This window comes from Cygnus olor, chromosome 2 (assembly GCF_009769625.2).
Source record: "Cygnus olor isolate bCygOlo1 chromosome 2, bCygOlo1.pri.v2, whole genome shotgun sequence".
Taxonomy (NCBI): Eukaryota; Metazoa; Chordata; class Aves; order Anseriformes; family Anatidae; genus Cygnus; species Cygnus olor.
Genome location: NC_049170.1, coordinates 127,888,402 through 127,960,490, shown reverse-complemented (window position 1 = coordinate 127,960,490; position 72,089 = coordinate 127,888,402). Strand labels below are relative to the sequence as shown.

General features: G+C 38.5%; 1 protein-coding gene across 1 annotated transcript; it reads right to left on the bottom strand.

Moving 5' to 3' along the window:
• Window positions 1–22,289: 22,289 nt before the first annotated feature.
• PI15 (peptidase inhibitor 15) lies at window positions 22,290–46,687 on the bottom strand. The gene is made up of 6 exons (XM_040546054.1): window positions 46,470–46,687; window positions 45,578–45,915; window positions 27,693–27,811; window positions 27,270–27,402; window positions 27,001–27,116; window positions 22,290–24,045 (listed from the first exon to the last, which is right to left on the bottom strand). The coding sequence occupies exons 2-6, from the start codon at window positions 45,848–45,850 to the stop codon at window positions 23,910–23,912; spliced, it is 777 nt and encodes a 258-aa protein (XP_040401988.1). The 5' UTR covers window positions 45,851–45,915; window positions 46,470–46,687; the 3' UTR covers window positions 22,290–23,909.
• Window positions 46,688–72,089: the final 25,402 nt, after the last annotated feature.

The following is a 72,089-nucleotide window of genomic DNA, read 5'->3' as shown; positions in this document are numbered from 1 at the left end:
TGGGTCATACTTTTTTTTTTTTCTGGTTTAGCAGAGAAAATAACCGAAAAACATTCCTTTGGAAGTTTTGAATGATACCTGAGAGGCTCCAGGAATTTCCTAACAATCCCATTCACTACCTTATGCAAGAATTTAGTAATATAAATCTTAGATCAAAGGTATTTGACAACCAAGAATGGTCGCTATCTGTTCCCAAGAGGCAATTAATTGTATTAAATGTTGCTTTTGTACTTATTAAACTATAATAGCATGATTATGGCTCTATGACCATGTGGAGGCCAGTGACGAGTGGTTTCCCTCAGGGGTCTGTCTTAGGACTGGTACTGTTTAATATTTTTACCAAAAACATAGACAATGAGATTGAGTGCACTCTCAGCAAGTTTGCAGATAACAAGCTGAGTGGTGCAGTCAATACAACAGAAGGAAGAGGTGCCATCCAAAGGGACCTGGACAAGCTTGAGAAGTGGGCCCACATGAACTTAATGAGGTTCAACAAGTCCAAGTGCAAGGTGCTGCACCTGGGTCGGGGCAAGCACAGACATGTATACAGACTGGGTGGAGAACTCATTGAGAGCAGCCCTGCCGACTTGGGGGTTCTGGTGGACAAAAAGCTCAACATGAGCCAGTAATGTGTACTTGCAGCCTAGAAATGCAAATGGCTGGAGCACCTCTCCTATGAAGAAAGGCTGAGAGAGCTGGGGATGTTCAGCCTGAAAAAGAGAAGGTTCTGGGGTCATCTCATTGCAGTTTTCAATACCTAAAGGGGGCTTATAAAAATACAGAGAACAACTGTTTGCTCATGCAGATAATGATAGGAAAAGGAGGAATGGTTTTAGACTAAAAGAGGGGAGATTTAGAAGAGATGTTAGGAGGAAAATCTTCACTCAGAAGGTGGTGAGGCACTGGCAGAGATTGCCCAGAGAAGCTGTGGATGCCCCATCCCTGGAGGTGTTCAAGGCCAGGGTGGATGAGGCCCTGGGCAACCTGATTTAGTGGGTGGCAACCCTGCCTATGGCAGAGGGCTTGGAAATAGATTGTCTTTAAGGTCCCTTCCAACCCAAGCTGTTCTACGATTCTATGATTACACAGCTCACCATGAATACCCTTATAATGAGGTGAAGTTAACACTGTGGGAGATTTGATTCCACTGATAGTTTCCTGTCTGTACATGAAGGATAGAGTTTTTTCAGTTGATAGGGGTGGGTTTTTTTGTTTGATTGTTTGTTTGTTTGCTTTGCCTTCAATGAAATGAACGGTGTGTTTATGATATCCTTCTGCCAGCTCCAAGGGAATGCAACAGCTATGGCTACAGATTGATCTCAAACAGGTGCTAGAGTATTATTAAAAGAGGCTGTCTTCTATTCAACACTGCAAATGGAGTCACACAGTGGAATTGCTGGGTCAATTCCATCTCTTGACTGCCTTGAGTTCGCTCCAGACTTGTGGTGAGGGGACTTGGCAATTGACAAGGAGGTAATGATCTTGGAGACAATGGGAGGAGCCTTCAAAAAAGGAAATGTTCAATTAACACCCATTTAGCTTTTATAATAATGCTCACATGTAATTATACTGTCTGGTGTTAGAGGTATATTTCTCATTAACAACATTATATATATTTATGTATATTTTGGCAAGGTAGACAGAATCCTAGAATTTTTCATAATGACAACGTTGCTCTTGTAAAAATGCTAATTTCACCCTACATTCTTGCGATTGCATTTCATTCCAATATTTTTATACTTTTTTTTTCTTACAAATAACTCTGTTGGAAACACGAGATTGTTTTGAAACCAGCTGTTATTTTCCTTTGAAAATAAACATCTCTTTGCATTTCTCAGTAGGGGACTTGCTTTGGCCTTAATCATGGTTTTCAAGCTATTCCTTCACAGCAGTTCATGTCCAAGCTTTCCCTGTGCTTGCAGTTGATCCACAGGAAAAAAATGGAGCCTTTTAAGAGACTACAAAAAAAACATGGATCTTCAGACCACTATTGTAGCCCTGCCATATATGACACAGCACATTTTCCCTATAAATCTAGGTATACTTATAAGGAGCTACCTCCTAACAGAGCTGAGCAGATGCTTAAGTGCCACTATAATGCTTTTACTATGATTTCCTACTTCTGCTTCTTGTGAAGGGCCTAATCAAGCCACCCAATTAATAAGCAATTATGAGAGCACACTTCCTGGATAACATTTGTGCACAAAGTACTGATGCCACAGACAGAAATATCCTTGCTTTCATTTTGTCTCACTGGTCCCGTAAATAAAATATGTGCTGGAATATGATTGGCAAAGACAGTTTATCCAACTTCCTAAAGCAAATCTGAACTCTTAAAAATAAAAGTAAGCCCTTTTATTCCTGAATGTTTTAAAATGTCCCTCTTCCTTCTTGCTTCAACATTTCTTAATGAATACTTTAGACATTTTCTGACCTAGTGTTAGCTGCTTCATACTTCTCAGTCACTCCCTTGACAGACTGAAACTAAGTCCATAAATTCCTCTAGGCAGGAAGTTAAAAATGCTGCAGTGCCCATTCTCAATATAGATAAGTCATTTTGCTCAGCTGTTTGTAGGATGTCCTCAGCAAGTGACAGCAGGAGGTTCACCATCAAAGGACCAGAAGTATTCCAGCAGAAAATCCCAAAATCTGTGAGAGAAGAAAAGCAATGTGAAAGTTTCTTGCCATGCTGGCACATTGGTAGATGCAGTAGTAGACACAGCAGGAAATGTTACACTCCCCATACTTTCTCACTGCTAACCTCATTTTCCTTCCCTGCTGCAGAAGAGAGATGGATCCAAGACTCTGCTCCTTCATTCAGGCCACTTCTCTGAGAAGACTGATTTTCTGTCTTCCATAGCAGATGCTCCTTGGCAGGTGTTAGCTAACATGGTAACTAGTAAGGTTGTAAGTTTAGGATAGACAGAAGAAGCTACAGTTCTCAAATGCTAACAGGTTGTGTCTGTCCTCTCTTCTGAAAGGTAGACATCAATCAATTGAATGATATAGGCAAAAATTATACCATCTATAGCAAGTCACCAACATTGATAAACTAACAGTTGTTCCTGTCTTCTTTCATCCTAGCAATTCTAGAATTAGAAACTGTAAAGAGACTTTTAAATAAAATTCTCCTCTACTTAAGATTTTGAAAAAGAAAATTTATATGAAAAAAAAAAAAAGCAGGGTTATCCATAATTTCAAGCAGAATGCTGCAAGTAAAGATTACAAAATGTGGTTTTTAGACTTAAAAAAATCCCAAGAACTATTTTATAATAATAGAGATTAAATTGGTGAAATGAAATTCTGATATTTTACAACATTTAATGAAATTAAAACTTTTGGAAAAAAGGAAAAAGAAAATATGTTTTTAAAAATAATTCACTTTGAATCAATCAGAATGTTTTGTGTTTTTTGTTTCTTTTGTTTTTGTTTTTGTTCTTGTTTTTTCTGATTTTGACCACATATATTATGACATTGTATTTGTATTATAAAATAACATCATAGGAAAACCGTATGCTTAAATTCCCCGAATGCTTTTATTTTTCAAAAGAAAATAAAACATAGACCAAGATGTTACAAAAGAATGTATTTTCAATATCTAATTCTGAAGGCAGATGGTTTAGCTCTACCTATTTACCTGCTGTTCCTTATGAACCTTTTATGATCAGCGCATCTTGTCAGAATGATCATCTGGGCTTCCACATAGGGCCATCAGGCAAATTGTTGCTATAAAGCATTAGCAGGAAAGTGCAAGCTGGATTCCTAAGGCTCCTATCATAGCTTTTTACTGCTCTAGAATATTAATACAATTACTGGGGTTTATTTAGTGAAGAATGACATTCTATTTACAGAATAAATATTAGGTTTTGTACGGTCTGCTTTTTTATAGGATTTTGTAATATCTGATTATGAGATGTTAATAAATAATGAGAGGAAAAATAAATTGGTGAAATTTGAAGATTACACAACTAGAATGACTTAATTGGAAGAAATGCAATCATTAACACTCCAGGAGCAGCATAAAATGGGCTACATTTCACAGTCTCAGCACTTTGTGCTGTTAATCCAAAACAAATATTGCACAATTAAACAGCAATAAAAATCATATAACATATATTTTGGCTAATACAGCTTCTGAAAAGATGATTCTTACATTGTCTGACTTGCTGTGATGACAGCTGCAGTAAATCCCATGGATTTACACATACTTTTCTAGAACACTTTGTTTAAAGGAAGAAGAGTGGGTGGTGAAATTACCTTTGGTTAGTCATGTTGATTTTCATATGATCTTCAAGATATTTTCTTACTTGCACTTCATTAAGTAGATAGAGAAAAAGAAGGCTCATTATATAGTGAAACCTTAGATCAAACCCTGTGGGGATTTTTTTTTTTCTTCTCATTTTCAACTCATGTGAATGTGATATGCTCTCTCTGCTAAAGGTACAGCAGTAAAGCTTCCACTGTTCAACTGATGTTACTAACAGAGAATGAGACCATAGAGAGAACACATAAAATCAGCACAAATCTTTAAAATATAAGCCACTTTAAAAAAAAAGTCATTTAGAAGCAGCATATATAGAAAAAAAAGATGTTATCCTGAACTACACAGACTTTAACCACACTTGTTTCAAATGTGTTCATATCCTCTTACCCAATATGATGTCTCTCTCTTTCTCATCCCTTTAGTTCCCCAAAATATTTGAAGTTTGTCTTTGTCTTCACTGACTGAATGCAAACTGCAGTGTTCTATAGGGATCTACTCTTCTGTTTCTAAATACAACTCCTTCTGTCTACATGAAATGCATCATAATAACACTTTCTATCTGTTTTTACGTGAATGTAGATCCTGGAAAGAAGTTTATACCTGGCAGACCATGGCTGTATGTCACTCTAATATCACCAGCAATGTTGTCAGCTTCTTCCTTCTCCTTAAAACAGCATACATGAACACCAAGTGGTGAATTTGGAGGCTAAGGAATCTTTTTCCTTCCCTGAAAATCTTCCCTGGTAGGGTAAACATCTAAAAGCTCAAGTCTGACCCATATTTTTCTTTCCAAAATAAGGGTTAATTGATTGAATTAGTGGCTGAGTGAGTAAATTAATCATCCTCTTCAATCAATCTCCATTAGCAGAAAATTGTTGTAATTCATATCCAATATTGAACACAATCTGGAACTTGTTCCTGTTTGTCATTCTCATTTTCTGAAGCTTGGCCATAATGGGGTTCTTTGTCCCACAGAGGCCAGTGACAAAGCCACCTCCAGGCTGACTGCCAGCCCTTGAGGCTTGACTGAGATAATGAATATCCACAGCCACCAGAAACTGGAGCTGGCTCCAAATGATACATCAGGTCAGTGAGGAGATAAGTAAGCAGAGAGGAAGACAAAATACCTAGATCATTATTATTTTCTCTCTTACAGGTATGGAAAACAGGAGCCTCTGTGCTGAAAGCCGTGGAGCAGAGCTCAGTGGTGTGATATGGTAATGATATTTGCTGGCCAACCTAGCATGTGTGCAACTGATATGGAAACCTTAAAGGAGAATACTAAAATTCTCCTAAACGCATTTTAACAGGAGCTGGTTTTAGTGGAAGAAAGCAAGCCAACTTCCCAGGAAAAGAGGTGAGATGTCTTAAAGAAGAAATTAGGCAGCAGTGCATGTGATCCATCATGGATATTGGAGGAAGAAGGAGCCATGCCTTACCCTTTGCCCCTCTTGGGGTGGGGAGGACACGTTTCAGTCTAAAGCTGTCTTCATATTTACCTTTTATTTATTTATTTATTTATTTACTTGCTCAGTCAGAAGAGCTAACATACAGTAGAAGTGAGAACTGGAAAAGACCCATTAGATCATTAAACTGTCTCCTTGCCAAGGCAGTATTGGTCTTAACAATATATCACTTCTTTCTTTTGTTCAGTACTGTCTTGCGCTTCATGTGGCTGACTTATCCTGTACCTTCACTGCATTTGGAAAAAATGGTGTGTATTGGAACTACTTTGCTGCACTTTTCTTCTGTAAACTGTGGCATCTAAGACCATTTTCTTTTAAAGCAGGGATAAAATAAATCTTCTGTCTCTGATATTAGACGGCTGAATGTTTTTCAAAACAAGATGTTGAAATAACAGTCCTAATGATAGAGTGATAGAGAATGTAGGAGAAAGGTTATTTTGGTATATAAAGGGTACCATAGAATTACAAATTATGAGGATTAAAATTTATTTTGCCAAAAAAATGGTTTATCCTTGACAACGGATAATCTAAACTAGAGGTTTATTATAACTGTCACTTCAGTTAAATCTAATGGGCATGTTTCTGTCATCTTTATGATCATTCTGCCTTCTACCTTTTATGCAATTCCTCTTTCTCACACTTCCTCTGATTTCTACCTTCTCTTGACTTCCAGGCTCTATGCCTGCTTTGAATTCATCCTGCTTTGTTGATCAAGTCTTGCAGCTGCATCCTTGCTTCTTATTCATCCTGCTCTTACTGACCTATCAGCTAGTTTACCTACAGACAAACAATTCCCAAAATGTCAAAATGTACTTTTCATTTCTTCCTCAAATTCTAATCCCTATATCCAGTCAGATTAATGTCTTTCCTTTGTATATAATATCACCTTCTGATTTGGGGAGCAGGTAACGGGAAAAAAAATGTAGGATAATACTTTCCACTTTTTAGAATATATAGAGTTTAGGTGCACAGTTCAAATGTATGCAAATTTTAAATTTTTGAAATGTAAGGGGAAGCTATTTGCTGAAAGAAGTAGCAGAAGTATTTTTTCAACATCTGGGCCTAAGCATGTGCAGTCTCAGGACCAATTCAAGATAATATGAAATAGAACCTTCCTTCTAATAACTAAACTGATTTCTCTTCTCAAGACTTGTATGTCTCAAAATACATTTCTATTATGCTGAAAGAACAGGAAACTATTCAGGAAAATGGGGACCTGTAGGCTATTTGGTATAGATTTGTCTATTTAATTTGAGTGAACCTTGTCAATAATGTGACTTGCTAGATGCTAGGATCTGTAATCTTTTTTCTCTTTATCCAGGTAAGCTATTTATACATCTGTATTTAAGCTTTTTTGTTTTGTTTTGTTTTCTGATGCATTCTATCTGGATGTGCAGCTTTGCTAAGTATTTGAGCTGCTAATATTGCCATTAAACTCTTAGAATTATAGAATCATAGAATTACCCGAGCTGGAAGGGACCCATAAGGATCATCAAGTCCAACTCCTGGCACCGCACAGGTCTACCCAAAATTTTAGACCATGTGACTAAGTGCACAGTCCAATCGCTTCTTAAATTCAGACAGGCTTGGTGCAGTGACTACTTCACTGGGGAGCCTGTTCCAATGTGCGACCACCCTCTCGGTGAAGAACCTCTTCCTGATGTCCAGCCTAAACTTCCCCTGCCTCAGCTTAACATCATTCCCGCGGGTCCTATCACTGGTGTTTACAGAGAATAGATCACCTGCCTCTCCACTCCCTCTCGCGAGGAATCTGTAGACTGTGATGAGGTCCCCCCTCAGCCTCCTCTTCTCCAGGCTGAACAGGCCCAGTACCCTCAGCTGCTCCTCATATGTCTTCCCCTCTAGGCCCTTCACCATCTTCGTCGCCCTCCTCTGGACACTCTCCAACAGTTTAATGTCCTTTTTGTGCTGTGGTGCCCAGAACTGCACACAGTACTCGAGGTGAGGCTGCACCAGCACAGAGTAGAGCGGGACAATCACTTCCCTCGACCGACTAGCGATGCCGTGCTTGATGCATCCCAGGATACGGTTGGCCCTCCTGGCTGCCAGGGCACACTGCTGGCTCATATTCAGCTTGCTATCAACCACAGCCCCCAGATCCCTCTCTGCGGGGCTGCTCTGCAGTGTCTCATCGCCCAGTCTGTACATATAGCCAGGGTTGCCTTCTTTACTGTGCTCACAGTCAGCTTACCTCCTAATTCAAAGTGAAATGACTGCTACAAAATTGATTTTTAAGTGGAATAAATTTACCATTCTATGGCTATGTCTAGAAGGAACACAGACAGCACATAACAGACAACTGAGTCTGGGTCCCAGCTCTTCTAAAACATCTCGGTCTCCCATGGTTCAGTCAGAGAGCAACTGTTACTTACTTCATTACCTTCCTTAAAATAAATAAATAAATAAATAAATAAAAATGTTTCCTCAGGGTTTAAATTCTTCCTTTTTGTATCTGTAACTTCCCTTGTTGCTGCTGAATTACAGGTAAATTACAGATATTGTGTGGTTTTAAAATATTTTGATGCTGACTAGTGCTTAAGTTTGGAGGGCCAGCAGTATGTTTTTGTTTGTTTGTTTGTTTGTTTGTTTGTTTTGAGAGTTAATCTGGCAGATTTTTCATCTTCTTCACAATGTCAGCAGGAAAAGCAAAATTGTTGGAGGACTTAGATCTGAATCCTGGTCTTTTCTCTAGGAACATTTTAGGTCATTCTAAGTTAGAGTTTGTATAGAAAAATAAGAGTCAGGTACCAGGAGCAAAAGAGAACTGTGATTTTGCTAGTAGACCTTAAGCCATAAGAAGCAGAAGTCTTCAAGTGTTGCTTTGTGAGGTCCCTGTTATACTCGATTCTTAACAATAAAGGCAGGGAGGACAGTCAGGGTGTTAGAGGGATATTGTGGAAAAGCTACATTGTGGTTACACAGTAGAAGCATTGAAGCCTTGTCCTGGATCTCCTCAAATCTCACAACTTTTTGTTAATGAAGTTGTGGTCTTCTCCATCCATGTTCACCTTTCTGATAAACTCACAGCTCCTAGCCACGGTGGTGTAACATGACATTAAAAGGAGAAACCTGTAGGGCTGCTCCCAGGACATGCATTTCTGGGTAGATCTGAACCAGCTCCCACCGGAGTTACTGGCAAACTTTGCTGTCTGGGCTAGTGCCAAATCAGATCAATGAAGTTGTACCTAACTGAAAGATGTTTAATTTAAGAAGTAGGATAGAACAAGAAAGAATGCCTCTGGTTATTCTAATGTCTGCACAAACAGGAGAAAGCTAATCTGGTGTTATAAACCAAGAAAATATTGGAAAATAATGAGAATTAATCTTTAAACGGAAGAAAAACTGAAACCATCCTTTTGCAATAGTTGCTTTAATAACAACACTGATAGAGCTTGTGCTTAGATTTTATGATGGCCAGTGTTTTGATTTTTTTTCACTCTGAGCTCTTTTTATGGGCCTGCAGCTGTCTTGGCACCTAGATGCCAAGAGTAGAAGTGGGATGAGCCCTGATGCTTTCAGTGCACACCTTATGAGTAGGTAGGTACAGACAGATAAAAACTCTCCAGTTATATAAGACTATGCATTCATTTTGCATCATTTACAGAAACAGTTTTCAAAATGAAGCTTGCAGAACACTCGCTGCTGGTCCTTGAAGAGTTAGCTCATCACACAGTGCAAATTTCACTGCCTTTCTCCTCTTTTCTAAAAAGATGTCTAAAATTCCTAGTGCTCTTTCTCAAGGCAAGCAGATTCTATATTCTTGCAGGAATGTTATAGGTTTCTGAATACACTGGTTAAAAAAAAAAAATAAAAAAAAATAAAAAAAATTGCCAGACCTTCCACTGGCATCTCCTGAAAGCTAGCAGCTATCTCTCCTTAACTATCTGGCAAGCACCTGATGCACAGCAATAAGAAATTATAATACTTTTATTCTTTTTTAAAAACATGACAAAGAGTCAGTAAAAAACAAATCACAGTAATGCATGATTAGTCCAACCTTGGTTTGTACACAGTCAGCATGCTGAGATATTCTGAGCCAAGAGGATTTTTTCCTTGCTTTTAAAGAAAGATTTATTCATAAGAGTAAAGAGGGCAAATTCCCAACATTTCAGCCCTCAGCTGGCTTTTGTCAAGGGTTTCTAATGCACACAAATGGTCAGGCTTGGCTAAAACACAGGAGAAAAAAAGTTACGATGTAAATTCTATGGATTGATATATACTCTTTGTAGTAATGTTAAGATTTGCCAAACTTGTCATGGATGAGGAATGTGAAAGCTTAGGAATATGTGCAGATCTGCATACACTTTTACACGCACAGATAAATAGAGCAGTCTGTGTTTTGCCACCATGACTTTACCACTGTATTATCTTACTCCGCTCTTAATTCCATTAAATTCAGCCAGTAACCCTTTCAGCTACACAACTGGAGTAAAAGTGACAAAATCTGGCTTTCAGTGACCCTATCAAAGAGAGTTCACTTCCTTCCCTCCCCCACCTTATATGTAGGATAAGACCCATGATTATCTGATGAGGCATTCCTTCATTTTAAATTTCAAGACACCCAAGAGAGCATTATTGTTAGTTTAACAAGCATTTGGTTTTATTTCCACTTCCTTCCTTGAAGTTTTCTGTATGAATGCATAAGGTAAAAAATACATTTCAGAGCTAGCTTCTGCTTAGCTCTTTTGGGGGCTCACCCAACCTACGTGAGGATTAGAGAGAACATGAAATCTCTCCACTCAGATTCTTCTTCAGTGGCTGGTGAGTTCCAGTCTATGTTCCCAGGACAGTTGCATTTACTTTCTATGTTTTAAAAGACATGCATAATGTTACACATTTTGCATGCTAAAATCACTGCCTATAGCAGCCACAGACCTGCGAGCTGTGGCTGGGATTTGTAACTTTTCTAGTTAAAGTGTCCAAACCACACTAGGAGACTGCTTTTGTTATCCCTTGGTCTTCTTGCATGAGTCTTGCATACCTGGCTTTTCATTACTTGCCTATCTAGCTTTAAGAAAAGCTTCTCTGGCCATGAAAACTATGCTATTCGGGAGTCTACTGAAAGTGTGAGAGAGAAGCTGAATCCTCTCAGGGTGAGGAAGAAACTACCTCTAAGACCCCTTTTTCCTGTTAGACTGTTAGAGTTATATAACAAACAGACAGTATGGAAACAAATTAAATATTTATTGAAGTAGCACTAGCTGCCACCATTTTAGCCTTCTTTCTTTTTCCCTGGCAGCAGAAGGAGCAAACACCAGTAGGGAACTCTCTGTTTTTTACTGGGAAGAAGGCTCCAGCCCTTCATGCTTGGGATGGCAAAATTTGGTTTTGCTTTCACCATTGAAAAGAGAGAAACAGGCTGTGCTTATACACTAGCAGGCATAGTTGGTATGAAGATAAGATTATTTATCACTTTCCTGGATTTAGGAATTTATATTCTGTCTAGTTAACCCTTCAAACAATCAAGTGGCATTTGGGGATCTTGCCTTTTTTACCCAGGTGCTCTACCACATGGTGCATGGACTATTATTTCATTTCCTATTTTATTTTCCTATTCCTCCTCTTTGTGAGGAGGAATTTTCATTAAAAAATGAAATTTTGTGAGGAGGGATTTTCATTAACATAATTTTGAGCAATTTTGAAAATACATGGAAATAACTCTTTGAAATACCAGTTAAAACTAATTGAATTCATATTAATTGAAAAAAAAAAAACAACATTTACATAATAATAAATAAAAAAACATGTTACAGTTTTAAGTACCAATATTTTCTAATTTGAAAAGATTCAAAAAGACTGTCTTAACATTGTCAGGCATACCAGGTAATATACCATAAAATAAGTTGAGGTAGAGGAAATATTTTAAAATAATGATAAAAATTAAAATACTTTTGGAGAAAACATGAGGCGCAAAAAAATATATAATTACAGGAACCTAGAATAGAAAATCAGTTCTGAAAGCACCAGTCAAAAGAAAAAGGTTTTCTGTACACAAACAAGATTGTTTATCTTTAGAAAATAAGGACCTTTAATGGAGTCAATTTTTTACCCAAATCAAATACTTACTTATTTTGTCCTTTTCAGTTTAAAGACTTTTGATGTCTCTGTTTGTTTATAAATGCAGTAAAAGTCTTTACATTTAAAGCAAGCTCCAAATTATGATGTCTTCATTGCACAAAAACTTAAATAAGCAGCATGTGCTAGACAAGAGATTTCCAAAGACTTAAAATTAAAATTTTATTTTGCATTTGCTTAGTTTGGTTCAGCTGGCAGTTTGCTCCTTCTGATGTTTGTTCCCCTTTGTATAACTCCCTCTCTCAATAATACATGCTTTTATACCTTTTGGAGAACCGGTTACAGCTTGCAGATATCTTTAAAGGTCCTTCTCTCTTTAGCTGATGTGAAGTAATACTACTTAGAAAGGTCTTGAAAAGCAGAAGTCATAGGTATAGTGGAGGAGAAATTCCTGCTCCAATGGAATTAACAACTTTCATTGACTTGAAAGGGTTGCTCTTTTACTCCTTAGCTGTATGTGTATATAGCAGTATATGCACACAAATGGAAGTATTTAGAGGAATTTTCCAGAAAGTACCACTACATGGGGTTCTATGAAGTTATTATTAGCATCTACAGACATTAGGGTACCAACTGAGGGGGGAGAGTGGGGGGGAGGAGGGAGAAAGAAAGAAAGAAAAAAAAATGATCTCTTGCAAGCAGTAAGAATCACAGAATGGTTGAGGTTGAAAAGGGTCTCTGAAGGTCATCTAGTCCAATCCCCCCTGCTAAAAAGGAAAGAAAATACCTTGTTTGGAGAAATTAAAACCTCGAAAACAAAACAAAATAGCAAAGGTGAAAATATATGTAGATATCAAAAAGATTGCAGACTGTAGCTGAAACATTTTTTGACATGGAAAGGCAATGATAAATGGATACAAATAAAAGGAAAGATAGTCAAAAAGTCAAAAAAAAATCATTGATTTTTCCTGAAGCATTCCTTATATTATTGCCAGAGAAGCTACGGGTAATAGAAGACAAATAGCTAAAAATCGGGGTGAGCTTATTTCCACAAAAGAATGTATACATGAATGAGTAAATAATGGAAATGATAGCAACTTTAATAGAACTTCAGCAAAGAACGTCTGTTTTTGGATTAAAAGCATGTCACTCCATTCGTCTTAAGAAAAATGTTCATGCTTTGGAAATGAAAGAAATAAAACAGGTAAGGAATTTGACTCTTTTCAAGGTGCAGGAGACCTTTGACTGCTGTGCATCATCCAGCCAGGTTGTACCACAGTCTGGGTACCCATTGCAAGTACCTTCACTCTAAGCTGAGTTTCCAGAGATAATGGACAGCGTCACAGCAACAGGACAGATATTTCCCACCTATGACTCTTGAGTTGCAGTACAGTTTGAAAGGTACATTCAGGCCTTTTTCTAGTGCTTTTTCATATAACCATAAAGGCTATATTAGTGTGAAGGTTTCAAAATATAACTGTGGAAGCAAGTGAAACAGATAGTAGAGATGTAAATATTGCTACATCATCATGAGGTCCAGCTGCAGCCTCCATTTGTCCTTGTCCAGCAAGGCAATAGAGGTACCCTGAGACTGACGAAGACATCTGATTTTGAGATACTCTTGCCTTCAGCTCACTGAGCTATGCTGTTCCTACATTTTGATATACAGCTCTGAGTGACGGCACTGGTGTTAGAAGAATGAATAAAATAGACACACTCCCTGGTCATTGTAGAAAAACAACATGGTTATTTTTGTTTATGGACATACCTAAAATAATCAAACAGATATGTAAAAAAAAAAAAAATATTTTCTACTACCTGCCAGGGGAAAAATCCTTTAGGAGATGGCTAATGCCAAATATTTTTCCATGTCTGATACATCAGCAGGATTCTGGCGTTGCCCATAGGAAAATAGACCACGTCTGTGCACATTTAACACACCCTTAGGGAGACACTGGGTTTTTTTTGTTGTTGTTTTTATTTTTTCCCCAATTGTAAAATAGAAAATTTCATTTGTATAAAGCATAATAATCAGAAAGTATTACACTTTCTATTGGGGAGGAGTGAAGAAGATGTCTAGAAGCTCATACAACTATGGGAAGAGCTGGAGGTTTTGAGAAAGGTAAAAAAAAATGTTATTTGTAATGAAAATAGCACACATAAGAGAATATTATATTGCAAGGTCATCAGGTAGATCCCATTAAATATGAAGAATATATTAAAATATCTGATATAGAAAACAAGGAAAAGATCCAAAGACTCTTTGAAGAAAAAATGGTGCCAAACTTAAATCTAACCAAAAGCAGAAAGCCAAGGGTTCTACAGTGCCTGAAAAGCCACAAAGATATTAAGAGCATATAGTAGACAAAATGGTATTTAAAAACGTAAATACATTTAGCCTCCTACGTGGATATTAATACATCACTGTCTGTGCTGTTCTACATGATAGTAAAATGGTATTTTAAAATATGTAGATTCATCTACCATGGCTTCTAATAATGGTGAATTTCTATACGTTCATTCAGTTACAGGGGAGACTCTGGATGTGATCTAGGTGTAATAAGCTCCTGTCACTATGCAAGGTCTGTCTTGGTTGAAACTACCATCACTCGCTGTTGCCAACATCTACAGAAAACGGGCTGCAGCTACAGATGTATGGACTGCAAATTGAGCAAGAACTCACGAGTTTTGGGCCTACAGACATACTTTCAAGCTTTTTTGACAAAAATACAGTGGAGCAAGTCCAGTGCTAGATTTTACAGACAAAATCAAATAAACCTGTCTTGCCTCAGATGAAAAGAGAATTCAAAGTGATGGAGTTAGAGCTCAAGATGAAATCCCACAGAAAGTAAAAAATGCTATAAGCACTGCCAAGTTGAGGAAATATATTCTCAATTCCTATTATCCATTATGGATAACTCTTCGTTTTATTTTCCATTACCTATTTTCATGAGGTTGCTGTAAAGGCCTGTTATATATGTAAGGAATGCAACTATTATTATATTCCCCTTGTTCAACAAAAGGGACTGTGCTAAATAGGAAAAAACTGCCTGGTTGGCCCAGTAATTTTTAGTTTATTGTGTTACTAACATGAAAGAAAACACAAAGAACACACAAACACACACACGCATAAATACTAATGTCAAAGAATATGACTGGACCCCCCAAGCACTGTGTGATTTCATGAGGAAGCTGTCTCCCTCTCTCCTAGTCTGTAAATGGCTGGGATGCTACATTGACTACCTGTAGATATATCACATCACTTTGTCACTCTGGGGACACATACTGTCTTGGGATAGAAGAAACTTTCTCCAGGAAAAAAAAAAAAAAAATCCAGTAGTTTACATGAGTTTACAATGACCACTGCACAATAACATAAAAGCACTCCAAGCCATAGTGCAACTACATGTGTACTGTCTGCCTCCTGACAAATGTGATGCTATTCCTCCTGTTGAAGTATAAGTTTAGAGCACCTTGTCCTGTATCTGAAGTGTGGACTATGCAACTGATTTCAAGTTCCCACACTTGAGAAAACACACCCCAGCTACAACCAGCCTCCATATCAGGTGAGAGTCACATACACATCAGCTCCTCCTGGTTTCTGTAGGCAGAAAATCAGGGTGTGAAAATGATGGAAATTATGATTAACTGATGGAAATTATGGGAGACCCACACTGGGGACCAGTAGAAATCTTCATCTGTTAGTTCTGTTTCAGCCTCAGATGCAGAGAAAAGGGCAACAGAGAGAAAAGAAAATGAATATAGTGGATTAATTTGCCTTAACATTGTCTTTCCAAAAACTGCAGACCAATTCATAGTTCAAGAGAAAGATGGGGGAGAAGCAAGAGAGGAGGAGAGAACAGGAAATCAAATCAAGTCTATCCAAAAGTAAGCAATTAGGCAAAACCAAATAATTTTTGTTGCAGTTCAAATAGTACTGTGCTCAGATAAGGAAGAGATGAGCAACAACACTGAATATTGTTGGCCATCTACTTACATTTGATGTAATCTTACTACAATTGTTTCCAGAGAGTGCCAACAACTTGGGCTGTATATATTCATCCCAAATTTCAGTGAACATCTACATCACAAACAGGTGTAATGAAAAGTACACATTATCATTAAAAAGAAAAGAGCATATTGGAGAAAATTCATTGTGGCATTCTGAAAGAATCTGCTCATCCTTCTATTCTTTCCCATTTGCTATGACATCATATTTTCCCAATTGAATCTCTACATTTCTCTTCAGACCTTTCTTGTATCCAGGGGGGAAATTTTCAGAAAGTTTCCCCTGCACTTGGACTAGCACATCTCTGGACATCAACCCTTAACAATTTGTAAAATAACTTTATGTCATGCTGAATTATAAGAAAAATGACTTTTATTGTGTTCAAATTTTCCTGCATGTGAAGAATGAACCAAAGAAAACCAAGCATTTTCACAATGAGTTTGAATAGCCTTTGTGATGACAACTCTTAATATTTTTAAATTGCCTTATCTCCTTCCTTTTTATCTCCTTTGTTCTCATGACATAGCTTGCTTCTTTCTTTTAAATACATATTTCTGGCTTTTAGTTTTCAAATGTAGTTCTTACAGCTTTGCTACCATCTCAGGAGGAAGAAATGCTCAGGTACTGAAGAATTTCTTTTTTTGCCTGCAGTTCCTTCCACAGTTCCTTCCATGGAAGAGAACTTAGCCAAGTCAATTATAGCGCCTCTCTAATTTTCCGTGGATATCCTCTGTTATGGATTGATCCCAGAAGGCAGCTCAGCCCCACACAGCCTCTCACACACTCCCCACCCAGGTGCAGAGAATCTGAAGTATAAAAGTGAGAAAATTTGTGTGTTGAGATACAAACTGTTTGCTAGGTAAAGCAAAATCTGTGTGTGCAAGTAAAGCAAAATCAGGATTTCATTTGCTACTTTCTATTGGCAGGCAGACATTCAGCCACTTGCAGGAAAGCAGGGTTCATTAGGGATAATAGTTTATTGGGAAGACAAATGCCATCACTGAACATTCTCCTACACCTTCCTTCCCCCAGATTTTACTGCTGAGTATGACATCATATGGTGTGGTATCCCACAGTCAGTCTGGATCAAATGTCCTGGTTCTGTCCTCTCCCAGCTCCTTGTGCACCCCCAGCCTCCTCGCTGCCAGAGCATCATGAGAAGCAGAAAAGTCTTTGGGTCTGTGTAAGCACTGCTCTTCAACAACTAAAACATTAGAGTGTTATAAAGCATTATTTTCAACATTATTATTAGCACCATACCTGTGACTAGGTAGAAAATTAACTCTACCACAGCCAAAACCTGGACATTGTACAGGTTAGAATGAGTCCAGAGGAGGGCCACAAAGATGATCAAGGGGCTGAAGGACTTCTTCTGTAAAGGCAGGCTGAGGGAGTTGGGGTTGTTTAGCCTGGAGAAGGCTCCACAGAGACCTTATAGCCTTCCAGTACCTAAAGGGTGCCTACGGGAAAGCTAGGAAGTGACTCTTTGTCAGGGAGTGTAGTGATAGGGCAAGGAGTAATGGCTTTAAACTAAAAGAGAGGAGATTTAGATTAGATGTTAGAAATTCTTTACTGTGAGGGTGGTGAGGCACTGGCACAGGTTGTCCAGAGAAGCTGTGGATGCTTCATCCCTAGAAGTGTACAAGGCCACGCTGGATGGGACTTCGAGCAACGTGGTCTAATGGGAGGTGTCCCTGCCAAGGGCAGAGGAGGGTGGAATTAGATGATCTTTAAGGTCGCTTCCAACCCAAGCCATTCTGTGATTCTAACATTCTATGATTGTCTTTGGACTGAGTTCCAGTTTGTCAGCTTACCCAGAGGCACAGAAGAAAACATCCCCTGACCACTAATTCTACTGAAGAGTTCAGGCTCTCAGTACTTGTTATATGTCATGATTCTGGTGACTTAAGAAGGGACTCCAAGTATTTAATGAAGCTCACGTATAAAGCATACACATTTATATAAATATATTCAAACTGAATTCAGTTTAGATATGTCTTTTACTAGCTCCCTGAAAAGTTATCTTCTCCACAGAGCAAACGAATAAAAGAAACAACAAAAGATTCCTCAAAAGAACATCAAGTGTAAGTACTGATCATTTTACTTATTTATTTAAATGCATAGATGTTACAAAATAGATCAAAATGATGTACATTTCTTTATAGTTTCAAAGTATTAAAGGTTGAAACAGGGATACAAATTTATATCTCATGTATAGCATGTATATAGCATCATATGACAATATGAAAAAACAGTATATTGTTCACTGCAAGATGTGTTACACAAGCTTTCTTCTCTGAAAAAAAAAAAAAGATAAAAAGCCACACACACAATTATTAGAAAAAAATAACGTCTAAACCAGAAATGTTGAAAATATATAATGAGAGGGGGAGAAAGGACATTTCACTGTATAAATACATATACATATATTTTTTTTTTTTTGAGGGGGGGAGCTTGGGTTCACATAGAAAGCTTAAAAATGTCATCATTTTCCAATCCCCAACACATTCAGTTCTCAGAAAAATCTTCCTTCCTTATTGCAAAGCATACAGAAGTAGAAAAGCAACTGTAAATGGTTTGCTTTTTAAATGAACCCTGCCTTTAAGCACCGTTTAATTACTTAGGAGCACACTACATGAATCAAGATGTTTAACTTCTCAGAGCTACTAGCTTCCAATATTACCACTCACTCTTAAAGAACAGGTTTGTTAGCTTAAATAACGTATCTAAGATGATTCCTCACTTAAATGATGATGTATTGAAGCTCTAATGAGTTTGTAATATGATAAACAGCTGAGTGATTTGAAAAAGGATTGCTGTAGTGAGTTAAACATATAAGCTGAGGGACATTCCCTCTATTCCCCTGCAGTCCAAAACAACCTAAGCGTAATTTATAGGGATTGTCAGTATGAGAGAGATTAAAAGAATTTAGAATCTGATTGCCAAATGATAAGATGCCAAAAGCTGAAGGAATAATAAAATCTTTTTCACTCTTAATTTTCTCTTTTGGCAGAAGACAAGATGATACTGAATTGAAACCATTTCAGTCTGGTTTTCTCACACTTCACACCTGGGGGAACTCAGCAGAGTGGGGCAACTATCTAAAGTTTATGCCTGCTCCATTAACTTGCATAAATTTTAGAATGCATTCCCTTATAATATGAGCAAAAGCTTCTTCTCTAACAGAAAATAAATATATCCTGAGACAAACTCAGCAACTGAAGGACAAGCAGCAAGAAAATCTTGAAATTATCATTAGTAATGATAATTTTATTCTACGTTGAATTAACCAGATATGTTATTCCTATGTTTTCTTGCTTTTTCAATTTATTTTCTATTGAAAGAAAGCAGTCTGAGAAGGTTATGGTTATTTCAGTTTGCTATTGACAGTTATTTCATGCTCCCCTTATGAACCCAAATGTGAAGGATTGTGCTCTTTGAGACCATCTGACCATTTATGATCTAACAGCAAGAGCTTAAGAATTCTCTATTTTAAAAAGCACCATAAAAATGCTGCGTTCTCAAATTCTATGAGATCATTTTATTCCAGAAGAAAAAAAAAAAATCTTGAAAACTTAGCAATAATGGGAAAACTGCAAGTGTAATTTGGACCTTTAAAAACCATATTTTATTAGGCATAATTAGAATTTAGTATCTAAGTAAGGAGACTTCCACCCCCTACTTTTTGAGAACTATATCTGAAGTAATGCAGTCAAATATTCATCTGACATCTGAATAGCTGTCTTACCTCTTACTTTTAGAACTTTGTATGGTAGGTAAGCAACAGCCAATGCAATTTTGATTTAGTTCTGTATTTACAAATGACATAAAACTAAGATATGGAGGATTTTTGTGATGGACCACTTTTCTGAAAGACAATGGACAGACTAAGTCATGTGTCTTTAAAATCAAGGCCATAAACTTTAAAGAAAATTAATAAAATTTATATCTATTTCTTTAAAAAAAAAAAAAACTTTTGGACTTTTTGAAGTCAAATCTAAATATATAGTAGCATTCTTAACCACAAGAGGGCATCCATGCTTGCAACCAGATCCTCACAGGTAATCTATAAATACATCTATCTATCTACCTATCTATTCATCTATCTATAAGATATGGATATAGACATATTTCTTTCTATTAGATCCTAGCTATGTTATAGAGCACTTTTGCTCTGGAATGTTTCCTCGTTCAGATTACTGTGGTATTTCCCAGTGTTGATAGGGAACTTCAAGTCTCATTTTGCTGTCTCCAAATCTCTCATGGAATCCAACTTTCTCAGCCCTATAAAGGTTATATCAAGTCTCCCATGGTCTTCACTGAGGCCTGATCCAGCTCATCTCGAATTCAGAGGGGAACAAACTGATCTCAGAGAAGAGGAACACACAGCTTCTCAAGACTAAGTGTGCAAGGTCAAGCTTGGATTTTCTGAAGTCATTTATTACCCCAGAGAGAGGATTTGGAATCACTCAGATCTGCTCAGCACCAGTTTGAGATCATAGCTCCCAGAGGTCTTACTCTCCACATATTTTTTTCCACAGGCACCTCACTGTTGTGATGAGGGGAGGATGCTGTTTGTTTTGGTTTTGAACTGGAATACATTTTCTTCTCTGCTGCATATAAAACTCTCATTAGAGCCTGAATAAACCATAAAAAGGTACTTTGAAAGCATTATATGCTTAGCTGGAAAAGACCTCAAAAACCCTGGAGTGTATATGGTAATATCGGAAGTAAATCTCCTCTTCCACAAAAATAAAGTATAACTTCAGCACCAGAACATATAGGTTAGCACCAAAAGGTATCAATTGCTACCCATCATCTCAAATGTTTAAATGAAGAAAAAAAAAATCTCAAGCAGATATTATCATATAAACAGTTGCACTCAATAGTTCATGATAACTGCTTCATTTTTACTCTTATACCTCTCACAGTATTTTGACCACAAATATTTTTAGCCTTATTCTAGTCTGTGTATACTTTCATAATTTTATATTTAGAATGGAACAAAAGTCTGAGCTAATTTCTCTGACAGCCACGATTTCTTTAAAGGCACACTACTGTGCTCAGAAAGAGTTACTACAAATATTTAAGGCTATGAGAATAGCAACCAGGGTTAGTTTGCTTCAGCATAACCTTGAACTCATCAAGAACATTCACCAACATGTATCAGAGAAGACATGCTGCTGAAGACATCTGAAGTTTTCAGCACATTTCAGTACTTCTGTTCCAGCAGCACTTTGTGTCAGGCAAACAATCGGGCAGCTTTGACACTGGCAAGCAAAGTAGGTATTTGCTGTCATTGTCATTATCCAACCCAAAAGAAAAATAAGATCAAAAGTGGGGAGATTCAGGTAGGCAATATAGAAAGGCCTTCAGTAACCTACTCATTAAATACAGTGGAAAGAAACATCGTGTGGTAATCAAATGTCTGATTTGCTGTAATTATCTTCATTCAATTAAAAATATTCATCTAATGCTTGAGTGCTTGTAGCTGGTTTTATCAGGAGCTGCTCATAAGAAATAGCTTATACCCAGATCATTTTTTGCTGTTGTTAATTACAGTGTGATTACAATAGTTAATGCCTAGCACCATTACAGGATGTTGTAAAAAACCTGTGTACCTATTTGTTAAAAGTGAAGTTTTCTATATCCACAGAAAACAAAATATTCCACAAAATCAAGGTATTTGTAGCAAGTTAAAAAATAACAGATACAAGAACATATATACCCGTTATAATAATTTCAGCTGAATTACAGAATTATAAATTAATTTACAATGTCTAGTCCTGTTTGGAAAGTGTACCGTACAACATACAAGTTGTAAGTTCCAAAGTGCATAGTCATTTCTCAGTAGACCTACTGCTGTAGGTTCCATGGCTTAACCTGAACTTTTGCTTATGCTCTGCTTCCTATCTTGTATTTATATACATATATATATATATATATATATAATAAATACAAGAAAATGTCAAGGTGCACTGTTTTAACTGTACTGTCCTTACCTCTGGGGAAGAACTCTTATGTGGAATAAAAATGTATCTGTCCCATGCATCTTTGTCAAAAGCTGTGCTAGCTGAGGACTAGTTACACATATAGCAGTTTTGTCTCACTGAATTCTTTCAATGTGTACATAAATGACACAAAGAGATTGTGTTTCACTCTCAAAACAGTACTGGATTTTACTCAGCCAAAGCATTTCACTGAGCATTGGCTAAGTCCAGGTCCCTTTGAAACCACAAAGAAAATCATACATGTTGTAATTGTTAGGATAAAAGTGGAATATTACAAGTGTTGTCCCTTTAAAACATGGACAGATATTAAGACAATATACTTCTCTAGTTATTGTCCTGTCAAATACAGGAGTGTCGTTAATCAGAAGTCTGAAGAGCCACAGATCAGTTGCTGACATTCTCTGAGGGATCATATTATGGACAGATGGAGAGTGTCTGTTTTTTTTGTTTGTTTTATTTTGTTTTTGTTTTTGTTTTGTTTGGTTGTTTTTTTTTTTGGTTGGTTGGTTGGTTGGTTGGTTGGTTGGTTTGTTGTTTTTTGTTTGTTTTTGTTTTTTAGCACCAATATGATATTTCATATTCTAGTAACAGACTGCCTCAAACACCCTCAAAAGGTCTGAATTAGTGACTTAAAGACACACAGCACCAGTGGAATTATCCTCTGTTGTTCTGCTTCCTCTACTCAATATTATTTTTCAAAGGTTGTAAATTTCAGAGGTCTAAATGTAGCAGTGCAAGCACAGTAAACACCTGTACTTAAAGTGGAATAAATTCCACCCTGTAATATAAAGCCAAGACTCTAGGCTATTTCAATGGCATACTAGTTGTGGTAGACATTGGATTTCCTCCTTTTTATGATCTCCTTTTCAAGAAAACTACCTGTATAGTAGTCTAGCTTGAAATGTATGCCCTCTTTATGGGTGTACACTGGGGATTATAGTAAGCACCCATAAGATGTTCAGTTTTTTACAGAAAGGGTGTGAATAATTTGTTTTTTAATAATTCATACAGATATTTTCAGGAAATAGCAAAACATATTTTAAAGGGCACTGCCAATTGCTTTAGAAATTTGAAATATTTATCACAAATCTGTATGAAATTTTAAAGTCGCCTAATTAATTTTTAATATTTTATTTGGAAATCCTATTATCTACTTTTAGGCTCGTCTTAACGTTTTACCTGGATGAGTTTCAGTCAGGTGAATAGCACATATACTGGTAAGATAATAGTGTAAAGGGCTTAGTTTGGATGTCATGTATTGATATAGACTGCTTTGTGGAAATATATTTCTTTGCCTTCCTGTACTGGAAAAACTATATTGCAGCAAAGCACATTTATACCATTGTGAATGTAATGTTCAAAAACATGGGAATATAATGTTTGGCTGTATTGATTATACCAGTATATATATAGTGATGTAGCTTTCTATCTAGATAAGATTAGGCATGTGAGTTAACAGCTACTGCATCTTGGCCAGTGTGGTTTCTTATTCTACTTTTCCTGTCTGCACACAGGCATCATTGATGATAGCAGCAGCCGTGTGCTGAACTCTTGAAACACTATAAATGAATTAATGTTGTGCATGAGGTAGGTAATATCCTGCAGTTTCTCTTGCACATATGTTTTCCTCTGCTCAGAGTCCCAGACACTACAGATGAAAGCACAGGTGTAAATGGGAAGAACCATTGGTAGTGTGAGGACAAATTGTTTCGTTGCATGTCACACTCCATTTTTAAAGCACAGTATTAAACAATGACCCTTCTCTTTCTAGACGTATTATTTTTTAAAGGATATTATATTTTAGGTATAAGTTGACAGTACCTTTCAATGTGCTTTTAACAGAACCTATCTTCAGGAAGCTACACTCGCTAAGGTGAAAATTAGTTTGCTCACCTTTACAAAATGTTAATCTAAAAGGGTTAATGTGAGTCATAAATCCCAAAGGGTTTAAAACAAATTATACTATACTTTGAAAGCTAATTATACAAAAGCATACAAAAAGAAAACATCAGAGTATTATTACAGGATCTCTCTATATATAATATGTGCAAAATTCAATATACAAGCTTCTTGTTACTCATCCATGTTTGTTTGTTTTGTTTTTAAATAATGTAAACATGAACTTATTTAAACCAATATAAGTAGTTTGATGTTACTCCTGGGAAACAAAGGTTGTGGGTACAAGAGCCTCCATAGCTTGGAGGGCAAGCAGAACATGGCACTCCTACTTTATATGGTGCTTCTCCAATCCAATTCCCCCTGAAAATAAGAAAGGAAACAAAATCCTTAGCAATTTGAGAGAGGAAGAAAAAATGTTCATTAACAGCACATGTTTTGAGTGATTAAAGTGAATGCTTTTGCATGATATCCTACAAATGCACCATTACTGAAAACATACATTAATATATTTCTGTAGGTTACTGACAAAAAAATAATCTGCTGATCCCCAAAAAACAGTAGAAGAATGACCATGTCATCCCAGAACAGTGGTTCATTCCATATCCTTTATATGTCTGCAGTGAAGTCTCACTACAGACAAGTGATTTTTGACTCCCCAAGCCTGAATATTTAACCAGAGGACTATATTAAAGAGAAATTAGCAACATAAGCATTGGTGCAAGGTTTTCCTGGAGCACTTTTTGTCTGGCACTTATCATAAAAGCTTATTTTTGGAAGGTGGAAAGATAAACTGACAGAATCTTATTATCAGGTTTCATTGCCTTGGGTCCACATCGTGAAACTCTGAGGCTGAATTCACAGTTCAAAAAAAAAGCTAAGATGACAAGTATTAATACAGTACTGTATTAAAAAGAACTATATTGGGGCACTTGTAGGGGCCTCAGGTATTAATGGGAGGTGGAGGGCTCCCACCTGGTGAATAGATCTCTACAGTTTGTGACAGAGGCCTGGGGAAGAAGAATAGAAGTCTGGACAATGGTCCAGACTTAGAGATAACTGGAAGATCTAGGAATGCCTGAAAAACATTTCCAGACTTTTAGGTGCTAATATAAATTTCCAGACTTTTAAAGTGAGGTAGGCAAAAAGCTAAAATTAGATTTCATTTAAACATTATGTCTCACTCGTGAGAGATCTTTCCTCTAATTTGCATGTGACGTGATATACCAGTGAGTAACAAAATTATTTATGAAACATTTTCTCATCCCCCCACCTCCCAGCCAATAACACTGGATCAAAAGCCCTGGTTTGGATTCTGCCGTGGAAGAAAGCAGGAATCTCTCAAATAATTTGCTCATTTCCACTTCTCTTCCAAATAGGTACAGCAGACTGAGTGCTCAGGAAATATATTTAGTTTGATAACAGATACGGAAATCCAGAAAGAGTTTGCTGAAAGCTGATTTCTGCTTCACTTTCTATGCAACACATGGCTGACTTTTGTGAGTCCATTCTAGTTAACCAAGTGCAGGATCTTTGTAAATTTTATAATTATCCTCCTTAACCTTTTTTTTTTCTCCTGATTTCCAAAGCATATGTATTTTTTCAGCATTACAACACAGTCTTAGTGAAAATTATTGGAATTTTAAACCCCAAATCTTTGCCAAATTCCAATCTGAATAACTCAAGTAGGTAATAATAACACATCTCCTTCTCCTTTAGAGAAGCTTCTGATGTGCTGGTTACTCAGACAGACACAGCCTTTATTGACTGAGAAAGAGACTTCTGAATGTATGCTCCAGGACTCTAAACCCAGTGTCCTTAACCCAACTTTAATTAACTCGTAGGAATATAACCTTAAACCAGGGAATTCCACTTGGTACCCTTTCTTGTGACTGTGCAAGAAGTAGATGTCAAAATCCTGATTCTACAACCTAAGAAACAAATAAATACTGAAAAATCTCCTCCAGAGAAGAAGCTTGTAACTCCAGGTTTTGGTTTGCCTTTTGAGAAATATGGATTTTTAGGCTGCAAAAATATAAAATGTCTTTAATTGCTACATGATAGATAAACAATGCGCCAGTTTTCAGTAATGCCTAATGCTTGAAACCATTTTGCTGTTTCTTAACACAATGGGAGATTTATCCTAGGGAGTTTTTATTTTTGTTTTTCCAAACTGAGTGATACAAAAAATAGTATCTGTGTTTCTCTTATAAACTTTGATTTCAGTTCAGTTTTTGTTGCCTGATAAACCTCATATTCATTTCCTACCATCCTTTTACAGTATATATTAAAGAAAAAAGAACAAAGAGATATTGATTTCCAAAGGAAAAGGGCCATTTTTTCAAGTCAGTTTTCTTACTAAATCCTATCTTCTTTTAATTTGCAAATTCTTTAAAACATCTTTTACTCATGTATCAGCTAGAATAATGACATATTCATGCATATTCTTTACCACAAATGGACCTGTGCCTGGACCAAAATTTTATGGAAAACATGCTCACTTAATTATACTTAGCTTTCTATACAGAACTATGTCTCTGCCTATTATATGGTCAGAGAGACCATTCATTTACACTGCCCATGTTGCTTTTGAAGCACCGGTCCAAACCAAACCTTAAATTGAAACTCTCCCAGATCCACACTTTAGTGATTCATTCTGCACCCAGACATGCGTTTGAGTTGATGTCTAGTGAACACTAGGAAAAAAAATAATGTCTTCATTTCAACCTAACACAGACCTCTGCACAGCTATCTCATAACAGGGGTCATCCACGGGTGACTATGACAGATACTTTGATGGACCCAAATTTGGAAGGCAAGATGATATTTGTAGACACTGATCTTTATAGAAAATCTATGCTAGGGCTGCCCTTATGCAGCATGGTTATAAGCAAAGGTGTCCTGTGGGCAAAAATGTGGGTTCACAGTGAATCAACAGCTTGATATACAGTCCTGTAGCTTACCTGAGGAAGTCTAGCTCATATAGCCGTATGCAACAGAGTAAAGAAATGAGGAATTAAAAGTAAAGCTAAGTAAACACATAAGAAGAGGACAAGGAGAATGGTGACAATAATAACCATAGAAAATAACTGGTTTTTTTTCTTTTGTTCAATGCACATCAAGTTATTTCTTTTTTTCTCTTTGTATACCAAAGTCATGCATTTGCAACGTGTTCAAATGTGATGTTAGAATGAATGAGCAGCCTGCAGAACAAAAGCATAGAGGTCAGGCTGCAGAACAAGGAGTAAGCAGTCCTATGAGAGTACCCAAACATGCATGCAGTATAAAAATAAACAATATTAAAAGAAAGTAACTCACTTTGGGGCATAGTTGCATACCAAGTAAACAGCTCGTCGCCAAACAGATCCCCAGACGTTCATATTGTGGCATGTGTGGATTGCGCAGCCTATACGGTTGGAAGTGGCCCAAACCATCTGAATAAATATTCATTATTGGTGAAGTCCAAATTGAAAAGAAATATATATGTATTTATATATACATTTATATGACAGAAAGCTATAAATACATCACAGAAAAGTCCATCTTTGGACAGTACATTTTGAATAGAAGAATGTAATTTATATAACCTGTGTGTAATGGGTGCACATGGGTCCATAGCATCGCATGGGACACCTGGGGTTGCAATCCTGAGGATAAGGGAAAGCATAATCCTTCACCTCATCGTACCATGGCTTTACCAGCTGGAGAATAGATCGATACCTATGTTTATTTAAAAGGCAAAAAGAGAAATATGTCATTTCAGATTAAGGTACTTTGGAACTTTCTGCTGCTAATCCCCATGATGCAAGTCACCTAAAAGCACATTTCTCAAAACATCATTAGGGGCATTGTATTAAGCCAATACCCAACCCAAGTGAAAAATCTCTGTAAATTATAGATGGATATCAATTATTGCTATAATACTGGATGACTCTTGTATCAGTTTAAGATCTGAATCCCAAAGGCTTTACAAAGAGTAACAAAATAACTGTTTTGTAGGATTTGCTTACCTTCCAGTTCTCACAGACAGGTTCTGGCCCAAGAATCTCAGTAAGTAGGAAGGTCCATGGTCCCAAATGCAAGTAGCAGCCCAAGCCTCTGCAGATTTGGCCAGAGTTTCATCCCAAACCTGACAAAATAAAGTACCATTAGGCAGTAGTATGCAGAAAAAAAAGAAAAAAGAAAAAAGAAAAAGAAAAAAAGCAATCATGGTGAAAGAATATAAGAAACACATACTTAAGAAAAAACAGATTTATAACCTAGGCAAAGACCTCCTGAATCCAGAAAATCATGGGTCAGCACAGTAACAGCGATAGCATTTGCCCTAAAGGTGGGCAGAATCCCTGCCTGTATCATCAGAGGAAGGCAGGTATTCATCTCTCTCCTTTTTATCTGGAGCAGGCATTCACTTGCCATTTTCCCTCCTGAATTTATGAGATCCATGTGTGGAGGGGAGTGAAACATTGGATAGGACTCAGAAGGTTAAAGAGAAGTACAGGCGCATAGGGAAGAAAAGTTCAGCACAGGTATTACATACCCTGCAAAACCCCAACATTTTTGAAATAGGATCTCAGGAATATCTACAGCCAGAGAGAGTGTGTGTGGCAGCTTTTCATATTTGAGGCCACAAGGTCAAGAAAAGGGATTCCATAAAAACAAAGACTGTGGGTAGTTTCCAGGTGCAGTATGAGTTTCACTACTTTGTTCTGTGTAGGAGCTGACACTGCTACCTGACTGAAATAAAAAGATAACAGGTCTGTAAGAAGACCTGTTTCAACTTCTTACGTTCTACTCCAGTGGTAAAAACATGACAGTAACACTGTCTCCTTTATATACTTTGACTGCTCGCTTACATGCTTATGTGTAACTCTGCTGTTTTTTCCACAGCAAATAGGCTGGCCTCAGCAATAACAGAGTTATCATCAATAGAACCTGCTGCACCACTGGAGCTCCAGATGAAGAATATCCTACCATGCATAAATATCTAAGTGTTTAAGTGATACCCAAGTAGGCTCTAGATCCCGGAATTAGACATGAATTTTGAATACTCCGTTTGGACTGTTTTGGTGTAGGAGAGTTTTAGTGAATTGCAGGTAGAAAAGCAGGAACAGAATGTGGTAAAAATGCTTACCCAGCCCATTATATCTTTTTAAACGCAAAGCCAAACTCATAAATCTCGACTGGTTACGAAATAAAGAGTATCCTCTGTGAGGTATGAAATAAGAAGCAAAGTCAGAAATAAACTTATCAAAGGATAAGGTGGCCCACAACACAAATATTTTCTGTACTATGTGCTAATACAGATTTCCAAAACACTGATTTCATAGTTTTAAGTTCCCAAAAATCTCAGAGTGAATGAGCTGACCATAGATCACGAACTTGGACATTAATTCACGTCCCTGACTCTGCCTGGTAGTTTGTGACACTTCTCCAAGTGAACAGGATAAACTTTAGCAACTTTTATGTAATTGCCATTATCATTCAACAAAGCTTTTGCTAATATGGAGTGGGTGAGGTACTTCCTAGATTAAAGCGGAAGAAGTGCAACACAGATCAATATGAACCCTTAGCACAAATGATCTTCCCTTCAAGTTGAATCACCTTAGGGAAAGTAAGATGGATGGTGGTTAAAGCAGAGATTGACTTTACATTTCATTCATGAAAGGTCCCAGACTGAAGTCAGAGCAAATCACCAGTAAAAGGACAAAACAGAGAAGAGTTAGGAAGAAGCATACTAAGAAGGAATAGTCTTTGAGCCAGAGAGAACTTTGACTTCACCTCTGAAAAACGGAGTTTCTCAGAGGAGTTTCATGGAGGAGATAAATCTATAACTTAGGTAAAGAAGGCTAAGCTGGAGCACTACCATACAAGAGAAAGGGACCTGGAGCTGCTTTGGCACTCTGCATAACCCAGAGAATGCTCCAGTGTCCAAGAGGAAGAAAACTGTACAGATATTTGTTCTGATTTCTATCTGTGCTTTTAAGCCAAATAGCTGAATGCAGCCAGCATAAAAATAACCCTTTATAATCTCTGTGGTTTAACAGTGGTCCCAAAAAGAGGGCTGAAAGAGGAGGCAACAGTAGGTACCAGCATAAAAGTTTTTTGCATGGGAAGTGTGCCTGAGAGGCCAGGGCCACAGACGATGCTTGGAGCCTGCCCAGGCCCAGGGGAATGGAGAAGCATATGAACCCAGCATGTGGGTCCAAACACAGTTGCCTGGTGTACATCCATAATGGGCAGCTCAGCCAGTACTGTGACACCCCATAAACACCCTCCTTTGCTGAGATTAATCATGCCTCTGGCATGAGTGCTCTCTGCCAGGAGGCTGAACATGAGGTTTGTGAGCTTGCTCCCAAGTGACCTGGCTGCAGTCCCACAATAATTTGAATGGGTACTGTATTTGCACAAATAGCACCGAGCTCCTGATTTTCACACAGCATATTTTTGCATACTAAATTGCCTTTCAAAGTAGTATGTTAGCTGTTTAAAAGAACTGTGAAGACTGGATCAGGTTTTCATCATTAATGCCCTCTAAAAACTGGGCATTATTCCCCCTTGAACAGTGAGAACATTGGTAATCCACTTTCTTTCTCTTTAGCTTCATTTTCTGGTTCTCAGAAATCATTTGCAGCATTAGATTGGGAAAGTTATAGGGGGTTGTTTCAAACTCAGTTAAAAATCTGAAGAAAAATTGTGGGTTTGGCAGGTAAGCATTACTGTGAGATATATATATATATATATATATATATTTCACTCTTCTTGCCATTATCTACTCAATCTCAACCATTCTCTGGACATATGACATTTTTGGCCAACATGAGAGAGAAACAGAAAACATAACCACTGAATAAGGAATAAAGGGGGGGGGGGGGAGAGAGATGAAGGAGGGAGTATTGGCAGCAGCATCTTTTAATTACCTCCACTCCTTCATTAACAGGCTGGTGAATTTCCCTTGTATGGAGTCCCCTTCTACTAGGCAAATCATTCGGATTCTATGGGAGACGACAAAGCACTTCACCAAAAACTTTCTTCTTCCTTTTTATTTTTTTTATTCTCCTCTCTCTCTCTCTCTCTCTCTCTCAGAAAAGTGATCTCAGTACATCTAGGACTACCTCGAGATCCCCTGCACAAGTAAAGGCAATAATATAGGTTGAGGCAGAAAAAAATGATTGTGAATCAGATAAAAATTATAATGATCTAAAATCTAAACTTTGTAAACTGCAAGAGACTGCACTGCTAGTTCTCCCCTTTCAAAAGAATTCTGATCCTGAGTCAACACTTGTATTAATTTTTATCTCAGTTTGGTCCCAGTTTGGGCATGTAGGACAATGCGATAAATGGATTTAAGGCTTTTTGAACGTGTGAGGCTTAACTGTTGTACACAAAGAAATAGGATATACGGAAATAGAAAAATATCCTAAAAAGAGAAACTGAAGTAACTTGAAAGACAGAGGGGCAGTTTTGGTATGAGGAGAAATTAAAAAGCTTGATTAATTTTAAACAAAAAACAAGGGTTTAAAATGATCTGATAAATAAATTTTTAAACTGTGTAATGATGGCCAATACAGGCTTTCTATTGAATATGGCAGAGAAAGCTGCCTGATATGAACAGAAAATTGCAAAAGGGAAATGGAAAAAGGAAAAAGATTTGCATGCACAGTGGGTCAAGATCTGAGGATGTGACTCATCCTCGTACTAATCATGCAGGCTCACAATGCCAAACTTTGCTCATTCTCTCCCCAGGGACAGCAAACCTAGTAAACAAATACTAGGTCATTAATGGTTGGGGAAGCAATTACCTTCCTGCCACCCAATATAAAGATCCCTCCTGAACTCTCCAGACCATTGATTTGGTCGATCTTGGAAATCGTCTCCACCCTCAGCTGGGTCTAACTAAGCTGTGATAGAGTTAAAGTGTCTCATCACACTTCCACTGGCAACTCAAAGTCAACATCCTTTGGCCAATTTATTTTTCTTTCCTCCGCCAATGATTATTTTCCTAGAAAGCTGTCTGACTGTGCTCTCTACACTGCTCTCTGTCTCCCTGCAAAACTACACTTCAAAACTACATTTCACTTGAAAATTGTCAAATGGACTGAATATAGGGAAGAGGCTAGTGCTTTTATACAGAGCATTTCAACACCAAGAAAGCTCTTTCTGAGGTTCTATGAGGTTGTTGTGGGGTGTTCTGTGCACTCGTACAGCACGTGATCTAAGCCTTAATAAAGTCAGTGGGAATTTTGTCAGTAAGGCTAGATTTTAACCCAAGGTTATCATTTTCCCAACTCTGTAAACAAATAGTAAAATAAATTCTGTTATTCCCTTAATCTATAGTAAGCAATGGAGAATAAAATGAAATCGCTTTAATATTAAATGAAATTTCTCAAAGACCGCAAAGGAAGCTTCCTTTCTCAAAGGAAACCTTGTAAAGTGGGTCACGGTGTCCTCACACACTTCTGCCCTTCTGTAGTTTTTTGCTGTCTCTGTCACTCTTACATATGTAGAGGGGAGGGAGATGTCCTTCTGTTCTTTGCTGGATTATCTTTTATTACCATAAGGTCCTAATCACCACTGTCCTCTTAGGTAATAAAATGATGATGAAGTTGAAGAAGCGTTACAATGAAGAAAAAAAAAAAAAAAGAAAAAGAAAAAAAAAAAGAAGCAACTACAGCATTACAAAGACCTTTTCAAAACATTTGTAGAAGAATAACTGGCTGTTCCCTTCCCACATTGATAGCTATGCTTTAATTTGAAGAATAATGTATATAACCACTATTTAACTATGAACTGAACTTAGAAACAAAATTCTTCCACTCTTTCTCACTATGGTCATAATTGTACTCCTAATATCTACAGTTCAAATGCAGTAGTTTTCTCTTTTGACCCTGCTCAATACATGTCTTAGGGGGCAAATCCTGATGCAGAGGGGGAGCTAAAGCTGAAAGCAGCAGAATACTTCACACAGAAACTTCACTACTTTATCTGTAAGTAGAACACATTGAGTAAGTATACATGAAACAGATTAAATGGAGCTTTCTTATTCTGCCTCACTTGTTCTTATTGCAAACCTTCTAACGGACTGCTAAATTACTGTAAATATATCACTATGCTAGCTACATTTACCTTGTGGTATTTTTTTCGAGAATGAACACTAACCTTCACTGTTTACTGTCTTATTTGTAGTTTCTTATTTGTAGTTTTAAATGCGCTACTGCAACTTTTATTACCACATCTTGTATATGCAAACTTTTCTGAGAACATTTGTGAATGATGGATAAATGAAGTCATATATCCATGATTTAAACTATACTGTCTGAAACAGAGTAGGGACTCAAAGCAGCATTATCAGTGTCTGAAGCTCACTTTCAGTGACAGTGAAATCAAGCCTCAGCCTTTTGAAGGTATTAAGGGATTGTGTCATTTCTGATCTGTAACTTTACCAATGCATGTGTGTGTGCACGTGTGTATATATACTATGGGTATAACTGCTTATAGGCAAAATAATTAATGCCAAACCTTCCTTTAAGGACTTTATCTTTCCATGGAGCACCACTCAGTTTTGCTGTACAATAGGTTGGAGTCCTTGTAGTCTGGCTTCATAGTATCTGTACTATGTAATTCCATACAGGTCAGCAAAACTTTCTCTTGTATAAGGTCCGACTCAGGACCTGTGCATATCTGTTGAGCTCATTATACAACTGTTTTTTCCTTGATTAACCTCAGTGAGGTCGTCCAAATATAAGCTACAAAACATTTCTGCCAGGAACCAATATTAAAACATTGGGCTCCAAGTTGCCTTTGTAAGATGTCAGCTTGCAGCCCACAGGACTCTAGGACGCAATCTTTCTCTCTGAGAGTTCAGCTTGGCCAACCAAAGGACTGCCAACACCTGGAGAAAAGGCTATGTCGGGTGATATTCTGAGAGATTTTCCATAGCTCGAAGAACCAGAAACATATCACACTATGAAAGTACATTTAATGAAAGATCATAATTTTCTGAATTGTCTGAAAAGCTCAAACAAAACAGTGGCAATATATGACTATTACTTCAATTTCTTGATCACACACCTCGAGGTTTCTTATTGCTTTAGGGAGAACATTTTAAACATTTTGATAAAAAGAGAAGACAGAGAGGGTTTCCGTCCCCTGCCAAGGCTTTCTCTCATATTTTGAGTGCTGCAAATGAGTTCTGGGAAGTTTTAGGTCATGCAAATTATGGCTAGCTAAGTCAAGAAAGAAAAGGACAAATGTCTTGAAAATCACATTGACCCTTGATAGATGCTTTTCTTATGATAAACTGACAATACCTACCCCTGCAAAGGTAAAACTGTTATATTCTTAAATTGCTTTTATATATAGCAGAATATACTAATGACTTGTTTCCTATTTCTGCAAGAGAGTATCATCTCCTCATTTGAAAAACAAGGATCTCAACATTTCATAGTTTTGCAATAGGAAAAAAAACAAAACAAAACAAAACAAGCAAACAAAAACCATTGTCACTATATAAATATGAAAATGTGTGCCTATTTCTCTTGCAACTCTTCAACATACTATCAAAGAAAAACAATTAAAAAAAAATCATGATTTTCACTTTCCATGTTGCCGGTACTTATCATCAAATTTATTATCTGACTGGTAAAAGCTGTAAGACATGGTCTGTTTTTTTGTTGTTTATGTTGTGTTTTGATTTTTTCCTCATAAAGCGATTAATGCTTTCTTCCAAAGCCACCAGTAAGATCTGTCAACACTGTACTCCATTTACAAGCCCTAAGAATAATTTCACATTGCCTTTTTCTAATGACTCACCACTTCAAAAGTAAAAATAAAATACGCACAGATAAAATGTTTATTTCAATTTCCTTACAGGTAGACAAAAAAGATCTCATTCAAGCAGTGAAATATCTTCCAAGTAAAACAGATACTTAAAATAGTAATATGTTTAGAGCTAAAAAGGTAAATTTAAAACTTAATTTTTAGTTGCCCCCACTAGAGAGGCCACACCTGAGAACGTATGACTGATACATTCATCTGGAATGATATCCATTTGTAAGTTGTTCGTAAAGTTAAGAATTAGGAAGCAGAAAGATTTAGGATCTGTTACTCCTGGCAAATATAGAGAGTGAAAAAAAAATCAGTCTATCCTTTGGTAGTCCATTTCTTCATAATGCAAGCATTATTGAGATGCGGTTGACCATTTAGCTAAAGATGACTTTCCATGAGAAAGCTGAAACATTTTCATTTAACTATTACTGACTTCCTGATTTTCAGAGCCAAAAATTAATCTGTTTTCTTTTCAGGGCAAACAGATACCTTCCCTTCACAGTCCTGATTTCAAGTGACAAAAGAAAATACCAGGAAAAATATCTTGATCTGATTTAATATGGCAATACCCTTATGCACGCCTTGCTGTATAAGAGACACCATTACCAAAGCAAATTTAATTCTCTCCTTTGCAAATATCCTGAAATCATTACTCATGGCAATGGGTCAAAAGACTTTGTGATCTAGAGACAAAGTGAGCAGAATATTTAGTAATACACTATATTAAAGTGTTTCTCTTTCCTTGTGGATATCTGTGTAAACTGTACTATTTAGAAGCATTCAAGTTTACAGCCTTCAGTGTCACAGAGACAACATGGAAAAAACTAAGAAGTAGGAGCACTGCCTCCTTCAGACTGCCAGCAGACATGTTGTATAGCTAGAAGAGATGTGTTCACTGGGAAATTAAGATATATTTTCAACCTGGGTGAACGGAGGGTCTTCTAAAGATCATTTTAAAGCATTTAAACAATACAGAACCATGCTTCCATTCTTCTGCTGTCATCGTAATCCTTACACTTCCCTGACTCATGTTTGCCAGTACCAAAGAAGCTCCCCTCACTTGCACAAGGAGCATTGCTCTAAATATTAAGTACTAGCAGCAGTCCTCAGTACTTTACTGTGGACTTTGTTGTGTTTGTTTGTTTTTAATGACATATCAGCTGGGGTAATATTCTACTAATTTCTCAGTGGCAAAGCAAGTATTTTAAGCAAAACACACACATCCCAGTCACTCACAATCCTCCCAAGAATCCCCCAGGGCACCTAGCAGTCAAGGGCTGCTGACTCTAATACTAAGCAGGCGTGGTGTGTCTCATCCCTTAGCCTGCTGCCACCAGCTGTCCATCTGGAGTGACAAGCTCCAGCTACTGCATTGTTACATTTTGCAGTAATAATAATAGAAAGCGGCAATTTGTCAGCTTTGGCATCTTATTTGTCATTAATATACGTTTACTGTGGACTCATACTAGTATCTTCAGATTTCTGTTTGGTACCAACAGAACCAACAAATCCACAATAGTTCCTATGTACCTCAGAAGGTGGCCAGTAGGACCTTCTTTTAGCAGTGATCAAAAATTAACCTTTCTATATCAGACTTCTGATTTTATTCTCCATTAACCCTGTGCTTTTGCCTGTTTGTCCAGCTGAAGATCAGCCACACTTATTTTCAGAATGGCAAAAAGTAGGAAAGAAGAAAACCTCAATTAAAGCAGTTTTGACCATTGGGAAGCTGAAAGATGAAATCCAGCGTTTCCAGCCCATCTGTGCAGCTGCACTCCGCAGCTGCTAGTTCAAGTTCCAGAGTGGATTAACAGATGTAGGCTGCTACCCCCCAATATGCAGGTCTTGTCCTCGTAGGTTATTCAGCTGTACATACTTGCACTGGCCATAATGCTCGCACGTGTGGTGGCCATTTCTCAGAAATCCTACAGCAGTGTTCAGGGCACGCAGGAGTCCCTTGAACAGCTTCTTCCCTGCTCTTTTGTATAGTTGAACCTGTAGCTTTTTAAGGTTCAGGGATTTTCTGTAGGACCCCCAACCACATCCACTACCCTAAATCACAAAGCTTAATAAAACTACCCACCAGCCCTTCTACCTGCTTGCTTTTTCAGCAGAGTCACTGAAAGAGCCTCGTCTTTTTGCCTTCACTTTTTTTCAGTACATACTGTGTGATGAAAACACATGAGCTCATTGGAATTTATAGACAGATTTGGCAAACTTTATATATTTATTTGGGCTCTGAGATCATTTGGACTCCAGGCGCTCTCTCTCTCTCTAAGAATACAAATACTTTTTGCTCTCAACTGCCACCTGTTAGACATTTTACTGTGCATACTGTAGTTGGTGCCTACTGCATGTACACATCCTTCCCCATTAGGTAATAATTGGGTACTGTATTAGGTACTAATTAGAACTTTACACAGAAAATTCCCAAAGTCTGTCCCCTAGAGAAAAAGTCTTGATGGGAACTGCAGTTCTGTACTTACTTTTGTGCAGATAAATACACGGTTAATACATCAAGCTGCTTGTCCAATACTCCACTGCAACTCAAAGTAAAATTGTGCAATGGTTTATAGTCAATTTACTTTCATATAAACAAACCTCCAAACATCTGATTCACACTTTTGAAGGGCTCAGTATTAAAAGGTCTAACTTACAGTACTTAGGGCATCACCAAACAGATGTCCAAGAAAGCTCATTGCCAGAAATTATTTTCTTATGAAAATTCAAGACTATTGCAAGTCTGTATTTTATATAGAAGTTTGTATTTCTGGGTGTCTCTTTGGTCCAAATTCAAACTCCTATTATTTGAAGCCTAACCATTGCTAATACTTAATTTGTTTCTTCTAAAGCTTGTCCGCATTTCTTCATGTTTGGCACCAGGCTTTTAAACAATAAGAAACAAAGAGAATTGGTAGGCTGTCAAATTTAATAACAATAAGCTTCCCTGATATGCTATTATTTGTTTAGCTTTTGGAAAAGTTAAATATCAGAGCTACATATCTTAAAATATTTAGTGCTTTCCTAACCTACTGCAAGGCATGTTTTAGTTGGCAAGAGCTTATCACAGAACTGGTAACAAAAAGGACCAAACTTCATCCAGCTCCATGTCACCCTGACAATTTGTTATAAGTCTGAAGAATAAGGTGTCTGACCTCTATCATTTTAAATATCATCTGTGCAAATTGCCTTTTCTCAAAACCACAACATGTGAATAGAAAAAATATTTGTTTTGTAGTGTAGTGTTTTTTCTCTTCTATATGGAAATAATCTACATTTTTTTACTTTTTTTATTACTAACCACTGAAGTTTTTCTTTAAAACAAAAATGTTCTTAATTTCTTTAAAAGTTTTCAAAGAAAATACTTATTATTTTCTAAGTAGCTTTAACTGAAAGATATGGCAGCATGACACAAAAGAAAACACAGCTTCTTCTTTCTTCAGGATAAAGAACAAGAACAATAGTTCTTTATTCTCATAAGAAGGCATCTCAATTTAAGATTGTTTTATCTTGATACAGATCAATAGATAACACTGTACAGATTGAGATGGAAAAACAGTTCACTCTCAGTTCAGGTAAAAGAGACCTCAGACCCCGTCACAGGGTACCTGCAGATGCATTTGCAGGTGGAGGTGCCTGTGCTGATGGTTCTCTCCATCCTAAAGCAAGTGGTTATCTTGGGTTTGACATTCCTTGCTTTGGTTTTAGGAGACACTTTCCCATAGACTTGGATAGCCTATTCTCTTTTTCAGATCTTCTTTTCAGATACAGAAAGAGGATAAAAATGTTGAGAGGTTTAAGGTTACTATCTTCTCCATTCATGTACGAAGCAAAGCACTGTGTACTTTGGATTAAGATTCTTGTGAAAAATGCCCTGTCTCTGTTTTCAGCCAAAAAGTTCAAGAGGTGCTACATTTAATAATAAAGGAATGTCTAATTCTGAGGGCCCTGGGCAGGCTGCTTTTCTATCAGAGACTTTACTAAGTTGTTTTTTGTTTGCTTAAACTCCTAGAAGGCTTTCTGCTAAGACTAAATTTAAATAATGTAAATTTTCTGTTTTAAAATACCATCAAGAGATGGGTGTTTTAAAATACATACAAAACATTGGAAAGGAGGTCTCATAGCAAAACATATTCAACACGGTCATTCTTTATCATAGTATTTATCAATTATAAAATTTCTGGGGAAGTCCTTAAGATTTTTCAAGAAGTGCTTTCCAGGAAAGGTCTTTTCTTTTCGTCTCCAAAGCAGGTCTTCTGTCATTCTCACTGAATGTAACTTGTGGCTTTTATACCTCATAGAGCTAGCATCAACTTTGTCTTCACCCGAAACACCAGTTTAGTTACTGATACTGAATGTGGTTCCTAGAGGTTTGTAGTTGAAATTCTGCTAGAAAAATGGGCAGCATCCTGTATCTCACTGATAGCCACTGATAGTAGTACAGTATTGCATTATTGACAGTGGTACAGTAGGAAATAGGTAAGTGGATAAATGCACCTGATAGATAAAAGAAAGCTAGGTAACTCTACTCTGACAAAATTAAGAGAAAGTAACTCCATCTACTCTTGTCTTCTTTCAGCTTACTTTCAGATACTATGTTTTGCCTTTGCTGGGGGAAAAGGCTGGGTATGCTGTAAAATGACTGCTTCCTTTCAAAGTTGGCATGCAGACAGAAACCTCAAGCTGTAAGCATAGAGATCAGTTCAATGCTTTCTTCTTTCTTTTAATTTCCTGAGAGGAATCATATTCATGGCATTCATTATCTTCAGACACTCCTGTTGGTGCATTGGGGCACCAGATAGAAGGGACATACTCAGCTGCCTAAACAAAAACACAAGTGGTAGGAAGGAAAAACTGGAGCCAGTCAATATATTTCATCATTACACCCCACTTGCATTCACCTCACTTGTGAATCCCCAGTGCAGAGCAATCTAAAAGCTATGGCCAACTAGGAAAGGTGAATTACACTGGAGAAGCTCCAAGCTCCTTGGTATCTCTCCTCCTAGAAGACTAGAGTGGACTATACTTAGATTTACTTTGTGCTCTGGCATGATGAAAACCAGATTAAGATCTTTATGCCTTGGCTCGTTTCAGCCTTCACTGTGTATATAGGATTTAAGGGAACAGATCTATTCAATGGAAAAAGTAGGTTGGCAGTAACGTCTAGGGTTAATTCTTCATTGTATTATGGTACTTATCTCTTTAAACATGTGTAGTTAAATACATGTCTAATCTGCTTTGACACTGCCGTTCCCTGATCTAATAAAGAAGCTCTAAATAGAATGCAACAATAATTTCCTCCAATATGCAGAAATATTGTAAGACATGCACATGGAAATTAGGGAACCATTATATACCTACATCACTAATGCAATTTAATTAATTATAAGAAAACTGGCAGTAAATATATGAAAAATAACGTTTGAAATGAAACAAGGAGAGAAGTTCTACTGGACAGTTAAAGTGAATATAAAGATTAATTATCTGAGTTTTGGAAGGAAGTATATAGGTTAGACATTTGGAAATCATTTCTATTCCTAAAGTAAAATATTTGCCAAGAGATGTGACTGAGACAGCATCACTATATGTGTTCAGGAGCAGACAAGATGAAAACCATATGTACTTAATGCAGAAGGAAGTCCTGCAACAGGGTGGGGATAAACTATATGAATTAAGAGATCCTATCCAACTCAATAGACATAAATCTTGAAGAAACTAGTCATGGAGTCCTTACAGACAAGGATGATTTCAGTGGGACAATGTAGATGAGCCAGGGCAAACAACTCAAGTACAAAATGTCCTCCAAGATTTAGACTGGTTTGTAAGAAACCAAACTGACAACAGCAAAAATAGGTAAACAAGTCGAGAAGTTTATTTATCAGAAATACTACTGCATTGGAGTGAAAAACAAACTGACTCACTTTTTCCATGTTCATATGAAAGGCTTTCAGGTATTAAATAGGACTTTGGAAAACGTGAAGTAGTTAGAAAACATTTCCTTTTCTGTTTTTTCTTACCCACAACCTGTAGCATATTCAAAAAACATTTTTAAGATCACCTTGACAGCAAGAAAATTTTATGAAGACTTTCACATTCAGGAGTGAAACGGTATTGAAGTTATTTATATCTGTGACCACTAAGTAGACTATTTTCTTCCTTCTCTGAACTGACTTTGCATATTGCCTGCCAACCTTTGTGGACACAAAGCAAAGTCTCCATATTCATCACTCAGCAAAAAAGGTCACTCCTGGGCATTACAGAGTGAACAGCCCTTGTGACTTTGCCTTAGCCCACACGATTATAGGAGTTTCTTTTGGAACACAATTACTTTTATTTTAGAGCAACTGTTGATTTATTTTGTCCATTTTATCACATTCTTTCATATGGGATTCAGTAGAAGATGAATAAGCTAAGATTCTCCATTCCTTTCCAACTCCTCTGCCACCAGCTCATGAGAAACTATCTTCTGTTGTGTTGCCATGAAGCAACTTCTGGATATCCAAGATAATTCATTTCAGGCTAGTCTGGGAATCTGTTAGTACTTTGAGTCCTAAAAAGTGACACATTCACTGAAGGGCATGTTTTCCTAAACATAAAAGAACTTATGCAATCACTGAACAAAAAGGAACTGAAACCCTATCAGACCATCTTCTATACAGAAATATGCTCGAGTTTTTCTAGAACATTTCTCTGCTCTTCAGATGGCATTCCACAAACATCTAGCTTCATGTTTTTGAGCGTATGATCTTGTCCCGTCTTTTATACTTCTGACATGCTACTGCCAGTCTATTAATTACTGCGCTGATCAGTACTGGGCTCAGGACGCATCCCTGCAGAACCTCACATGAGAAGCTCTGCAAGCCAGCAGTGAACTACTTGCACCTTGTCTTTCAGTATGGCTCTTTAACAAATTATTCAGATCACCTTAGATTACTCTTACTTAGACTAGATTTCTCCGCTTGCTTACACAAATGCTATTGGGGAATGTGTTCAATGCCCATTAAGGCAAGCTATATCAGATTTACTGCTTCTGCTTGGTGCATGCGAAACAGTAAGGAGCTTACATGTATGTAGACAAGCATCTGTTCAAACCAGGGTTTGTATGCACACAGGGACATGGGTTACATCAAAAGAGCACATGGACTTCAAAGAAACTGGCTTCAGGTGGGGATGGTTACAGAGAAAATTAAATATTTGATTCTCACAGGAACAGATAGTTCTTTAGTAAATGTAATCGGGAGCCTACCGATAGTACCAATGCATACTAAATGACATATTTTATGAGACTCAAAGTTCATCTGACAAATATTGCAAACCTTCAGTGGCCCACCAAGTAGATGAGGTGTTACTGGAAGGCAACACAGGCCTCTATAGCACCGAGACAGTATTTAGAGAAAGCAATTTGTTTGTTCATAGTCTTCCCCTGGATTTGTAGATTTACACATCTTTCACGTGAGAGAGCTGTAGACAATTTTATACCTCACTTCTCTGAACCATGAATTTTGTGAAACATTTCTGCTTTCTCCAGAAAGAGTATGCACAGCCAAGTGGATGATCACCTAGCCTCCACCAGATCAAAAGTATTGTGTCATCCTTTATTCTGCAGGTATGGCATCAGCTTTTAGAGCACAAGTGAAGGCTTCAGAATGACAGTCTTAGGATGAAAAGGAATAAAGCATATAAAAAGACCCAAATTAAAAGCAGAGGACATTACTTCTACATTATAGGTTTGGAAGTTCTTGTTTCCTTTTTCATTTGCTTTCCTTCCCACACTCACTAAGTCTAGACTTGTACTTGCAGAAAAACTTCAAATCAAAGGCATCAGCACTACCAGCACCAGAAAAAAAAAGGAGTATGACTCATAGAGTGCTAACATCCCAAGAGAAAGATTACCCAAAGTCTTATTGACCCACAGTGCATAAAACACGCAGTTTCTTTCTCTATGGACTGACAACTGAACAATGTTTCCCATCGTTGCTTTTAACACCCCATCTGTCTGCTTAATTCAGAGACTGCATACAACAGCAGGATGGAGCAGCACTCACATCCACCTCTCCCAAAGGGAGGTAAAATGCTCCCCACTTCTGATATTGCAGTGTTCAGATGAACCTTCCTTGCCTAATGTGTGCATTCTTTGCCATTTTTTGTGACCTCTCATCAAAAGTCCTAAGCACACAAACTTTCAAGACAACATGTACAGATTAAAAAATGCCCAAGAACTTCAAGCTATCTATAAATACACTGAATGTTTGAGAATCAGACTGTATCAGGGGAAGGAACAGAATGTGTCAAAAGTAAAAAATAAAAAATAAAAAAATTAAAGAAGTTTGGTGTGTGGAGAACTGGAATCACAAGAACCAACTCATATTGCTAAACCCTAAGCTCTTACCAGTGAAGAAGAAAAGAAAACAGAATTTTATAGAAGTTAAGAATGTGACAGACATTCATGAAAAAGAGATCCTAACAGAATTAGGAAAACAGAACAAAACATGATTTAGTATGACTGTGGACAGAGAATAGAACAGAAAACATTTGGGGGGGGTGGGTTCTGAACTGCTTAGGCCATTTCTACTTCATGCTTAGGCCATCTCTACTTCAACACACTTACAAGAGGTTTCCACAATCTAATGCACCTATAGATACTTCCAACCTCTAACATATGACATCCTTTTTAATCGTTGTAATATGAATGGGAAAGGCGACTTTCATCACTATCACTGCACTTTTCCATAGTGTTCAGAACAGGAACACACACTCTGTAACAGTCTTTCAGCACTGTGCATATTGTCTGCTGGTAACGGCAATATGCTTGTTGTTTCTGGAAACGCATATTGAGTGGCACAGTCTCATTTATATATAACAGCAGTAATCTTATGTTCTCATAAGACAAAGCAGATGCTGTGCCATACACATAATTAGACAGAGACTAAAGAATGAACTGATCAAGTTCACTTGCGCATTACTGATACACAGGTCCCCAGCTTTGGTAGGCTTACAACACTGCCATCTTCAAGACCTTCCTACCAAAACCTTTCTGAAGCCTCAAAGTTAAGAAGTTAAATTGAGGCTGCTGTCATTACAAACTAGATGGCAGAGACACCTATGTGTGATGTTGCTCACTGGGCTATTTTTATTCTTATTTTTTGCTCTGTAACATTACATGAGTCAGACACGGATTGGTTAATTCTGAAATACAATTAATAGCCAAGAGGTTACCTTCCACTTGGAGATTCAAGCTGGAGTTGCATTCTAGATCATTACCTAAGTAAATTGATGTGGTGCTCTGAATTCTGCTGCATGAAGGAACAAACTATTTTCAAACTGGGAAAACAAAGGTGAAAGAAAGCCTTAGACCTTGCCCTTGTGACTATTGATGGGGCTGATGCTGATAGAAACACAGGAACATCCCGTGGCTGGGTGGGACTGGTAAAAGCAATAGTAAGAAGAGCAAGGAAAAAAAGTAATAAGTTGTAAAGAGCATGGCCCCAGTCTTGATTCTGGATCAAACCTCACACAGTACCATTGCAGAGCAAAGCTGCAGCAGAACACACAACAAATATATGTGAAACCTTGGCAGTTTTAGCAAATGAGTGAAATAAATGTAGATTTAATCAAGGAAGAATTCTTTCTCTGTGAAGTCTTTTTTTACTGAACAGGCTAAGAACACTGCACTCACAAAACTTTTGGGAATACAACAGGGTGCTGGCTTCACTTAAGCAAACTGCAGGAACACATTTCTAAAACACACAAGCCAAGGAAGGGCATGGTAGGCTGCCATTCCCTCAGACATTACAACAAAGTTTATTTATGCAGAATCAAAGGAAACGTCAGTGGAGAGCTCAGCAATAAAAATGATGACTGAGCTTGACTTCTGACCTCTCTGTTTTTTCTGTCTCTGACCTTTCTACTTCACAAACTTCAAACTCAGACTATAGTATGGCTACAGGACTTCATCCTGCAATGTTTTGAATGCATTCAGCATTTTGAGGTGTTGTTGGGATGTGTTAAGAAGATTAAATGATCAAATCCAGATTTAGGTAACATCTGTGATAGAGAGATGTCCAAATTGTTAGTCATTAGCTGCTAAAAAGGAGGAGTTATTACTATTATCCCATTTTTATGTCATGCTGATGGTGTTGTGTTTTCTCAAAACCGTTAACTGTCATCATCTGAGATGCTCTGTGATTTTAGGCAGATATTATGGTGCTGACACAACTTGTCTTAGTTGTGAAGGTAAAATAATTTTTGCTTGGCCAACCTATGTTTTAAATTAGAGCTTCACATGCATGCATTCAAAGTTGGAACATGAAACAGTAAACATGCTGCTTTAGCTATTAGTGCCAAGTATGAAATCACGGTGAGTGAGTAACTTCTATCATACCTGTAGGAACACACAATTCACATAATGAGTATATGCCAATAAGGAGAAAAGGTGTCTGCTACAAACATAACGTTCAAACACATTGCAATCCTGCATAGTGGAAAAGCATCTAAAATAAGCATTGTATTTGATGGAAAAAATAAGAATATTAGGTGAAAAATATGCAGTAAATAAAAACCATGAGTATGATATACACCATGCATCAAATGAATTGCTTTCCAAATGCAGTTTTACCATATTGTGTCTGAAAGTACTATTTGTGAAAGAAATTAGAAATGTTAACTATATTTTTGGCATACATCAGGGCAATGACTTTCAATGTACTCCACAAAAACAATGGGACTGCTAATAGTTAGTGCTTTAGACACGTGATCATGTTATGATCATGTACACTATGATCCTATGCCACTTCAGGCCAACTAGCAGTTAAATCACAACTTCATTACTTGGGGTCCCAGCAGCTTCACTTGAACTACTCATGGAACTGGCAATTCAACAGGGCTAGTAAAAGGTTCAGAGTTTGGTATTTAGATACTTTAGTACAACTCTAAAAGATATAAAGAAATAACATTTTAGCAAGCAATAAGAGTTAAAAATATTTTGTCTGCCTAATTAAATCCCCACAACTTAAGAAAACAAAATCACTGGCTTACAGTTTGTTTTACTATGAAGTAAATGAAGGTCACTTACCATATATTCCATGTTGGAAGCAGGTGGGAAGACTTTGCCTCTGACTTGATTATGGTAATCAAGAATGGCAATCATGTCATTCTGTGAAATGTAGCGCTTCCGCCTGGCTTTGGGAATTTTTGCAGAGTCCAGATGAGCTGCCAAAGCCGTCTCAATGTCAGTGAAATTATTGTTTGACAGGAGTAGGTCAGTGGAGTTGGGTAACACTAATGCACTTGTTTCACAGAGAATGGAAAATAAGAAAGCACAACTGATTGCAGTGATTGCTGTCATTTTGGGACCAGAGGAGAAAGGACACAGAGGTACTCTGCTTTAAGTCAGGGCAGTAGGGAACAGATCTGTAGAAGAGAAGATGTCAAAGATGTGATTCTGTACATCCGGTTAGCAAGACAAAGTGAATTGACAGGCTGTGGTCTGAAAAATGATTCTGTCAGCTCAATTACAAAAACAATCCAGTCAGAACACGTTACTGAGCAATTTTCACTTACCATATTATCATTAAATGATAATATCCTCTTACTATGAACACAGCAGATGAAATATCATTATACCCTGAATTACATGATCAGAGCTAGCAGTACTCCTGAAAGAGTGACAGTGGTAGCACACCAGATCAGTCCATAAACCACACTATAAATCTTAAATGGGGAGACTGCAAGAAACCTCACAGAATGTTATGCACTGAAAACAAAAAAATACATCCCAGGTTATGCCTGTCCTTTATGCATGGATTGTTTTGACATCCTGTGGCACAGATAAACTAGTAGGCAAAAGAACACATATAAAGCATGAAAACGTCTTAGAAATAGCATTCAGATCTTAACTACAGCAAAACATGATGAGCATTGTTAAAAGTGCATGCAAAGCAAGCTTATTGAGCTAAATGGCTTACCTCTGGATAATACCAAAAAAGAATACAGTCTATTGTTCTCCCAGTATATATAGCACTCTCCTATGTGGTGATATGAACCTTTGTGAAGGAGTGTCTCTTATTACAAACCCCCAAAGAACAAAACTCTGCTGGTTGTGAAGCTTTCTGGCCACAGGAGCTGCTAACAGCTTTTATATGTTACAGCCTGCATGATCCAGAACAGGCAGTTTCTCTAAAGGTCTCCGCTCAGCCAGAAGGAGAGGGGAGGAGCTCTGCAAAGCACACACACAGCGATTGGGTGGCATCTCTGTGGTGGAGGTGGTTTGGATATTCAGTCACACCCCCCGTTTCTATAGTACAAAAAGGCAACATGCAAGACTCCCTTTTTTTCCGGTACTTCCTATGTTTATTTTCATTATTGTTATTATTTTCCTCTATGTTTGTTCTTCCTTATTTCACCAACATCATGCTGGCTTGGTGAATGCTATTTTCTTCTTCTCTTTGAACACAAAAGGAGCAGCCGGCAGCGCAGACTGCACTCTTGTCCCGGTCGTGGGACACAGAGCCAATGCCACACCGCCTGGCACGGCATGGCTCGGCCCCAGCTCAGACCGTGATGCACCGGGAGGTGTCTGGGCATGCCTGCAGCCACCGGGGCAAGCATCATTGATGCTGTTCATCTCTGGGCACCGCGGATGCTCGGAGCACAATGCCTCGCTCCTCACTGGTCCCACTTCCTCGCTCAGAGGTGCACACACACTAGGTGCAGCGCGAACCTTTAGGAAGGTTGTGCCTGGCAAATATCTGTTACCTGCCTGCCTGCCTGTGGGAAACTACAGCGGAAGCAGGACCAAAAGCTTTCTCCAGTGCCTAGGAGACATCTGTTTCACATTAGCTAGCATATAGCAGGAATTATTCAGGCACAGAATGGTCCAGCCACTCACACAACAGAGCTCAGGGTGTAGCGCTGAGGCCATGAAGAAAGTTAGCAGAGCAAAGCAGCAGCAAGCAGCAGTTGTATATTGGGCACGGGGAATGGGAGCACCACAATGTCAGGCTGATCGACCTCCAGAGCCAGGCGACCTGGGACAACCTGTAAAAATGAGACCTTTAAAAATATAGGAATAACATCATGCAGTGTCATGCAGGAGCAGGGGAGAGAGGCACAAACAGTTCAGTATTACACCAAAAATTATCAAGTGCTCAAAAGTTTCAGTAGCTCTTTTAGAGAAACAATATGGGAATTCAGTATTAAGGAAGTGGAGTCCAGTAGTTAGAGCACAGGGCTGGGAGCCAATGCTCACGCTCTCCTTTTGGCTCTGCTACTCACTCTCTGTGTGGCCTAACCCAAGCCATTTAATCTCTTTGTGCAATCTGCACCACAGTATAATAGTCTTTTACAGACATGTTGTAAGGCTCAAATAACTAGCGTTTGGTAATGTAGTTTGTGATGAAAGGTGTTAATGAGTATAAAGCATCATCACTAGTTATATTACTATATCTATACCCAGCCTAACAAAAACTGCTGCTTGAAGTGTAGCTGCAGGTATTCCTTTACATGATTATACAAGAAATTTTAACACATCATTTGTCTTTGCAGGAGTAGAAGTTGGATAATTGATTTCATCCAGTTTTCTTTCTTCTTAAATGAAGTGCATATTTGCTTATGTTAATGTTGAGAACTTCATCCCATTGTTTGAGTACAATGGGAATAATTCTCAGCTCCTTTGAATTGCCACAGGTCCTTTGATTTCAACCGTGCTGCAATTACCAAAAGGAAGACTCAAAATTAATATTTCAGAAAGCTCAGAGGGTAAATTTTACTAGTTAGTCACATTTTAGATTGCTATCATTATTTCCTCATACTCACCCTGTGGCAGTATTTAAAAGCTGTTATGACATAGGGCTCTATGGTGTTGGCCACAGAACAATTAGGATATACTAGCAAATGTTGTAAAATAGCCATAACGTTCACAGTTGTAAAACTGAGCTGTACTTCCCTAAGAACATGCCAACTTATGAGATTTCTTTTATTTCCATTGCTTGTGGTTATTGCCTAATTATTTGTTTCCACATCTGACAGGCCATCAGTATAACTACTCATCTAAATGTAGGAAGAAAGATTATGAGCAATACTAACAAGCACAGTAGCAAAAAAAGTATATTGCAAACATGAAAGGCCTTAGGGCATGAGAGTGCTTTGACCCAAGCCTATTGTAGAAACGAGTTCTCAAAAAGAAGCAGTGGCAAATTCATAGAACCATAGAATTGTAGAATCATAGAAATGTTGAATTGTTTGGGTTGGAAGGGACCTTAAAGATCACCTAGTTTCAACTCCCCTGCCATGGGTAGGGACACCTCCCACTAGACCAGGTTGCTCAAAGCTCCATCCAACCTGGCACTGAACACTTCCAGGGATGGGGCATCCACAACTTTTCTGGGAAACCTGTTCCAGGTTCCACCATCCTATGAGTAATGAATTTCTTCTTTATATATATTATAATTTAGAGGAAGAGCAATAGTAACTCTCTAGCATGATAGCTAAGACAATCACATACATGTGTGCAGTCAGTTTTCCTGTGAAGGAAATGATCCAATGAGCTGACATGCAGCAAAAATTAGCAAGCAACACCAATGAAGACTTAGTAAGTCACGTCCTCACGAAGGTCCACATCAAGGAGAGGAGTGGATAACATAAAGAAGAATGAGGGAAGGAAGCACTGAAGATGTCTGCAAGCTTGTAAGAATTAAAATGAAAAGCAGATGGAACCATCTGAAATATACACAAAAAGAACAATTTCCAGACTCTTCAGCTCACTCAGAAAAGCCAAAGAGAGAACAATTAAACTAGTGACAAAAGACGATTACAGTCCAGAGACCATTAGTGAGACCATGGAACAAGTCAAAGTATCTTTAAACCTAATTAAGAACAGAATGTGGCAGCAGAGGCAGCCACAACAGGGTTACTGAGCAGTCTGAATAAAAGATGGGGAAATGTTCTTGTATTTAATGACAGCAAACTACCAATGAAGAAAGTTACACAGTAAAGAATGAGAAAATATTTAGAAGAAAATGAGAAACAAACAAACAAAAAGTCAATTTATCTTCTAAAAGACTCTTTCAGTTCTAGGAAATGAACTAGATTTTAAAGGTTGACTAGGAAATAGCTACTTTTTCACTGATCCCTGTCCACACATATCAAAAAAAGCAGAAATACAATATTTTAGCTTAAGATCTATATTTCACCTGGGATATAGGCTGCACAAAAGCATGGATCAAAGAGAAGTGGATATCAGTTTATGAAAAACACTGTCTTTTCTTCATTGTACAACAAAAGTGATAACTCAGAACATTCATGGTTCAACTGCAGTATTGCATAGATTAACCATATAACTTATGATCTGAATGCTAGAATTCTGTTGTCCATCCATTACTCAACAAAGCAACATAACTTTATCATTTTAGCTGACATTTATTTTAGTAAATAAATCAAAGAATGACTGTATAGAAGTTGAATTGTGATCACTTAACAACACTACATTTACAGCAAAATAATTTTATGCTGGTGGCTAAAATTAGACAGTTAAGCTTGAAACATTTAATATAATTTATTTTATTCTTAGATACCCTAGAAATACCTACCTGGGAGTCCAGATAATTTTGATATTATAAATTTAATGCCAGACAAATTATTCATAAAATTAAACCCCAGAGTGTTTTGTTGTTGTTTTCCAGTTCTGTATCTCTGGGCATTGTAAAGGTCAAAATATCTCATATGTTCAAATTTCTGCCTTGTATTTTTGATGCTGTACCATACTGATACCCATCATACAGAGGTAATGAATCATAAGGTTAGTGGCATACCTGTAGTCACTCAGGAATCGTGGAGAGCAGTACCTTGATATGAACTCTGCTGTTTTAGACTACAGATATACTTCTAGATCATCCTGGGAAAGAAGATCCCAGGATCTTATCTCAAGGGCAAAAGAAAGAATGGCCTTTCTAGTACAGGTATAGTGAGAGAGGTCAACATAAAGCCTTCACTCAGGAATTCTTTGGCAATATCTATCTCCTCGTGGCAGTGTGGTGACAGAAATGTCATCAACTACAGCAGTGTCACAAAGAGATAAATTCTCTTACAATATCAAAAGGCAATTAGGCCTATTGTAGTAGTTTTCACTTTAACATTATAACAACTGGTTACAGCTGTCCAGAGAACTATCCAAGCTTCTGAAAAAATAATGACAGCTGAGGGTCAGTGGAGCCTAGAAAATAATTCATCTCGCCAAGGCTGATTTTCTTTTACCCAGACATAGACTTCCAGTTTCATTTCAGATGCCCTGGGTATCTGAGATATCTGATTCATAGGTGTGACACAGGACTTAAGACCTGTGCCTTTTTGAAATACAGTGGGTAACCAGATGAAGACATCTAATATATCTTTAATATATATAATTTAATATATAATATATAATATCTTTTATTTTTCTTAGAGTGCAAGAGCCCTCTAGTCCCATATGTAATAAGTCAAGCAGGAAAGGTAGGAAAACAGCATGGCTGAACAAGTACCTGCTCGTCAAACTTAGGCAAAAGAAGGAAATGCTCAGATGGTGGAAACAGGGCCATGTGCCCTGGAAAGAGTACAGAAACATTGTCCAAACATGCAGGGATGGGATCAGGAAAGCCAAGGCACTGACAGAATTAACTTCAAAAGGGCTGCAAAGAATAACAAGAAAGTGTTCTACAGGTGCATTGGCCTCAAAAAAAAAAAAAAAAGACTAAGGAGAGTGTACCACCTCTGACAAATGAAGACGGATAAGTGGTAACAACAGATGTGGAGAAGGCAGATGTACTTAACAATTTCTTTGTCTCAGTCTTCACTAGTGGTCAGGCTCCCGACATCTCTGCTGTCCCTGAACCTCTAGACAGGCGCTGGGGAAACAAAGTCCCTCCCACTGTAAGAGAAGAGCAAGTCTGGGACCTCCTGACGCAACTTAACTACTGCATGTCTATAGGGCCTGATGACATATCACAGAATCACAGAATCACAGAATCGTCTAGGTTGGAAGTGACCTCCAAGATCACCGAGTCCAACCTCTGACCTAACACTAACAAGTCCTTCACTAAACCATGTCACTAAGCTCAACATCTAAACATCTTTTAAAGACCTCCAGGGATGGTGACTCAACCACTTCCCTGGGCAGCCCATTCCAATGCCTAACAACACTTTCAGTAAAGAAGTTCTTCCTAATATCCAACCTAAACCCCCCCTGGCGCAACTTTAGCCCATTCCCCCTCGTCCTGTCACCAGGCACGTGGGAGAATAGACCAATCCCTACCTCGCTACAGCCTCCTTTAATGTACCTACAGAGAGCGATAAGGTCACCCCTGAGCCTCCTCTTCTCGAGGCTGAACAACCCCAGCTCCCTCAGCCGCTCCTTGTAAGACTTGTTCTCCAGACCCCTCACCAGCTTCGTTGCCCTTCTCTGGATTCTCTCGAGCACCTCCATGTCCTTCTTGTAGTGAGGGGCCCAAAACTGAACACAGTACTCGAGGTACAGCCTCACCAGAGCCGAGTACAAGGGGACAAACACTTCCCTAGACCTGCTGGCCACACTGCTTCTTATACAAACCAGGATGCTGTTGGCCTTCTTGGCCACCTGAGCACACTGCTGGCTCATATTCAGCCGACTATCAACCAATACGCCCAGGTCCTTGCCTGCCAGGCAGCTTTCCAGCCACTCATCTCCCAGCCTGTAGCGCTGCTTGGGGTTGTTGTGCCCCAGGTGCAGGACCCGGCACTTAGCCTTGTTGAACTTCATACAGTTGGCCTCAGCCCATTGGTCCAGCCTATCCAGATCCTCCTGCAGAGCCTTCCTACCCTCGAGCAGATCGACACACGCACCTAACTTGGTGTCATCTGCAAACTTACTGAGGGTGCACTTGATCCCCTCATCCAGATCATCGATAAAGATATTAAAGAGGACTGGCCCCAGTACTGAGCCCTGGGGGACGCCACTAGTGACCGGCCTCCAACTGGATTTGACTCCATTCACCACAACTCTTTGGGCCCAGCTATCCAGCCAGTTTTTAACCCAACGAAGCGTATGCCAGTCCAAGCCATGAGCAGCCAGTTTCTTGAGGAGAATGCTGTCGGAAACGGTGTCAAAAGCCTTACTGAAATCAAGGTAGATCACATCCACAGCCTTTCCCTCATCCACTAAGCATGTCACTTTGTCATAGAAGGATATCAGGTTCATCAAGCAGGACCTACCTTTCATAAACCCATGCTGACTGGGCCTGATCGCCTGGTTGCCCTTCAAGTGCCATGTGATAACACTCAAGATAATCTGCTCCATGAGCTTCCCTGACACTAAGGTCAAACTAACAGGCCTACAGTTCCCTGGGTCTACCTCTGGCCATTCTTGTAGATGGGCGTCACATTTGCTAGCCGCCAGTCAACTGGGACCTCCACTGATAGCCAGGACTGCCGATAAATGATGGAAAGCAGCTTGGCCAGCTCCTCTGCCAGTTCTCTCAGTACCCTCGGGTGGATCCCATCCGGACCCATCAACTTGTGTACATCCAAGTGCTGTAGCAGGTCGCCAACCATTTCCTCGTGGATTATGAGGGCCACATTCTGCTCCCCATCCCCTTCCACCAGCTCAGGGTACTGGGTATCCAGAGAACAACTGGTTTTGCCGCTAAAGACAGGCAAAGAAGGCATTAAGCACCTCAGCCTTTTCCTCATGTCTTGTAACTAAGTTTCCCCCCACATCCAGTAAAGGATGGAGATTCTCCTTAGTCCTCCTTTTTGTGTTGATGTATTTGTAAAAACGTTTTTTGTTATCTTTAATGGCAGTAGTCAGATTGAGCTCCAGATGAGCTTTGGCCTCTCTAAGTTTGTCCCTGCACAGCCTTGCAACATCCTTATAGTCCTCCTGAGTGGCCTGCCCTCTTTTGCAAAGATTATAAACCCTCGTTTTTCTCCTAAGATCAAGCCACAACTCTCTGTTCAGCCAGGCCAGTCTTCTTCCGCACCGGCTTGTCTTTGGGCACGTGGGGACAGACCGCTCCTGAGCCATTAAGATTTCCTTCTTGAAGAGTGCCCAGCCTTCCTGGACTCCTCTGCCCTTCAGAACCACCTCCCAAGGGACTCTGCCAACCAGTGTCCTGAACAGCTCAAAGTCAGCCCTCCGGAAGTCCAAGACAGCTGTTTTACTGATCCCCTTCCTGACTTTGCCCAGAATAGAGAACTCTACCATTTTGTGGTTACTCTGCCCAAGACAGTTTCCGACCACCACATCTCCCACCAGTCCTTCTCTGTTTGTGAACAGAAGGTCTAGCGGGGCACCTCCCCTGGTAGGCTCTCTAACCAGCTGCATCAGGAAGCTATCTTCCACGCTCTCCAGAAACCTCCTAGACTGCTTTCTCTGGGCTGTGTTGTGCTTCCAGGATATGTCTGGGAAGTTGAAGTCCCCCACGAGCATAAGCGCTGACGATTTCGCAAGTTCTGCCAGCTGCCTGTAAAACTCCTCATCTGTCTCCTCATTCTGGTTTGGCGGTCTATAACAGACCCCCACCAGGATGCTTGCCTTGTTGGCCTTCCCGCTGATCCTAACCCATAGGGACTCAACCGTATCATTCCCAGCCTCAAGTTCCACAACATCAAAACACTCTCTAATATAGAGAGCCACACCACCACCCCTTCTGTGCTGCCTGTCCCTTCTGAAGAGCCCATAGCCAGACATTGCACCACTCCAGTCATGAGAGTTGTCCCACCACGTTTCCATGATGGCAACCAAGTCATAGCCTGCCTGCTGCACGATGGCTTCCAGCTCCTCTTGTTTGTTACTCATGCTGAGTGCATTAGTGTAGATGCACTTCAGTTGGGCCATTGCCTTCTCCCCTGGCCTTGCCATTGTTCCCCCTGGCACACCTCTAACAAGCCTTATTTCAGCCCCGTCCCCCTTCTTACCTAGTTTAAAGCCCTCTCAATGAGCCCTGCCAGCTCTTGGGCTAGGATCCGTTTTCCCCTTAGAGATAGGTGGGACCTGTCTGCAGCCATCAGGCCGGGTGCTGAGTAAAGCGCCCCATGGTCAAAAAAAACAAATTTACTGTGTTGGCACCAGCCCCTGAGCCACGTGTTTATCAGGTGGGCTTTCCGTGTCCTCTCTGTACCCCTCTCTGCCACTGTAGGGATGGACGAAAACACCACCTGTACTCCTGCTCCATCCACTAACCGTCCCAGTCCCCTAAAGTCCCGTTTGATAGCCTTCAGGCTTCTCTCTTCAATATCATCACTGCCAGCCTGGACTATCAAAAGAGGATAGTAATCAGAGGGGCGAGCCAGGTTGGGAAGCTTTCTGGCAACATCCCTGACCCTGGCCCCTGGGAGGCAGCAGACTTCCCTACGGGTAGGGTCAGGCCGACAAATACGGCCTTCTGTTCCCCTGAGAAAGGAGTCGCCTACAACAATTACCCTTCTATCTTTCTTGGAGGCAGTCTTGAAGCGTGGAGTCGACTTCCTCGCCCGAGGCATCCTCCTGGATACACTTTCTACCTCATCTTCACCCACCGGTCTCTCAAGCTCCAGGGCCTCAAATCTGTTGTGTAAGGGCACCTGGGAAGGTGGGGCCGGAAGGGGGGGGTGTTACCTGCGAGGTCGAGCAGGGACCTGTCTCCATTCCTCCTCAACTCCTAGGTCCCCTCCCTCTGCCCGCCAGTGACAGGGCAGGGGGTCCACCCCCATTTGGGGTGTCTCACCCTGGTACCTCTCCTTCAGGCCTTGCAGAGAGTTGCTCCACCAGTCTATCTCCTGCTCACACTCCCTGATGGCCCTCGACCTCTCCACCTCCTCCCGGAGCTCTCTCACCAGGCGGACCAGGTCATCCACCTGCTCGCACCTCACACACACAGTATCTCTGCCTCCCTCAGATGGCAGCAACAGGCTCAGACACTCCCTGCATCCAGAGACCTGAACTGCCGCATTTTTGAGCACGCAGTCAGTCTGGGTGGTTACAGACTTTCTAGAGAGAGAGCTTTCTGCGTAGTGTAGACCATTGCGGCCTAGCTAGTGGTAGACAGCCGTTAGATGAATTGTTCTTATGGGTGGGGTGGAATGCTCTGCCCTGCCTGAGTGCACCCTGCCCACGCGCACTGTCTCGCAAACTGCCGCGCCCCGCCCTTCTGACGCACCACGCCCTGTTTGCCCGTCCTGTTCACCACACTCCTGGTCGCTCGCGCTCCCTAGGGGCTGCTTTTGAACGTCAGGGTAGAAGGGCGTTGCTGGCTCCGCCTACACCTTGTCAGCCTCCCTCGCAAGGGCTGCTGGGTCCTGGCAGCTCCCTCGGCTGCCTCAAGTGGCCTCGATGCTGGAAAAAAAGCCCTGCCTGCCTCGATCCCCCGCTCCGCTGCAGAACGTGTCTGCCCCGGAGCTGATCGCCTCGGCGAGTCCTGAGTATATATCCCTGAGTCCTGAGTATATATATCCCAAGGTCCTGAGGGTATTGGCTGATGTAGTTGCCAAGCCACTCTCCATCATATTTAAAAATCATGGCAGTCAGGCAAAGTGCCCGGTGACTGGAAAAAGGGAAACATCCCTCACATTTTTAAAAAGTGTTAGAAAGGAGGACCTGGGGAATTACAGACTAGTGAGCCTCAACTCTGTGCCTGGCAAGATCATGGAACAGAGCCTCCTGGAGGCAATGTAAAGGCACATGCAAGGCAAAGAGGTGATCTGAGACAGCCAGCATGGCTTCACCAAGGGCAAATCATGCTTGACCAGTCTGGTGGCCTTCTACGATGGAGTGACTGTATCAGTCAACAAGGGAAGACCAAACATTGTCATCTACTTAGGCTTCTGCAAGGCATTTGACACAGTCCCACACAATATCCTAATCTCTAAATAGGAAAGATATGGATTTGAAGGGTGCACCATCCAGTGCATAAGGAATTGGCTCGACAGCCACACCCAAAGAGTAGCAGTCAATAGTTCTATGTCCAGGTGGAGGCTGCTGATGAGCGGTGTCTGTCTTGGGACCAACCAGTGCCTTTCAGTATCTTTATCCATGACATGGACTATGGGATTGAGTGCACTCTCAGCAAGTTTGAAGATGACACCAAGCGGAGTGGTGCAGTTGATAACAAGGAAGGAAGAGACGCCATTCAAAGGGACCCAGACAGGCTGAAGAAGTGGGCCCATGTGAACTGCATGAGGTTCAATAAGTCTAAGTATGGGGTGCTGCACCTGGGTCGGGCCAATCTGAGACAGGAGTACAGACTGGGAGAAGAATTCACTGAGAGCAGCCCTGAGGAGAAAAACTAAGGGCTTCTTGTGGACAAAAAGCTCAACGTGAGCCAGCAGTGAGTGCCTGCAGACCAGAAGGCCATCTGTGTCCTGGGCTGCATCAAAAAAAGGCGTGACAGGCAAGGTCAAGGGAGGTAATTGTCTACCTCTATTCTGCCCTCATGAGGCTCCACCTGGAGTACTGAGTCCAAGTTTGGAGGTCCCAGCACAAGAAAGATGTGGACCTGTTAGAGCGAGTCTGGAGGAGGGCATGAGGATGATCAAGGGACTGGAATACCTCTCCTATGAAGAAAAGTGGAGAGAGATGGGGATGTTCAGCCTGGAAAAGAGAAGGCTCCAGGGAGACCTCATTGCACCCTTTCAATACTTAAAGGGGTCTAGTAAAAAGGATGGAGTGGGACTCTTTACTCAGGTAGATAATGATAGAACAAGGGGTAATGGTCTTAAACTAAAAGAGGATAGATTTAGATTAGACATTAGGAAGAAATTCTTCACTGTAAGGGTAGTGAGGCACTGGAACAGGTTGCCAGGAGAAGTTGTGGATGCCCCATCCCGGAGGTGTTCAAGTCCAGTTTACATGGGACCTTGGCCAACCTGATCTAGCAGGTGGCATTCCTGCCCCTGGCAGGGCGGTTGGAGTTAGATGATCTTTTAGGTCCCTTCCAACCCAAGCCATTCTGTGATTCTTTGATTCTGTGATCTTACATTGTACCAAACATCTACCCTGGCTGGTTACTTGGACAACTCTTTCAATATTACTGACTGTACTGACCATATCTTTCCTGACTACATGGAAGACTTAAAAAACTCAGTTCATCTGTAGATACTGCTTTTTGTGTCTTCATGTTGACATCCTATCAAATATATCAACAAATACTAGGTCCAAGTTCCACCCAGAAATCAAAGTTTGAGAGGAAGAAGAATGAACAATTACAATATATACAATCATATTCTCAGCATTAAATACTTTTCCTGAAATTCCAAACAGGTTTAAAATATAGTTTTCATCAAACACAACTGTTAATATAATTAATATACTGTTGGGCTTATGGCACAGGATTGGGTGACAACAGTAACAAAATTGGCACATGGAAGGATTATGAACTATTTGCTCTGTTTTATCTGTTGTTACTGGCAATATATCAACGGCCTAGAAAAGAATTAGTAGAAAATAAGGAACAATTATTTATAATAGGAGGAAATGTTAATTACATGTATCAAGAACTCTGCTTTGCCAAGAAATTACTGGTGACTAGAGTGAACGCTAAAGTCCTGTGCCAGGCATAATATAACATTTCTTAGAAATTAGGTAATTAGCACACTTAGCAGCACTGATAAAATCAGTATTCTTACTAACACATCAGCAGAAACCACTGGTCATAGAGATGAGAAGCAAAAGGGTTAAGAATTTGCTAGGCTGTGTATACTTGTAATATTAAGCATACATTTTCCAGATGTTCTTTTGGTTAATGTGTCACATTTCACTATTCTGGGCATATGGTGTTCTTTAGGAGTCTTATCATAACCAGCATAATGAAAACAAATGAATGCATCAGTGCTTAACTTATTTGGATAGATAAATTATAAAACACAACCTCCTAAGCCATCAGTGCAGTGACTGCAATGCTTGCCTTGTGGACTCATCATGACCAAAGCTAAGGTTTCTTTTGTGTTTTCCCATAGGTCCTTGATAATGTAGTCCCTTTATATGGTAATTTAAGCATCATTATAATTGAAAACGTAGTTGAAAATTCCAGTATATACCAATATTAAGGCAAAATTTTATATATCAAATGCAGAGGTTCATGCTTCACTTCTGGACTCAAGCATCCTTTTTAGAACTTTGAAATATACTGTAGGAAAGGAAGGAAGGAAGGAAGGAAGGAAGAGAGAGAGAGAAAGAGAGAAAGAGAGAAAGAGAGAGAAAGAGTGAAAGAGAGAAAAAGAGAAAAAGAGAAAGAAAGAGAAAGAGAAAAAGAAAGAAAGAAAGAAAGAAAGAAAGAAAGAAAGAAAGAAAGAAAGAAAGAAAGAAAGAAAGAAAAAGAACGAAAAAAGAAAGAAAGAAAGAAAGAAAGAAAGAAAGAAAGAAAGAAAGAAAGAAAGAAAGAAAGAAAGAAAGAAAGAAGGAAAGAAAGGAAGAAGGAAAGAAAGAAAGAAATTTTGATGGGTGTTCAACATCTGTCAACTTCAAACCAGGTTCTGGTTGTAGTGCTGTGTCATTATCAACTATTAATATTTCTTTTATATATATATATATAAAGAAATGTAGAAACTTGGCACCAGTTTTGCATTATAGCTGTGTACATTCTGCAGTATTTTTTTCCTGACCTTTAGAGGATTCATCTTTCTTTATATGAGACTTCTCTGAGTAAAAAAACCTTCTAAGTGATGTTTGACCTGAATACCCCCAAATGAACTTTGCTTAAGGAAATTAAATTTAAACCTGAAAAGTTTCTAAATATTTACTTTGAAGGCAATATGGTCTAATGACCAGGTCACTGTACTTGAAGCAGAAAATGTAACATCAATTTCTGGATCAGTTACTGACCTTCTTTGTGACTCCAAGCAATGTAATTTACTTCTTGCAACTTCAAGCAGGAATCTAAATCTGTGACTAAATGCCTCTCTGTCTTTTTTTTCTATTTTATTAATTTGTACTAAACAGATAGACTTTTAAAGCCTGGAGTAAAATACAGCATGCATGAACATTAAGATTTTTAACTGATTTTTTGTTGTGATAGAAGTCTGCTTGGATCACTGTCTTTCTCACCTACACAATCTAATATTGTTAATTTTATCAGTGTTACAAGGAAGACACTCTGATGCAAGCTTCCTACAGAGCACTATCTAAGGATGTGGAGGAAGAGTTTCTCAAAACATGAAATGTGAAGTGATGAGTTATTAAATGGCTAATAGCTACTAAGCTAAACATTTCAATGCAGTAAAAAAAATTCCAGAAATGCAAATGCAGTGAAAACTTGAACATTAATTTAATGTCTTCATGAGGATGAACAGCTTTAAAATAAAAAAAAAAAAGGCAAGCAGAAGAGGTTTTTTGGTTGCTTGCTTGCTTGCTAGCTTTGTGTTTGGTTCGTTGGTGGATTGATGTTGGTGGATTGTTTTATATAGATATAGATATAGATATAGATGATTAGATAGATACAGATATAGATGATTAGATAGATATAGATATAGATATAGATATAGATGATATAGATATAGATATAGATATAGATATAGATATAGATATAGATATAGATAGATATATACTCACGCTGTTGAGCCAGAGGTCTGAGAACCACTTATTACTCTAGAAAAATGAAATAGTTTAAGGTAGTTTATCAAACTGTTATGAATATTTTAGGAAAACATGACTCCTAGACAGAATGAGCATTTTGAAAGATTTCAGTTTCCTACAAAAACAAAAAGAGAAGATGAAACTTTTGAATCATTTACAAGAGATATGAGACTGTTTTGAAGTTTTATGGAATCCCCAATTGATGAGTAAATTTTGGTAAGAATCAGAGGCCCAAAATGGAGAATGGCATTGCTAAAAGAATGTTGCTTTAACTTAAATGAAAAAAACTACAATATGCCAAACAAACTAACAGACATTAGTTGGCAGAATAGTTTCCATGTTTTTCCTCTAGATCCTCTGGGACCTTCTTTCAAGATCTTTAGAGAATTCTGGGAAGTCTCCTAGGCACACTGGAGTGACTGACGTTGCTCGGAAAGGGTAGCTACTCCAGACTTTCTTCTACCAGCTCTAGCAGTTTCTAAAAACCTCTCAGCTATTTCTGGTCAAAACATGCCTACATCTTTTATCTTCAACTGCTTCCTGATTCAGGAGTGTCATTCAGCTAGTGCTAGGAAGAGACCCATGTAACTGTCTGGCCCTCAGTACAACTCCCAGAACAGAAATTTGTGAAGGTAGAGCAGAAGGAATTTGAGCAGAAGGAAGTTGGTAACTGAAAGCAGTATGTTAATGGTATCTATCACTGCCTCAACACTATCTAGACCAGCTGCCTGTGGCACAGCAGAGGATTTAACCCAGACAGAGCTCTGGAGAGAGATCATAGCCTCTGGGGAGAGATCATGTTCCAGACTTCAGGTTGGCATTGTGGGAGAGGAGACTATTTCATTGCCTGCAGGAGCTGTGTGGGGGTCGATGAGTCTAATCTCCACATCAAGGAGATATGTGGCAAAGAAAGCAGACCACACAGCATCTGGGAAGATGAAAATGAGTTTAACAGGATCTTCACAGAGACCTGACAAAGATGGACAACCCCAATTGTACCGGAGTGGCAGCTCAATTACATTCTACTGAGTTAGAAATGGAGAAAGTGGAGGAAGTTGGAAGGAAGATAGACAGTCTGGAAGAATTGGAAGAATGGGCCAACAGGAACTTGGAGAGGACAAATGCCAAATCCTGCAGCTGGGAAGAATCCCTTGATCCAATCTGGGCTTACTGGTATACTGACATAGTGGAAGGGAAGAGCTTTGTGGAAAAGGATGGGGGGGGGTGGGGAGTGGGGTTGATAGAAGCAATGAACATGAACCAGCAGTATGCTCTGGCATCAAAGGTAAACAGCATTCTGAGCTATATCATCAGGAATGATTATTTGCTTTTACTTGGCGTTTTTTAGACAGTGTCCAGAATAGTGCAGTGCGTCCATTTTCCCCACACACATCCCATCCAATACAAGAAAGACACCCATGAACTGGAGTGAAGGCCACTGAGATGATCAGGGACTGGAACATTTGCCCTGAGGAGAGGCTAAGAGTAGGTCTTGTTCAGCCTTGGGGAGAGAGGGCTTTGGAGGAGACCTCATATCAGTCTGGCAAAGCTACAAAGAAGTAACTGAACAGATGGCATCAGGCTTTTCACAGTGTACAGCAGGAGGACAAAAGAAAATGGATATAAATCGAAATGAGTTCAGTCTGGATATATGAAAAAGTTTTTCCCCCAGATGGACAGTCAAATAGCAGAACAGATTGGCCAGGGAGTTTTGGCAATCTTCATCCTTGGATACTTTTAAGACCCAATTGGGCAACCTGGTCTGAGCTTACAGCTGACCCTGCTTTGAGCATAAGGTTAGACTAGATAGCACCTTTGAGATTCTTTCCTTAAACTTTTGCACATAATTGGAAAAAGCTTCACAGCAAAGAAATATATTTTTAAGCAAGCTATAAAGAAAAAGTAGACTGGTCATCAGAGTCAAATGATAGCTTCTAAAAGATTCTTCTCCTTCAGGATGTATGAGCATAAGTCAAAAACTTTTTTTTTTTTCCAGTAACTGCAAGACTGATGAGATCCAGATCCTTTCATCTTCATCTTCCATGTTCATAGAGATGCTCTCACCTCCCTAATACAATGGCACTTTTCAGTTTCTAATCTACTCTTAAGTGCAGTCTTCCAGCAGAGGAACAAGCTCACCATCAGAAAGGAAGGGAGAGCAGGGTCCCTAACTCTACCCCTTAAGAAAAACATTCATTGCTATTGAGCTGTTACTGACACTCACCATTTGTGTTTGTTTTGCTAAGAGAAGGTCAAAGATACTGACTTTGCCTGACTTTGAACTTCATCTCAACCCTATGATATATGACACTAGAACCCGAGGGAAAGAACCCTCTATCTACAGAATGCTTCTTCCCATTTTAGGAAGAACTTGGTAACTCTCTTTGTACTTAGGTCAAGCTACTCTGATTTCTAACATGATTTCATGTTTTAGTTCCCAAAAGATTTGAGATTTTTGAAGATTCCTGAAAGTGTTTTAGTGCTATGCTTTCGACTGAGTAAAATTATTTGTTCACACTGTGGTATAGTTTTGCTTTGTCCATAGGCAAAGTAGTCAAAGGACATTAAAAACCATTCATACAAACAATTATACATTTAGAACACCAGTCCCATTTGCTAATAGCAGTGAGAAAATATAGACGACTTAGCCAGCTACAATTATGTTACATGAGGTAGCCATGTAAAAGGCTTTCACAGGGTTGAAGAAAAAGTAACTCTGCATGTTTCATCTGAGTCCAGTTACTGTAATTTAGCCTGGTGTACATGCAACAAAGATGATGAGAAATGTGAATAAACATTTTACAGAATACCCTAATGGTACTGTGGTAAAGAACAGATTCATGGAAATTGGGTAATTTTTCTTCACTCTGAAAATGGGAGTGACTCATTTCCAAGGAGGGATTAATAATCATAAAGGTTTTAATTTTTTTGTCCTTTTATGAGAAGATAAATTGTCTCTGCTTGTCATTCTTGCATGAGGATGAAAAAAGCAATCACAGGCCTTTTGGATGAGGAAATTCCCCTTGGTAGATGTCTGTAGTCATCTACAGCTTGTGCTCTATGTACTTTTCCCCTTTCCTGTCATCTGCTTCCCTACAATTCAACAGTTGTTATGAAGATGAAAAGATAATATTTAGTAAAGCATCAGCTTTACATCAAAAGAAACATAAGTCTTATATTCTCCTTTTCTGGTTTATGGTTATATCTTGTCTTCTGTTGAGAAATATTTTTACAGGCATTTTAAGTAAGTCCAACCCTAGTGTCATAGAAAAAAAAAAAAAAAAAAAGCATTCAGTAGCATCAGACATACTTTTGATATTGGTTACCTGTAGAATTTTTGCCTTACATGAATTTATTCTTGAATATTGACATTTTTGGTGCAGAAACCCCAATTGCTTTGGGTCCTGGGTAAACCAACTTTCTTCATTTGTTTCATATTTTCTATAAAAGCCGATGGACCAAATGTGGTTCACAAAGTGTTTTCTTAAACAATACATAAAAGTCCTTACTTTCAACAAAAAGGTGGAAAGTACACCATATGAAAAGTAAACATGTAATGGTGCTTTTGAACTAAGAGTCCTTTCATATTAAAGACCTTTCACATCTGTTTCTATCTTTCTTATTGAAATTGGTAGAAGAATTGAGGCTCAGTCTTGTGATTGGCTTGGAAAATTGCAATGAAGTAGCTCCACTTTACACAAGGCATGTGAGACTCACTGGCTCATAGAAAGTTTGCAACATCTTGAAGTGACAGGTCATTAAGGCAGAAGGATAAACGACATTTTTTAGATGTCAGTGAATCACTAAGTCAGAGGACTTTGGAGAAACCATGCCTTATGAGACAGACCTGATAGGTAAAATGCACTTCTTACTGCTGAACAGAAATGGTGGAAATGCATTTATTAAGGCTGATCCTGAGTAATAGTCTTGGATTTGGGGAAAGGTGTATTTTTTATTGTTCGTCTGTTATGAGTACTTTCGCAAGACTTATTCCTTGGGACTGAAAGATTTAAAGAGAGATGCATTTCAATTATTTATAGCACCTGAATTAAAAATAGTCACTGGAAAAGTAACTTTTACTGATTCATTTTGAGATCTCTGCTGTCATCAGTAGTTTTCCCCTAAACACATCTGCATTGAATTTGAAAAAAAAAAAAATGGCAAAGACTAAAGGAGACACCTTCAACTCATGTCAATCTTCCATGTGCTGTTGGATTATTTACACTTTTATGGACACAGGCAATACAATGGCCTCATTGACCTCAAGCAAAGATCTCTAACAAAGATCTCTGGTAATACAACTAGACAAAATAATTTTTAAAATGGGAATGGTGGTGTTGAGTTTGTTTTTACAGTGGGTTTGCCAAGTGATGCAAATGCAAATTGGAATTCCTCGTTCTGTATTAACAAGAGCCAGAGCACAACATTAGTCTTTGATGCCCTTCTAAATGTTTTTTTCATGTTGTGTATACAATAATACTGATCTTTTGGTAAGCAAATGACATGCCTTTCTTGATCAAATTTCAAGTTCTTACAGTATAATTCAGGTGTTAAAATCCTTTAATCTAGTAAACCAAAGACATTTTTTTATCGAGCTTTGAGATTGTGTTAATGAGAGTGATTTCACAAAATTCCACCAAGCACTCACATAAATGATTAAGTTCAACTACAGTGGAGTAGGCACAACTCATATGAAATCAATTAAGTTCTACTGATTACACCAGGGTTTCATTTATCCTTTGTGTTTGCATGGTTACTGTGTGTGTGTTTTTCAATTAATTTGCTAATAAATGTTTTATATGACAATGGTCAAATAAGGATGATTATTGAGCTATGTGTAGAATAGCTTCTTTTACCATGGAAAAACTGCTATTCAGTCATCCTCCTGATGGTATTTTTGTCCCTGAAATCAGGCAGTTCTACTGGCTGGGAAATCCTAGGCTTTCAATAGCCAGAACAGCATGTGTTAAAGAAAACGGTGAGGTAAAGAAACATGCAAGGGCACATCTAGCCTACCTAAGCAAGGCTGAAAGTTCAGACATATATTGGCATATTAAGTAACTGAAGTAGTTTAATCCACATGTAGCAACAGCTTCCATTTGTACATGGTGCTAAACCTTGAATTTCATTAATTACAGCAGTCAAAAATGTTTAAAGACCTACTCTTATACACTTTTTATGTCTTACATTACATCTTTTATGTTCTGAAAAATATTAAAGCAAGAATTTCCCGAGTCTTGGAAAAACAAACAAACAAACAAACAAAACCTGATAGTTGTTAATGCAGAATGTAAAGAATCAGTGATGCTGAGATGGGCTGAGAAATAACACTTGTTCACTTTGTACTCATGAAAAAAGGTAAAGCCATAGGAAACAATCAAGATCCCTGTTCTAACAGAGCTCCAAGGCCAAATAAACTTTTAACTTATTTTGTACCCATGTAAAACAAGTGTTATTGGCTTCTCATCTGCTTTTATCCTAAAACGGTTAAGACTGGGAAGGAACAATGAAGTTGAGATGACATGATTTATTCAACATGTATTAAGAACTACAATCTCTATTTCAACAGAAGTTTTCAGGAAGGAGAGCCCCAGATCAGAAAATTTCACCTTAAAAAAATGTTTTACATCTTGGAGCAACTTTACCTTGTCTTCAAAATGTACAAAACTGGTGGATCACAATCTCCATCAGTACATTAGATCTGAAGACAGACAATTTATTCAATTTCATTTTATATGTCAACTGAGAGGGACTTTCTATAATATAGCACATATTGCAAACAGAACTGTGTTGCCTTACCCTAACAGTACAAAACAGTTCTGGCTCACAGGAATGACAGAAAATTTTCAGAGGAATGGTGTTAAACGTATCTTTTTCAGTCTTAAAAAGTCATATCAAAAGGTGTGTTCCAAGTATTTTAACCCTTCAGACAAATTATTTTGTTTGCAATTTCAATTAACTGATGATCAAAGTTCTCTACATCAATTGCTTCACATTGAAAATTAGTGAGACTGAAACTCTTAAGTCAGATACCAGTGTAAATCATAGCAGCTAGATTTGTCAGAAAAACAGATATTGGTCAATAGTTACACACAGGTACAAACTCCAGACATGAACAGGAAGATGAGCATTTTATTTTTATTAGATAGCCTGAAACACAAACCTGACAATCTAATTAGTTATCATGATTTTCAGCTCATTGTGCCAAAGTTCTCTGTGCCCCTGCCAGCACAAAAGTCTTTCAACAGAACAGGAAAAAAGAAAAAAAAAAAAAAAAAAAAAAAGGATTAAAAACAGGCATTTCCTGTCAATCACCAGAAGAAATAAAAGAAGGCTGAATAGAAGCATCCAAGCTAGAATACAGCCAAAACATTCAGGAAAATACCCCTACTCTTCTGCAGAGTTCAGTGTGATTTTTAATAAACATGCTCAGTTTCAAATTTTATAGGAAAATTTGATCATCCAAAGTAGTGGTGGGTCAGTGATTCATTACAGACTTATGTGAACAGATACAACCAGCTAAATCACCATTTCATGTACTAGTTAATCTACTTTGAACCTTTTTTAATGTCTGCTCTCCAGCAGTGAAAAAACATTATGCCAGTGACCATGCAGGTTCCTATAGTTATTTAAAATTCTAGGTTTACTAGTTGCTGAGCAACCTATTTTAGAGTCAAGGTCCTTATTTCTCAATGAATAAGCACAACACTATTAGATTGTGCTGTGTCAGCTCAAAGATGTACGTTTAAGGAAGTCTTAGGATGTGTGAAGTCACTGCTGATGGGAACGATTAAGCTCTGACTGCTGTGTTTATAATCAGTGTACTGTGCCATCAGGGAACTGTGGTGCCATAAGAATAGTGGCATAGAAAAAGAGATTGTATGGGTATTTTTCTTACAAACTTTTCCATTCCAAACCATTATCTGAAATAATGTTCATATTTTAAAAAATCATTTCTAAATATTCAGCATGATTCTGTAAGGCTGTAAAAATAAATATCCTGCAGTATAAGTGCAGAATAGGATGGACTAGCAGCTAGAGAAACCTGTAACAAGAATGCAAAAACAAGATTTCGCATTTTGTTTCTTTGCAATTTTAGTGTTCTCCATTAAAAATTAAATAAATAAATAAATAAATACATATATATTTAATAAAAAAAAAAATTTGTATGTGCAAACACAAACTGGGCCAGTATATGCTGTAACATCCTAGTTTCCAAGACATGAAAAAGGTCCAATTTTCACAGAACAGTCTTCAATCAACTCAAATATTAAGAAGAGAGAGTGGAAACATGATATTCCAACCCACTCACAAGTGGTGTCTTCCTGGTATAGGCCTCAATATTTGTCAGTTGGGATCTGACCTTGCCATCCACCTGCACTATGGAGGAGATCATGAACCAGGGTGAATTACTGGTTCTAAAAGATTTTCCGGATAAAATACTACTGTTGTTCCCAGCCATACTCACACAATATTATCCTGAAATTGGTTACTATCTTAGTGTCAGCAGTATTAGCTGAATTTTGCTCTAAAAACAAAGAAGTCTGTATGTTGGTGGTGTAGTCTTGGATACATTGAAGCATTACATACAAAGCATTTCTGTTAAAAGTGACCATAGTTTCATTCCAGATACTTAAAATAAATCTAGATATGCTGTTGGGCACAAAAGACAGCTCATTCCTTTGCTCATTCTCAAATTAGTTTAATTTCTGTCTCTCAAACCTTTTAAAGAACCTTATGAAGCCTGATAAAACAGAAGCAACAGTCCTTGCAAGATTCCTGCAACAAAAGATTTGTTACTTAAATCTCTCTGGAAGTCCCTCTATATTTGCAAGACTGTTTAATGCAATGCAGTAAGTGCTGGTGCACAAAATGGTGTGCTTGTTCATAAAGTAAATGTACACAACTGTCCAGAAATCCTTGCCAGCTTTATATTGCCAAGAGAGATGCACTTCAACAGATCATCATTTATATTAGCAGCTGGACAAATGAAAGCAGTATGACGCATGAACTGGCTTAAGGAGAAGCACCAACCTTTTAACTGGAAATACCACTTGTCATTTTATCCCAAAATGTTTTGAAATAGGTAATTTAAAATTATAAAAGGGCATTAACAAGCTGAAAAAGAGATAAATATCCTTTATGTCACACTAAATTTTGCTCTGAAAATTATTTCTTCTGTTCTTTCATGTTTTCATCTCTCTTTGAACTGGATGAAGCTTGAGTCTTTAACCAAGCTCATCAGTTTACTTTATTGGAGTTCAGTGCTGTTGCTTTCACACCTAGGTTAACATCTGTAAGAAACAGGTGTTTTTGCTTTGGTTTTGACACTTAATTGAAACTTTGCTGCTTCAAAAGCTGAAAAATACTTGAGAAGATAGTTCAAACACAGCCTGTAATGAACTTAACACATGCATTTCTACAATCTGAGAAAACATTTACCCCAAACTAATACCAGCACTCAAGGCCATATTTAGATGTAAGGTACAGCTACATAAGTAGAGTTAAAAAATAATAAAAATAATAATAAATCAATGGTACTACATTATCTTTATCAAGGGACAACTGAAAGGAAGGTTAATATGTCCATACTCCATCTGTAAGGAGAAAATGAGTGGCAAAAGTAAAGTGAAGTGAAGATTTCCAAAGATGGGTATTACAGTGACATAAATGACATTTAATTTTATTTCGTACTTCTAAAGTTCCCTATTTTAAATGATCTACTGAAAACTAGACCATTATTATGGAACAAGCACTTCCCATCAACATCTATGCATGTTTAACTGGTCTGTTTTTTCTGTTTTTATTTAATGTAGAAAGCTCTGTAAGATTTTGCTATATCCTAATGAAGTAATGTAAGTTTTGTGCAAAAGAAAACTACTGAATGCCGCTACCACTGTCAAAGTTTGCTTCTCAAGTAAATTTTGACACTATTTTGATACTTAATTTGTACAGGTAGTACACAATAATAATAAGAGCTATCAAAAGCCACTATTTCACAATTAGTGACCTGAAGGACATACATCCTTAACTAACACTGTATTTATCAAACAGTTCGTGAATCTTTTGAGTGAACTTGGGTCCTGTTTCAAAGGAATGTTTCTGTAATTTTGTTTTCAAGTATGTTTTCCATAATTTTTTTCTGTTTACACTAATTTTCAATGAAGATGTTCTAACATTATCACATCCTGAAATTGTAAGGAGAATGTATACTTTCTGAAACCTTCTGAACACCTAAGACAAGGTTTACAAATCCTTAGGATTTATTTTGCTAGTGTTCATTTCTTAATGTTGTTCTTCAGAGGAAAATCTACATACATGGGACCTAAAGGCTGAAGGCCTTTAAAATTAAGGAAAAACACACACACACACACACACACACACACACACACACGCACATACACATGCACACACAAAAACCAGCCATACAGGAACAGAAAAATGATTATATTTGCAATAAATTACATCTATGTAGCAAAAATGTAGAGCATTTACAGCATAATAAGAGACATGGTAAAAATTATAATATTCCCAGCTTTTAAGGTATAGCTTTACTGCAAAAGACAGTAGTAGATCCTACGTTTATTAAATATCAGTGACTTCTGAAGTAAACATACTGCTTTTTAAAACAAGAAAAGTTTGTTTTCAAATGGCACTCTAGATACTCAGCTTGAACTCTTAAATGAACACTGTTTTTTCTTCTAGTATCATCACTGGTAATGAGGCCTGTTACATTAAATTAAGTGACTGTGGGCATTTTTGTACCACTGCAGTTTTGTTGTAGGAAAGCAAGGAATAAATCTTAGATTTTCTTTTTAAAATGCCCAAAGAGCTGCTTGTTATAATGACACAAAATAAGATCATAGAGTCATACAATGACCTGGGTTGGAAGGGACCTCAGAGACGATCTAGTTCCAAGCCCCCTGCCATTGGCAGGGACACCACCCACTAGATCAGGCTGCTCAGGTTGCTCCAACCTGACCTTGAACACCTCCAGGGAACACTTCTCTGGGCAACCTGTTCCAGTGCCTCGCCACCCTCTGAGTGAAGAATTTCCTCCTAACCTCTAATCTAAATCCCCCTTCCTTTAGTTTAAAACCATTCCCTCTCATCCTGTCAATATCTGATTGAGCAAAGAGTTGCTCTCCATCTTTTTTATAAGTCCCCTTCAAGTACTGAAAGGTTGCAATGAGGTCACTCTGGAGCCTTCACTTCTGGAGGCTGAACAGCTCCAACTCTCTCAGTCTATCTTCCTAGGAGAGGTACCCCAGCCCCTTGATCATCTTTGTGGCACTCTTAGGGACCCACTCCAACGGGTCAACATTCTTCCTGTGCTGGGGGTTCCAGACCTGGATGCAATACTCCAAGTGGGGCCTCACAAGGGCAGAGTAGAGGGGGACAGTCACCTCCCTCGACCTGCTGGTCACTCCTTTCTTGATGCAGCCCAGGATTCAGTTGGCCTTCTGGGCTGCAAGCACGCACTGCTGGCTCATGTTGAGGATCCTTAAGATCGCAAATTTGGAAAGGAAAATGTAGCACTGAATGTACATCTCCACCTTTCATATTTTTCTGGTTCTAAAGAAAATAAAATGTAGCAAAGTGTTATTTTAGTCAATAAACCAAGTAGAAATTATTCAAAATGCAAACACAAGAATCAGACCTGTGACTAAGGTACCATTTTTAAACTGAAAGAAAGATATTATATTAAATGAAGCTTAATTACTTTTTGTGCTATTTCTCATTTATGCTGTATGCAGTGTTTTCCTGGGGACTGGTCCAAAAACACGGGGTGAAACTCCACCCCCTCAGAACTAATTTCATCATCACTGTTTTTTAGAAACCTCGCTAATTCTGTCAGGAGAACAAGACACATTCCTTTGACCTTGAAAACATCGTGCTGTAAATATTGTTTTACTATGAGGGAAGAACCAATGAAAAAGAACATCACATATCATTTCAACATGGGTAGTTACAGGACCAAATTTCAATGTTTACTTTATATATCTATACTGGGAGCCTATAAGGATATTCACAAAAGGTAACATCATCTGGTAAGGCTCTTTACCCTGGCTTCCCTTGCTAGCCAATGGAGAAACAACAGCTTTTCAGAAGAGCAATCTAGTACATCACCACTAAATTTTGAGTGAATTTTTGTAAAATTCACTCATTTCCTCAGTTTCCTGAGTCTCCTACTTCATTCAGTAAGAAAAGGTAGACTTTTCAAGCTTCATCAAATGGGCCTTTTATCAGCAGTCATGTTCTCTTCTCCTGATCTCAGGTAATGGTGAGACTCAGAAGCCACCGTCTCTCCATTTTCTTTGTGTCTCTTTTTCCACAAGACCCCCAGGCAAGTGGTCTGGAAGGCTCTTGCAGCACACTGTGCTCAAGTCCCCAGTGCAGGTGACTCAGGAGCTAGGATCCCAGTATGAACGGTGGCATATATGCTCACACTCCTCGTTGCAACCCCAAATGAAGACAACCTAGGAATATAAATAGAACTGAATCCTGTGAAGACCTGTTTACACTGGCAAATTTCTTCCCAGAATGCTTTTCTGCACTTTTGTAATTATAGGTTAATCCAAAAGAGCCTTTTCCAAAAACAGTTCTGACTGGTGTGTCGCTTGAGGATTTATTTTAGCCAGTGACAGACAAGATAAGCTATTTGCATATATGAGAAAAAAAAATCAGCTTTAAACTCTGTTTCTTTTGTATTTCATAAGTGTACTGGAAGGAACTAATGCTTTCTTTGCATGAAAACTTAGGCATAAATGTTCTTGTACCTCACATTGCACGTTAAAGTGTTGACATTGTTTAATATCTCTTTGGCACCTAATGTTAAATAACAAAAAATTAATTGATCTGAGATGGCTTATAACACTTGAGGTATCAAGTTAAGCCAGGGAAAGAAGTGTGAGCTAGTATAATAATTTGGTACCATATTTTTTTTGTTCTCTGGGTCATGTTGTAGAAAGATTATTTGAATATGAAAGACATACAGTTCTTTAATAAAATTTTGTCCTCACTGTTCATAGAC

Bases quoted from the DNA above. Each gene is read 5' to 3' on its own strand.
- PI15 (XM_040546054.1), bottom strand. From the start codon at position 45,850: ATGACAGCAATCACTGCAATCAGTTGTGCTTTCTTATTTTCCATTCTC. The intron at 27,403-27,692 runs GTAAGCAAATCC...AAATAAACATAG, and splicing joins CTGTCTGTGAGAACTGGAAG to GTATCGATCTATTCTCCAGC. The intron at 27,117-27,269 runs GTTATATAAATT...ATATTTATTCAG, and splicing joins TGTGCACCCATTACACACAG to ATGGTTTGGGCCACTTCCAA.